This window comes from Coptis chinensis, chromosome 7, assembly GCF_015680905.1.
Source record: "Coptis chinensis isolate HL-2020 chromosome 7, ASM1568090v1, whole genome shotgun sequence".
In the NCBI taxonomy this organism is placed as follows: domain Eukaryota; kingdom Viridiplantae; phylum Streptophyta; class Magnoliopsida; order Ranunculales; family Ranunculaceae; genus Coptis; species Coptis chinensis.
In genome coordinates, this window is record NC_141462.1 from 95193266 (window position 1) to 95264886 (window position 71621).

General features: G+C 35.7%; 6 protein-coding genes, 1 long non-coding RNA gene and 3 pseudogenes across 10 annotated transcripts in view; 7 read left to right on the forward strand and 3 right to left on the reverse strand.

Annotated features, from left to right (window-relative positions):
- The first annotated feature begins 2800 nt into the window (after positions 1–2800).
- On the forward strand, positions 2801–8702 carry LOC147490205 (uncharacterized). Its single transcript, XM_086574825.1, has 6 exons — positions 2801–4404; positions 5623–5804; positions 5922–5988; positions 6074–6166; positions 6352–6459; positions 8631–8702. The coding sequence occupies exons 1-6, from the start codon at positions 3043–3045 to the stop codon at positions 8700–8702; spliced, it is 1884 nt and encodes a 627-aa protein (XP_086430951.1). The 5' UTR covers positions 2801–3042.
- LOC147490206 (putative membrane protein At3g27390) lies at positions 7681–10315 on the forward strand. Its single transcript, XM_086571449.1, has 3 exons — positions 7681–8805; positions 9471–9714; positions 9806–10315. The coding sequence occupies exons 1-3, from the start codon at positions 8802–8804 to the stop codon at positions 9942–9944; spliced, it is 387 nt and encodes a 128-aa protein (XP_086427575.1). The 5' UTR covers positions 7681–8801; the 3' UTR covers positions 9945–10315.
- A 2396-nt stretch (positions 10316–12711) lies between these two features.
- LOC147490207 (eukaryotic initiation factor 4A-15-like) lies at positions 12712–15617 on the reverse strand (annotated as a pseudogene). Its single transcript, XR_015202238.1, has 5 exons — positions 14887–15617; positions 14673–14779; positions 13490–13559; positions 13330–13398; positions 12712–13020 (listed from the first exon to the last, which is right to left on the reverse strand). The product of XR_015202238.1 is annotated as a eukaryotic initiation factor 4A-15-like (transcript).
- LOC147490208 (expansin-A4-like) lies at positions 13638–17062 on the reverse strand (annotated as a pseudogene). Its single transcript, XR_015202893.1, has 7 exons — positions 16907–17062; positions 16372–16684; positions 15637–15838; positions 15374–15472; positions 14887–15288; positions 14663–14779; positions 13638–13670 (listed from the first exon to the last, which is right to left on the reverse strand). The product of XR_015202893.1 is annotated as an expansin-A4-like (transcript).
- Positions 17063–30619: 13557 nt separating this feature from the next.
- On the forward strand, positions 30620–32805 carry LOC147490209 (uncharacterized). The gene is made up of 2 exons (XM_086574827.1): positions 30620–31451; positions 31751–32805. The coding sequence occupies exons 1-2, from the start codon at positions 30620–30622 to the stop codon at positions 32803–32805; spliced, it is 1887 nt and encodes a 628-aa protein (XP_086430953.1).
- Positions 32806–33116: 311 nt separating this feature from the next.
- Positions 33117–40652, forward strand: LOC147490210 (uncharacterized). The gene is given in 8 exon segments (XM_086572895.1): positions 33117–33431; positions 33433–34704; positions 35915–36096; positions 36215–36281; positions 36367–36453; positions 38922–39096; positions 39763–40005; positions 40097–40652. Coding segments are annotated over 5 exon segments (1650 nt in total). The 5' UTR covers positions 33117–33341; the 3' UTR covers positions 36406–36453; positions 38922–39096; positions 39763–40005; positions 40097–40652.
- A 488-nt stretch (positions 40653–41140) lies between these two features.
- Positions 41141–47928, forward strand: LOC147490211 (tRNA (guanine(37)-N(1))-methyltransferase 2-like; annotated as a pseudogene). The gene is made up of 11 exons (XR_015201228.1): positions 41141–41362; positions 41441–41546; positions 41624–41724; positions 41789–41874; positions 42408–42481; positions 43531–43992; positions 44082–44195; positions 44882–45040; positions 45335–45441; positions 46586–46660; positions 47367–47928. The product of XR_015201228.1 is annotated as a tRNA (guanine(37)-N(1))-methyltransferase 2-like (transcript).
- A 6923-nt stretch (positions 47929–54851) lies between these two features.
- LOC147490212 (uncharacterized) lies at positions 54852–55490 on the reverse strand. The gene has a single exon (XM_086574828.1). It carries the CDS (start codon positions 55488–55490, stop codon positions 54852–54854), a length of 639 nt encoding a protein of 212 aa, XP_086430954.1.
- Positions 55491–62981: 7491 nt separating this feature from the next.
- On the forward strand, positions 62982–63959 carry LOC147490213 (non-specific lipid-transfer protein-like). The gene is made up of 2 exons (XM_086571419.1): positions 62982–63614; positions 63713–63959. The coding sequence occupies exons 1-2, from the start codon at positions 63271–63273 to the stop codon at positions 63720–63722; spliced, it is 354 nt and encodes a 117-aa protein (XP_086427545.1). The 5' UTR covers positions 62982–63270; the 3' UTR covers positions 63723–63959.
- Positions 63960–71467: 7508 nt separating this feature from the next.
- The window catches only part of LOC147490214 (uncharacterized), a 648-nt gene continuing 494 nt past the window's right edge, over positions 71468–71621 (forward strand). The window contains exon 1 of the long non-coding RNA XR_015201804.1: positions 71468–71584. This is a non-coding gene — a long non-coding RNA (uncharacterized LOC147490214). The remainder of the gene's footprint in view (positions 71585–71621) is intronic.

A 71621-nucleotide genomic window follows, 5' to 3' on the forward strand; every position in this document is an offset into this window, starting at 1 on the left:
ATATTGTTTCCCTATTTGTTTCCTTGGTTTGTTGGTTGATTGAAATTGACTTTTACTAGTTAGTTGTAAGCTTAACTTGCCTAATGCAATAACAATTCGATGTCATTGTGATCGGCAATTGGCATATAAGTATTCGAGGGGAAAGCGAGTCTAGGATACATATAGCAACTATAGTAATGACATTTTGGACTACGGTCGTGGTTCACAAACTTTTCCTAGCTATAACACAGATATATGTAAAATAAATATAATCTTGTTGGAATTCAATTCAACAGCAAAGGTTTTTATTTTTCATATTTCTTGATGACCGGACCTATTATAGTAAGATGAGTTACCTCATCAACATAAAAAAAACAAATGAGTATACAGTATTAAAATAGTTCCATTCATATTATATTGAAAAAAAAAATAGTACCAATTATAATAATTTGTGTATGTAAACATACGAAAATCATTTGGGACATTTATGAGCCACAAGAAATAGTTAGATACTTATATACTTTATGTTTTTAAGTGGTCAAGTAAATATTTATACAAAAATATATAAAATTGTTAGAAAAATGGGTGTGCAATTGAAAGTTCAAAGTGTTGTGAACACATAGAATTTGGATTTGCATAAATTCATTGAAAAATGAATGAGTAATTTGTTTCCCAAATTATCCCATTTGAGATGAAATGGTTGAAAAATGAGTGTCAAAAACACTTAGTCTCACATGTAAAGAACACTAAAGAGTTATTGAGTTTATAAGACATAATTGTGGCTATTTGGGTTAGGCCCAAAGGGTACCACTAATTTTCCGTAGAGACGGAACACACTCAAACTCAACAAGAAACATGTGCTGAAGCATTTTCTTAACAATGTCCAATCCGTTTGAGCCCGTAAGGCTTAACAATTTCACTTGAAATAATAAAGAGAAAAAAACATTTATGAAATGGTGCAACCGTTCGAAATGTTATATTATACCGAAAAAGTGCAATATTTCAAAAGATGCAATAGTTTGAAACATTACATTATGCAGAAAAAGTGTGTCCTTTAAAAAAATATGACTGTTCAAACAGTTATTTTGTTGTTTTGAAAATACATCACTCTCTTATAAATATCATACATTTTTACATGAACAAACATCCCTTATCACATTTTTTCTCCTCTCTGTTCTTAGTCAAAACACAATATTGAGTTCGCTAATTCTATGAAATTGAAGTGTTGTTTTTATAAAAATAAAAAATCAATTCTATCTTAAAAGACAGTTTACAATCCAATTTTGAAACACTGGAGAAAAATATGTTTTAAGGACTTAGTAAATTTTCATTATGTTTGGATTGACATTTTCGTAATTGGTACATTTGAGAGAAAAATTTATATTGTTGCAAGTAATTGGTAAATTTGGATTGTGGTTCCTAACAAAAATTGACTAATCAAGTAAAAAAGCGATCCTGGCTATTTATTTCTGGGGCACTGGGGTGAATTAAGCACTGGGATCCTAATGAGTCCCACAGTGATCTCCTTTACAGGGACTTCGTTGGTCCAATTAGAAATGCTGACCACAAAAAAGCATGTGGATTTGTATCCGAAATATGTTGTTAATTGGGAACAAACCATAATGCCTGTCACAAGGTATTGTCTCTTGTTTCAACTTGAAGATGAGTTTGAAACTTCCCTAAGTTCTAATATGAACTGGACCCCATACCAACAACGTTTAGAGGGGTTGTTTTCTGATGTTCGTTATAATGCGGTCCTGTTAATTAACTGTTTGTGTCTGTGAAGCTGTGTGCCTGCTGTGTCTTTGTGAAGGTCATCAAGGGAATATATGGGATGTTGAGCTATTTTAGAATTGACGGATGACTGCTCACATATTAACAATCTCTCTACTTTTTTTTTTTTTTTTTTCGTTAAAAACATGTCATATAGATATCATAGCAAAAGGGGTACAGTACTGCTGTTTAGCAAAAAGTCAGGGAGAGAGTTCTGGTCTTGACGTCTAGAAGCCCACTTGGCTAGCTCATGCGCTTCAACATTTACTTGCCTACTGATCCAACTAAAACTACAGAAAGTAAAAGAGTGGCATAACCCCTGAATATTACATCTACTGATCCAACAATCTCTCTACTGGCCTACTAGATTTTGCATGTTAGGTATATATGTTGAGTAGAGTGTACTTGAGTGTTGTCTAGTGTTTCTGAAATTGGAATTTAATGCTTACTCTGTTACTCAACATCATCCATTTTAAAGACTTGTTTAGTGTACTTATTAAGCCCTACGGAGTGGTGACAAAGGCCACTCTCTCCATTAGCTTGTTTCACAACTCACCAGTCACCACGTCACGAGAGAGCCAACTGCATATTTCGGATGTTGTGTATATATCCAAGAGATGGCAACATTCCACAACCAAAAATTAAATGGACCAAAACCTATCATAATCTCCATGAATAATAAAATAACAAAAATGACCACAATACCCCTAACTTTGGCCACACGTACCCTAAAATTATCAGTAATTCTCACTAAAATATCTTGAAAATGACCATAACTCCATAACACCGGAAGTAACTTTGGCGACACATTAAAAATCAAAATATTTTGCGAAATTTTGTGAGATTTTCCGATATATGAAAGAAACTCGCAAAAATATAAAAAAGGTCCTGAAGCCCGTTAGAGCAAATATATACAAAATTAGGGGTGTTTATCCCAAATTCCACGAACCAGTTGAGAAAATATATAAATTAATTCAAAGACAGGAAACAGGGCGGGAGGATCTCACTTCTATGTTTTAGAGGTAATCTACTTTCTTATTTTTTTGTTTATTACTTCCACCTGTTTTTTACAAACCATTTTATTTCACAAAGCATAGAAAAAATAAAACCTAACTACTTGCCTAACATTTTTCAAAACCCTAGAACAGCAATTCAATCAAATTTCAAGCACTATGTTTTCAATTATGTGTTAGTTACCCATTTTGATTGATTCCAAGACATGGGTATTGCTCAATTTGAGTTTTAAGTTTTTATTTCTACTTGTTTTTAGACTTTTGCAGTTAGAACTTAATGGAAGACGATATGATAGATAAGAGATGGGTTCTTGAATTCCTTCTTCGACAAGCAATTGAAGATAATGTAATAAACCTTCTTTTACCTGCACTTGCCCCTACGATTAACGACCACCGTATGATGAAAACTTTTCTATTGAGAAGGATACGTTGGGAGATAGAAAAAGGTTTGGTTTCGGAGAAGATACTTGAGACACTTGAATTGATTGAAGAGTTGGATTATAGAGAGGGTGTTGGAATATTGGATTCTATGAAGGAGGCGTATTGTGCAGTTGCGGTGGAATGCGTGGTGATGTACTTGAGAGAGGAGCCGAAAAATATGAAAGAGTATAGTAAGGCAGTGGATAGAATTTGGAGAGGGAGGTTGAGTGATATGGAGAAAGGGGAGAAAGTTAGTTTGGTTTCGAGTTGGTCTAAAGACTTGACGAATGTGCTAGAGGTGGCGGTGCGGAATGTTAGTGTTTGCGAGTATTTTTCTAAGAAAGATACACGAAATGATGCTCTCAAATTGGTTCGAGTGTTTATGGAAGAAGTAACAAAAGAAATGGGCCCTTCTTTCTTGGAATTGCTTGGTGAAACAATGTGCGAGAAGGGTGCAGATGTTCCTGTGTTAACTAATACTTCGACAGTTAATCAAGTTTGTGTGGGGGAAGAGTGCTCTTTTCTTGGACATGGTGACAATTTGGGTGAAATTAATGGTGATGTGTCAGAAAATGACTTTAGAAAGATGGATGTGGATTCTTCTGTTGATAACCCTTGTGTAACAACTATGACTTACAACCCATTTCAAACATCTGTATGTCCGAAAGTGAATGAGAAAGGTAAAGGCACACCTCAAAAGTCGGGCCCGTCCTTCCTGGAACCGGCTTCAAATACAGTGCATGAAAAGGCTGTTGCGATACATTTTCCAGATAATACTCTAATATTTGATCAAGTTGGAGGGAGACAAGAATCTTCTGTTAATGCATTGGGTGAAAATTTGGACGAACATCATGGAACCTTTTCAGGAGATGAAATTAGCCAGATGGAGGTGGATTCTGTTGAGGGAGATCCTCATATAACAACTAAGAAATACACTCTTGTCCTAACACCTGATTTCAGGAAAATACAGGAAGCTCTTAACTCTAGTGTTTTAGACTTGCATGATATGGTGAATGACCCACTTCCAGATGCTTTATTCATGGCTGCAACTATATCAGCTGATTTGGCAAAAGAAAAGGCGACTAATGTTCATGCAGCAGAACACCGTAATGAGGTAGACATGGATAGATGTGATCAACCTGTTGACAAGGAATGTGGAGCTGTTCATGTTTCACGACCTAGCTTGATGGAGAGGAATGGGACTGCTCGTACTTATGAGGTAGCTATTATTATTGTTATCTAGTGTCATTTTGGTGTCTTTGGGTACTTATAATTAATTTCAGTAATATGGCTCGAACGTTAATTCTTGTCTCATAAATTTTTGGATATCATTGGTAATTATATTGTTTTATTAGGTAACAGTGGATCCAATTTTCATGTATATATATATATTTGTGGGGAACGTAGTTTGCTTATTAACGGATGTCAAATATGCTAAGCTTCTGCTGAAGATTTAAGGATTTTTTTTCTTCTTTTGAATTCATTTAGGTTGATTCCATAGGCTGATAGGCTTGTGGGTATTAATTAGATAAGTGGCTTGATGTTTAATTGGGATCACATAGAGATGCAAAAGGAACAGTCCTGTTAACAGTATATGTGTAAATACAGGAGTGGTTAATATTTGAGTTTTTGGCTGGAGTCTGAGGTATTTGGTTGATTCCATAGTGTGGTTCTCTCAGTGCCCATTATTAAAATTTTAACCAATTGGATTAAGAAGAGAATATGGCTCCACTGAAAAAGGGGGCCTTTGATATTTTCTTGGAGGAGTTAAATGAATTTTTATGCATATCAAAATTGCTATGTTACATGGACACGCCAAATTTCAAAAATAATCCGTGTCGGATACACATCCATGTGTCTGTGTCGGACACACACGAACACATATAGTATGTAATATACCTCAATTTTTGATATTTTGCCGTGTCCGACAGTTCGTGTCCGTGTCGGATACTGACACACGTATACGTGTCAATGTAACTTAGAAAAATTGAGTTGCCTTTTCGTTTACTGTGTTTTGTTAATTACTGTTATTACTAGTTATTTTTTATTTTTATTTTTTAATTACTGTTCTTGCTTTGGTGATATATTAGATTTTGAGCCTTTTGTGCATAGGTACTTTTTGGTAGGATATTGTCAATGTTATTTAGATGATATACTAGAAGCCCCTTGGTTAACTTTGTTTTGCGAATTACTCGCATTCAACCATGGAAAAGTGTCAGATATATTTATAGCTGCAGTTTATGCAGTTTATGTCCTCCTGTCAATTTCCATTGCTATGATTGATGAAAAGTGAACTGGCAAATATGAAGAATCTAACATGTTTTAGTTTACAATTACTGCTTGATACATATGTAAGCTTTCTTTTAGTTTGATTGCAACTTCTTATCTCTATTCCTACTTCCCTTTTTCCTTTATTCATTGTGCTTATTGGATGCAGTGGGAGGATGATACAATCCATTCCTCTTCTCAAGGATCTCCTAATCGTCCACGCTTACCCAACCCAAGGAGGAGGCTCGTGACTCCTTTAAAAAGGAAACCGAATAGGATTTTGGCTGGAAGGAGAAAACCTAAGAAGTGGAGTTTATTTGAAGAACAAGCTTTAATCGATGCTGTCAAAGAGTGGCGATTTTGAAGTGTTTATTCCTGAAATTTTTCCTCTCTAAATTTCAAAGCTTTTTGTTATGATTGGATGTGAATAAATGGTTTGATATGTTTTTTCCTTTTGTGATGGTGAAGGTATGGGAGAGGGAACTGGTCGGTGATCTTAGACAACAACCGCGAAATATTTGAAGAGAGAACTGCGGTAATTCTTGTATTGGATGTCCGTTTAGAAATTTTTTCCTGTGGACTCGCACCCTTAAAATTAATAATTAAGTATATTTTTACAGGGTGATTTGAAGGACAAGTGGCTTAAATATGACAAAATAGTTGTTTTTAACAATAAATGGTCGATTTTTGCTACGGATCTTGGAGGTATGACCGTATGAGAAATGTTTGTTTACCCAGTGTTTATTATCTTTGCATACCCATGTTCCTCTTTATAAACAAGTCAGTTTTGAGAAAGATATAACCATATCATCAATGGAATAATGGAGCTCATTGCCGTCTCTTTGTATATACCATGCTCTGGGTGTTGACCGGTACAGTTGCTATCTTTTTCATGCAGCTTAAGAATAGGCAGGTTTTCAATCTTATGTTGGGATGTTTGGAATGGTTGGAGAGGGTTATGGATGACCCCATTACCATTGCTTCTCCTCTGCTTGCAGATCAAACTGTTTGCCTCCTTCCATGTATAGTGATATCGTTCCAGGCCTGCACAAAAAAATACTAGTAATTCTGTGTAAAATGTGTGGACGTAGTAAACTATCTTGGGAAACTAGATGCTGAGAATTACTGAGATGAAGTATAAGCCACAAATTCCCATATTGTAACAACAGAAATTTCAAAATTGTTGGCATTTGTACATGGCCATAAACCAAAGAAATAGATTACATGAAAAATGTCCCAATATTTGACTCCTGTTAGAATTCCAATCAAGGTAATATATCCCACATTCCCCATATATTGGAATATATCGACAATCTTTAAGTACATAGTCAAGTGAATGTAGCTTAACGTTCTAGGCCGATTGGGGGTAAAGTGACCCAAAAGTATTTTGGTTGGTTTAAATGTCTGTCCTCATTCTCGTTCTCGCACAAACTGATTTCTCCTCACTCTTCTCTCGCGCCAATCTCTTTCTCTTTCTCTCGCGCTAGGAACTCTCGCCCTCTTCTCTTTCTCCTCACTTGATATCTCCTCTCCTCAACTCGATATCTGAGGTACATTATGTTGATGGGTTGTTTGGAGAAGAGTGTAAGGGATACAAAGGTTTTGGGGTTGCTCAAATCAGCTCTTGTTTGGATAAAGGTGTCGGGGATAAAAAATGTGTTTGGGTTGATCAAATCAGCTCTAGTACTCCTGTTAGGAATCAAGAGAAAAAGGAGAAAGAGGAACCTAGAGCGATGAAAAAGAAGAAGAAAAAAGAAAAAAGGAACTAGGAGGCAAATTCGAGCGAAGCCTTAACCGTATTGGTTGAGAACCTTATTTAGTTTTTGCCAATAGAAGCGGCAATGGTCCATTCCTATGGTCATTGTGGGATTAAAAGGGACTAGGAAGCAAATTCTTAATGAGAATGAGCGAAACCTGATCTGTATTGGTTGAAAACCTTATTTAGTTTTTCGCCAATAGAAGCGGCAATGGTCCATTCCTATGGTCATTGTGGGATTCGAGCCCTTTGCTTGGTGCCTTCTCGAGTTTGAAAATTGGATGGAAGAAAAGATTATTAAGTACTTCTGTCCCTCGAAGAAAAAGTAAAAAGGGGATTAGGAAGCAAATTCTTTATGAGAATGAGCCGAAACCTGATCCGTATTGGTTGAGAACCTTATTTAGTTTTTCGCCAATAGAAGTGGCAATGGTCCATTCCTATGGTCATTGTGAGATTCTGAGCCCTTTGCTTGGTGCTTTACTGAGTTTGAAAATTGGATGGAAGGACTCACTTACTGATGGTTGTCACAATCCTGCTTGACCAGAATTTGTGCCATCAAGTGGAAGGGAAAAGACAAGTCGGCTCTTGTTTGGAGAAGGGTGTCAGGCATTGGTTGAATTTTGTGAGAGCAAATATGAGTTTAGGTGAAAGCGTTCCTAGACCACTTGTATTATTATGTATGCAATCCAGTAACAAAACAATTGGTCCTTTTTCCAGAAACTCCCAAGAAAGGATTGCTATGTCAAATAGAAAGATTTATATGTGAAGGTAACAGTTACCCTTGCCTAGACTGGGTGATGTACAAAGTGGTTCAAGGTTTACTAGCAAAGGATGATGAAACTTGTTATTGTTATTTTAATGTGGAAATATTCTCTTCACACACAGGTGAGTGGATAGGATATCGACTCAGTACTGGCTCGCACTCCGTCATAGTACCGTTCTTTGCAAAGACAGTCATTAGTGAAAGGGGAATTGTTTGTTCGGAAGCAAGATTATATTATTCAAGTATTGTACACTTTGCAGTGTTCAGTTCAAATCCAAACGTTAAGCAACTGCAGGCACCCACGATCTAAAGTTGCATTATAGTTCCAGTTGGGTGAGCCACGAGGAAACGTATGGCTTATGCCGTTTCATGCACTTTAGAGATATGGGAGCTCATTGAAGACGTGTAAACAGGCTTTTGGTAGCCAACCATACTATCATTCAGTTCCTCACTCTTTAAACACCTAAGATCACCTTGTTTAAAACACAATTCTGTTTGGATGGAGGGATGGTATGAATGTGGCTGGGCGGCCCTTACTCTTTTATTTCATATTACATTTTTTTTTTCCTTAAGTGATGTCCTCAAGAAATGCATATCTTGAAATAGGTGTGAGTAGTCACATTTTGTATACTTACTTGCTTTTACATTTTGGTATCAGATATGGGATAATTTTACTGGGAGAGAGCTTCTTGCTGCTGGAGCCATTGGCGTCAAGGATTTGGAAGCATGACAATATTCGAAGAGCAACATAGTTAACATTGGAACTCCTGCATATACATTTTTACAGTGCTTTTTTCACTCAATCGAGTGTGAGTCAACCGGATTTCTCATGCGTAAGTATAGTATTTTGCTGACTATACATGTCATTTTTGCATCAAAGTTTAGTGTTGTCCTTATACTGAGTTGTGAATCTCTGCCTGAGTATACACTGTGTAGTACTTGAGCTTGGTTATTGAGGTCATTCATTCAACAACTTCTGGATTGTCTCGAATGAAAAATTAAAATCAGTTGGACTATCTTTTAAATTTGGTATCTTCCTGTAATGAACTGCTAATAGTCATTAGCGACAGGGGAATACACCATACAGTTAGGATTTTTGTCTGTCTTTGTTGTTGTTCGGAGTATTTTTGCTCTCCAATTGGTACAATTAATGTGTGTTCTCACCATTTCTTCCTATTCGAAGAGTCACCCCGTTACTGGTGAGCCAATCACCAAGTTATATATTGTGTTTGCTTGGTTTTGCTGATATGCCGATTGCTAGATTTTGATGAAGTGGTGTGCAAAGGGTCATTGTGTTTGTTGAAAAAAATAAGTGATCATAGTAGAATGTTACAACAAGAAGGATAGAGCGGTTTGTAGTTACCACTCTTGTACATAAATCCAAAAATTTGTAATAAGTGAGGCTCTCTTGGTCTACCTTGTTTTCAAGATCACAATTCTTCCTCATATATCTACCTGCTATTGCTTATTGGAATGTAACCCTTTTATGTTACATCAGGTGACAATGTTGAACTGACTAGTGTGAATCGGCCAGAGGGAAGGGTTTTTGACTGGCTTTTTGAGCCCATGTCGGTCATGAAAGAGCAGATTAAGAGTCTGCATTTGAAAGAGACAGAGGAACTATATCTGTACAAATTGTGTCTTTATTGTGGTAATGAAAAAAGAGTTAATGCTTGGAACAATAGTGGAGTTCCACCAGTTGATGAGATCAAAAGTGCTCAGTTGCATAGCATTAGTAGAAGGTAATGCAATATCTCTCTTATTTTAAGTCGAGTGGCGTATGTGGTTTAGGGCTGGCTGTATTCTTAATCTGTCTTGTGTTTTTCATTTCAGGTTGCAAGGCTTTTATTCAATGCTTTCTAGATTGCCAAGCTTCAGGCGCCGGTTCCATGAAGTGGTAAAAGCACTAGTGCAAGAAGAAAAAAAGAGGGTGGATGCTGGAACCGCTGACTGTATAGGAGCAGCTGTGTAGCATTCTAATCCTTATTCATTAGATTTTTAAGAAATGCAAATGGTCTTCCTTCTTCCTGTAGAAGGAAAAAACTATGAAAAAACTTTCCATTTGGTGTGTTTTGTTGGATCTTTTACGTAGGCACATGAATTTGATTATAGGCAGAAATGTTTAAGGAGCTAGAGTGTTATACTGTTTCAGAGATTAGATAGACTTAGGATTTAGCAAGCACAAGAGCAACTCATGTATCTGACCCAATAGTTTTGAAGTGAGGATGATTTTCTATCGAATAGGTTATAGATTTTATAGATGACTGTTGTAGTATCTTTAAAATCACTGTAGAAAATCTTTGAATTTGTCAATTGTTTGAATCTGACAATTGTTTTAGTTTATTTCATACAGCATGTTGTAGATGGATATTTGAAAAATAATTGTCTCCATCTATGTATTGCACCTATTTATAGGTTTATTTATTGAGAGTTTAGAGTTTAGGGTATGGTATTACAGAAGCTGATGCAGTAAAGGCGCTGTTAATAACATAATATTCTCAATCGGGTTTAAGGACTGGTCAATAACATGACTGTTAAAAGGGAGATGAGAAAAAAACCAAAAGCTTGTTAATTTTTTAGTGTGCTTATTTGAGTACACATGAGGCAGTTATGGTCTACAAAAAGATTCAATCAATATTGTTACACTTGAATAAACTAGACAATGATATAGTCTATTTTAATTAATTTATCTATCTAATTATCAAAAAACTAGCATTTCACCCGGCATGGCCGGGATTGTTTTATTGTATGCTTTAAACGTTTGGGTTTACCTGTATTTTAGGCTTAATTTTTATAAAATTATTAGAGTCAACTATACTTAACTGGCTTAGTCCATTTTGGCGACATGGGGATGTAAAAAATGGGAAGAAAAACAGTGAGATGGAATGATAGATCATTAGGGAACCTTTATAGCTTAAAAAAAAAAAAAAAGGAAAATCTGAAATTTTTGAAAAAATATAAAAAAATAAATTAGTCGAACCTCACATTTCAACAATCTAAAAAGAATAATAACTACATAATATCTGTTAAAAACCAATGCCGAATCTTACTTAATATACTACTCAAATTATGGACAATAGTACGGGATCTTGGTGGATTTGAACCACCGATCTCTTGGGATGTATTTCACATTCAAGTGCTCTTCTATGGAGCTAAAGATCAACTTTAAAATGCCAATTTGCAACATAACCAAAACTAAAGATCCACATTCAGTTTTTACTTAGGCAATCGGCCTTGGTTTACTTCTTTGGGTGCGGTGAAAACCTCCATCACCACAGCAGTTGTGAGTGAACCTTATTTGTAATATTCGTCCTTTTTCTAAAACAAACAAACAACGCGTGAATTATTTGTGAACTCTTATCTTTGGAGTCCTACCAAAGCATGAAAGCTTACGAAAAGAAAGAATGAAAATTATATCGTTCACCTAGTAGTCGAGGACATTCAATCGTTATTTGCATTTTTGGGATGTCTTGTCGATATCGCTAATAAGGTGAATCTCTTCTAAACGCTTTTACATCTTTGCCCGAGTTGGACCATAAGATTACTCACAGGAGTAGTTCGAGTTGGTACCCTTTTGAAGCGAAAATGGAAACATAAATACATATGGAAAGTATCATTGTACAATTTGTTTTTCAAAATTGAAACTTCAAAGCTCAAGTAGAAGAAAATTATAAAACTACAACCTTGGTGGAATTTGCAAATGTTCTCCCAATTTGACCATTTCGACAATGCCTTACAACCTGGCAAGCCATCTCATTTGACATAACATCATATAAACCGTCCCTTGCTAATATGACAAACTCGTCTTTCTCCGTTAAACTTTGTTATCTTGACCTTGATACAGAAATCACATACGGTTTAAAGTATTGATCGCCTACATTCATCATATTTAGATCTTAATTACGTTGAGAAGATAGCATAAACGTGAGGAAGTAAGACTAATTCCATTTCTTAAAGGATAAATCATTGGACATACCTATGGATCGAGAAGTAGCAAGCACTCCAAAGTACTCTATAGCCATTCCAATTTATGACTCTTCCCACCGTGGCTTCTACTCTATCAATTTCATCCGGTCTATCAGTTACTGAGAAAGATGTAGTATATTGTATAGTGGACTCAAATTGAAATTTTTGTTTGAACTATTATTTTCTTCAAAAATATGGAGGTGGCAATGGCGAATGTTAGTATAGGTTATGATTGTTAGTAGAATGATATATTTGATTTAAGTTCACAACCATCTTCATTATCTATTACTAATCACTTCCAAGTTTGTTTATAAAAAATAAGAATAATACTATGTATATGTTGTAATAATACTATGTATATGTTGTTGAATCACTTTTTGTGACAAACATTGGCGAGGAAGAGATTAAGGCTAGGTGAAAAAAACAGTTGTCAAAGTAGTTGACTGGTATGTCTTACATGTATTTTGTCTATCTCTATGGGATGTCAAATCTATTAAAAGTTTGGCGTGTCATGCTTTAATTATGTGTATTTTCATTAGGATGATTATGCAGCTAATGATGATATATATGAGGAGAAATTAAAGAAAGAGACGTTGGCATTTTTCATGGTGGCCACGTAAGCTTAAATCCTTATTGTGCTAATTTTTTGATAAAATCAGTATTCTTTTTTTTTTTTCCTATTCCAAATGTCATTTTTTAATTTACTAATTGAGGTGCACATACACGATTTTGCCTAAATGATCATACATACAGTTCATCTAAATGATCATATTCATGTTTCCCCTCTCAATGGCTGATTATTATATGTGCCAAATGTAAACCCTATAATTTTTTGAAAGACGTGACAAAATTATAATTAATGATAACATACACAAAGAGTCCAAGGGATAAAAGGAATGACCTGATCCTTAAAACCTTTGGAGAGAATTTCATCAGCCTCATCCAGTACAAACATCTTGATGCTATCAGGGCGGAGGGAGTAGCAGTCTTTCCTGTTCCAGACTGTGCTTGTTGGATCACATCAAGCCCCTTGCAGAAGGGTACATTCCCCCTTTGCTGAATAGCAGAGGGCTTCTCAAAACCTACAAAAACAAAAAGAAAAGTAAATCACATGGAATTCTTATTTCTAGGAGAACCAAGAGCTACTCATGATGCAGTACAATATGCAAAACACCTATTTACAACAGATAATGAAACCATGAGAGCAAAAGTGCGACTTATGCAACACATACCGCCAAATAATCATTCAAACCAAAAACCAACAAACTCGATTTTCCTTGTAAATTCAAGCGATTACCCGACTAAAAAAATATTATTCGAATATTTCTCAAACTCCCAAAGAAAATATCTCACATGCTTATGAAAAACTGAAAGGCGCAACTGATACTTACCATAAGCATAAATTCCCCTGAGAAGGTTCTCTTGCAAATTCATTGCATCAAAACCCGTCAGCAGTGAGTCTACACACATCCAATCAAAAACCCAAAAATACAATATCATATTCCACATCCAATAATAAAAGCTCAAATATATAAATCCAGTAAAACATACAAATCATTCATCTTCGAATCATACTGACTACCATCGAACTGAGATCCTTCTGGTGCTAATCCTGCCATATCTGCAAACCAACAATCGATTATTTATAAATCAGCAGAAAAGAAAAAGATTAAATTATAAAAATAAAATAAAATTAGATCTAAATCTTGTCTGCCCATATACCTCCAGCGATCTATTTGAAAAACAGGAAGACATGTTAACAGAAGTATGAAGAGCGCCTAAAATAAAGTTCTTAACCATTCCAGTACGTCCAGCGATCTATATAAAAATAGGAAGATAAATAAACAGAAGTACGAAGGCTTAATCCATCACTTAATTTCTTATAAGCTTGGCACATATGATCTATCAAAATTATGCAGGGAATTAAACCATTATTACTTCCATTTCTTATGTGTTTGATACACACATGTATATATAGACATACAATGAAGTACTCTGTAATTTGTGCAAGTTTCTCAAAGTTATAAAGATTGTACCAATCAGAAAAAATGCAACGGTATCTAGGTGGATCCATGAGAATACAAATACATGTATATTTCAGTCACAAACAGTTCATATAATACAATGTGCAGCCTATGACTTAAGCCTCGTGTATATATAGAACTAAAAAAGTATGAGCATAAGTACTTCTATGGTGATCATGTGACTGGTATAGGTATATAAAAGCCTATATGCTGGTGAAACAGTCAAGAATTGCTACCCCATTGTACTTTTATCAAAGGTACATCTATAACCTTCTGCTTTTTGTCCTCCCTCCTCCAGTGAGTCATCTTGATTTTTAAGAAGAGATACGAAACCAAGGTACTACAAAAATTACGTTGCTGATTCTGCTACTTAGAAATGCTTTTTGAGAATTATTTCAGTTTATTGGTTTCTTGAATTCCACTTTCTTTTTCATTACATTAGTTAACTCTCAGAATTCTTAAATAAATTACGCAGTTGTTTTGTGTGAGTATTACATAATATTGTCTTCCACATGTAAGAAATTGAAAAAAGTTCCAGTGGCCAATTACGTAGATTAGGATATCCCACATAAGTTTCAGCAGGTCTACAAAACTCAACCAACTGTAGTTCATTGCATTTTTGAACTACAAAATCGCAACTGCAAATGGATTAGCAAAATTTAATCCCATATCTGTTCATGTATAGTTTCAGGTCATATACCAAGCCAGACCTGTGTGAGTAGATAGCCCCAGAAAAGGATGACTGAATTAGACCAACAGTTGCAGGATTCCAGTTGTACTCTGCAGACATCGGAAGTATGGCAATGCTCATATTCACCTGCCATGGATAGTTTATATTATACACAATGCAGAGCGCGCACAATTTGTAGGTTCAACAGTCAATGGTAACTACAGACGAAGGTAAGGACTCAGGGTATAGCTTACACGATCCATATTGCAGAGGAGAAATGCTGAAAAACATAGTAGTACAATCACCCAACGTTTTGGGAATTTCTCCTGCCAAGATGAAGTTTTCTCCACATCTGGGACTTCTGAAAATTCCATTGAGTCCAAATTCGGTCCTTCTATGTCATATGGCTCTGCTTTATAGTTGGTCCGTGTTTTAGTTGCCTTAAGGTACTCAATCTGCTGCCATTGTGTACCATATATGCCAAGTTTATCCATCCTTCTTGGCTGCGCCCAAGTGGCACTAAATGTACCTGAAGAAAGAAAGCATTCGCATCTTCCTTGAATTCTTCGTTTAAGACCACCGCTGTGAAACTTTTTGCAGAATCTTGTGTAGGTTGAGAGAGGCTGCTCCAATTCAGCATTTCGCTTCATACTGCTCTGACATGAGAGAAAGATGCGATGCACAACAGGGCTAAAATAGTTTCTAGACATATAGGAATAGTTTCCTTTTGGAATATGTAACATTTTGTTCATTCTGTTCCCCCTTGCACAGATCGCACTGACACCACCCAAATGCTCTCCTTTTTGGTGAAGTAGCCTGCTCCAGTTCATAAATTTTTTCCTGTCAGAATCATTTTATTACTGTCAGATATTTGAAATTATTAAATGAAGAAACTCTTAATCTTTCCCCCCTCCCCCTCTTGATTGTGGTGGGGGAGTGGGTCATACACTCATACCCCCATAGAAATCAGTATGCAATAGTTAGATGAGCACAGTAATTCAGACATATCCTCCTGATGTGAGGTAAGAGTTACTCTGCCAATTTTGGCCCCAATTCCTTGACATAGCTTGCCACCCTGTTTTAGGACCCTTTGATGGACACAGCATGGACATCACCAGCACCAGCAACATTGGTAATCAATACCAAGTTGAAGTAAGAATGTCCATTGACAGTGAACCTTATTCCCCTTTCTTTACACAAGGCACCCTGAAAAGACGAAGGGATAATTAACTTTAGTATTCATTTAGAAGCTGAAACTGAAAGGTGCTTTTGCTATCCATAAAAGCCTTGGTCATAAACTCATAACCTTCCCTAATATTAATTGGTAAATGGACCGGTGATTGCAAGGACAGGGAGTTAGGTTGCAACTTTATATTAGCGGCGTCTGTCCTCGATTAAGTTAGAACCCAACTCTTGACGTAGGTAATATGTCAAAGCTCGTAATATATATTATATACCTTTTCCATTTTTTTCTATTTATTTTTTGGCTATATGTATTTGCGGTGTCTAGCATGAATCCAAAATTACCATCGTCCAAAAAATGTGACCTATGCATGATTCTCCACACATTTTTATTTGAAAAGTGATTCAAAAAGAATTACTGAATTTTGTTTGGTTACTCAAAATTTTGTTTGACTTGATAGATTTTACGCTAGAAAAAATCGTGTGCGACATAAACAAATATAAAATCAGAAATTATCACGAGCACCCAGACAATTAAGCCCGGAGTAGTTCCGTACCTTCTGAAGGATACGGGAACGATACCGGCTCTGTATTGCGCAATTTGCAAGAAAGCAGGCTCTGCCAAATCAAAATGTTGAAGAGGAGGATTGCACCAGCCACCATTGTCATTGGGCTGAGCAGGGTTAGGTGGGCAAAAATTTGTAGCAGTGACTGTGATGGTTCCGGGCAAGCACCATCTTGGGTCATCGTTGCATCTCATTTGATAACATGACCCACAACTTAATCCATTGTTGAACAAGGCGGTACTAAGAGCTGCAGTGTCAGTACCATACCCTTGACTGTATAAGTTACCATACCCACACGCCCTGCCTGTAATTTGAAGAACATATGTTATTAGAATTCAACACCATTCAAATAACAAAATGTCAGGTATTGGATATTAGTTGGATTTTGCAAATGATCAAACATTCCAACATAACATTATCCTTGTCTGTTAAATTACATATTTAACCTTACAACTATCTTTTCCTTCAATTTTTTAAGAACTTCTACAATATGATCACCTATCAAGAATAAGAATATGAAACATACCCATTGTGCCAGAAGCATCACCGCCACCATAAAATGTGGCATGAGCACCTTCCCAACCACCATAGTCACCATAAGCTCCATGCAAGAATATATTGAAAAGAGTGAACAAGAGAATAGGAAGGGTATTATTATACAACAAATGAATTGCCATTGCAATAGTAAAGAGAGCGTGAAAGGAGAGGGAGGACTATGTAATGCAAGTGTTGCTGCTATGATGCTTTGGAGTAGTGGTACTTGTTTGTGCACTTATGGTGTATTTATAGAAGTGTGTAAAGTGTTACAATTCAAGGCAAGTTGGGGAAGTTGGAGAGGTGGCATTGTTTGCAAAAGAAAGAGACAATATAGCGGTTCTCACGCATTAGAGGATTTAGAGCCGGCCAAAGCCAGAAAACGGTTTCAAGTAAGTAATTGCTCAACACAAGTGCACACATGCATTTGTTCCAGTTGGGATACCAACCGCTAAGCCTTATGGCCTACCCGCACATGCATTTCTTAACCGCTTTCTCGCTCCTATTTTCTAAAAAAAAATTATTTCAATTTAAAAAGCGTTTTTATTTTTGGGTAAATTATCGATACCCTCAGATTCAAAGATCTCTCTCCCACATTCAAACATCATTAGCTACCGCGATATCCCCCACATTTTCAAATCGTTAAAAAAAAAAATGGAACCATATAATAAATCGTAGAGGTTACCAAAATACCCCTCCTAAACTTTGTTTACTGATCTTGACCTTTTTTACCATCTCTCTCCCAAAGTAGAACTAGAGTGTGTCAATATATAGTCTATAAGTTCGATTTAATCTAAATTCCATTAACTCATTTTGTGCAAAGTGTGTCATCGTTTTGTTTGTAGAAGTTTAGTTATTAGAGTCTTGTTCTTAAATCAAGAATCGCCACCACTCATTAGGTTCTCTATTCAAATTTCCATCATTTCAAACCGGATTTCCTGCGGATTTCACCGGTATTTGAGAATTAGGAAGACACAACTAAGATAGCTCATAGTGTACAGGGCGCGTAGCGAGTATATTATTAGAGCAATAATTAGTGCAAGGCAATAGCCAAATTTGTGAGTGCATTATAATAGTGTAATAACATAAATTTGTGAGTGTCAAAAGTGTGTGCGTGAGAGAGAAAGATTGGTGTTTGTGTGAGGCTCATGACATTGTAAACAACTCTTTGTTTATAGTGGATTTGGGTGTGTTTGTGGATGTAGGCAATTGCCAAACCACGTAAATTTCTTGTGTTCGTTTATTCTTTGTTCTTTCATTATTGCTTTAGTAGTTGTATTGGTGTTCTTGTTTTGTCATTAATTCCAAGATCTTGAAGATAATTGTAGTTAGTCGAGATTACTGTGATCTTTAATTCCTAATACTAACAAATTGCCGCCAGAAGACCGAATCAAAACCTCCAACAAATAGTTCAATACTTCAATCACTAAACAAGAAACTATTTTAAGAAGAACGATTATTAAATGAGTTCATAGTATATCAACTCTAAATATAACTGGAGTTGGTTTTTGAATGAGTTTGAATTTGGTGTTTGATTATGATTTTAATTTGCATCCATCTTTGCATATGGTTAATGAATTTTGATAGCTATTATTGTTGATGGTAATTTTTGCTGGTGGTGGTGAAGGAAGAGGAGATTGCAAATTGTGAGGGTATTAGTAGTGACACGTGTCCTTATATGTTTGTCTCTTATACATTGTTTTATTTATAGGATAAAATATCAGGATATAGTAAAATATCAATTTCTGATTTATGGATATGTATCGTGGATATATCATTCTATTTGGGGATAGTTGACATTGTTTCATATGCAAATATCGTAGATATATCTAAAATATCGATAAATATCGTAGATATTGTCAATATTTTTTAATATATTATGATATATAATTTATATTTATTTGAAATATAATGATAAATATTAAATAAAATTGTTATATACACAAAATATCTCTAAATATTGCAATATATATTAAAATATCGATAATATCGACCTCTAAATATCGTAAATATATCTTAAAATATCGTGAAATATCGTTGATATTTGGGTTAATATATATATCTCTAAGCATATCGCAATATTTACATATTCTTTACCGAAATCTCGATATTTATCGCGATATATTGTGATATTTTGTATTATGGTCTTATTAACCATACCATCAAAGGCGGGAGAGAGGAACAACAACAACAACAACATCAACTAACATCTTATATTATCTTGGGGTTAGGGTTTGCGTCAAAAGACTTGAACAACTTCGTCGGCGCGCCGATGCGGAAAACCCAATCAAAGCCAGCCCAATTTTCTATTATCCATAAGCTCACTATATCAAATTTGGAGCCCGGCCGATAAAGATATGGGCTTTTTCAATGTTTAAATCCATTGTAATTGTTGACCTTTTGGATAGATCCGATAGATACTGAGTGTTTTAACAAAATTGTACAAACTCCTAAATCACTTAGAATCGCCACGTCATATTTTGTTGAAAAAGATTTTGAGCCGTCAAATAGGACCTTCGGGGCGGCACACCATTCTGTTTTGTTAGATAGATTTTAATCAAAGATTCCAAACTAAAAAGTTGAAAAGAAACCAACAATTAACGATGGTTTATTTGCATCTAAAACCCAACAAACCCAAATAAATAAGAGTTCAAATCGACCGGTTATTCTAATCAACAGTTCAAAATATTTGTTTGAAATCTTACATGTCAATAGTAAGTTTAGTTCGAGGGGTATTTTTGTAACCTCTAGAATTTATTAATCGATTATGTTTTGTTTTTATTTTTTGACAGTTTTACCAAAACTATTAACTAGCATAAGTTGAAAACGTGGGGTATGGGAGATATCGCAAAAGACAGCTTTAAATTTGGGGGGATTGCTATTTTTTAATTACCCCGTATATTTGTATCGTACACAGAAAAACACGGCTACAATAGTTTAATTGGTGAGTTTAGATCAACTTCTATACTTAATAATGGGAAAATCTTTGTAAATGGCAGTACATTAGTACTATGTTTATATTTCCAAGTTCCAATATTGTCTGTTCGCAAATCATATATATTATATTAACACGATAACACCCTTGAAGAAATTGAGCACAAATCTTGTACATAAGTAATTGATTGCAACTCCACACTCTCTCCATTTCTTGTGCAACATATACTATACAAGCATTACAAAACTTCAAGACAAGGTAATTTTTATAAAATGGGAAAATCTATCCATTTTTGTACTACAGGTTTGGAATTTTGATCACATCAGTTATCCAGATTGTGACCATTTGATTTTGGTACACTATGCAATTAACCAAAAAGGAAATGTTTATACAACCCGTATTAGAACATGTTGGATCCACTAATACTTTACATTACCTAAGCTCAATATTGGATTAGAAAAATGACCATGTTCATCTTTAGGGAATTATAGCAGAGTGCCAAGTGACTGCCAAAAGATAAATCAAGATTTCAATTGCTTTGAGATCCGTAGATCACTTTGAATTTTCTTTTTCACGTCTTAAAGAGTAAAAGGGAGGGTCGTTGGAAGAACAGAACATTAAAGAGATGTTTCTAATGTCATGTGACCTGTCTCACCTGTATATGACATGGCAATCATGGATGCTTACATGTTTGCTTTCTGATTGCACAGTTGAATCACATGGAGCACCATATTAATTTGTTGGCGGATGACGTGGAACCTGGTCAAAATATAAGACTTTTTGGTTGGGGGACGGTGCCTACTACTTTGATCTGTACTTCATCTGTTTTGCATCTTTTTCTTCAAGAACATATCATTCTTTTTATGTTCTTTTTGGATCTGTTAGTAAAAAAATTGCATGTTTTTTCCGATAATCTAGTAAATAAATTGCATATGATCTCTGTAACTTTCCCCGAATTATAAATTTGATATAACAGTCACACGGTTAATGTTAAGCACTAATGGTTTGTGCTATTAAAAAGTAGAAAATATTGACCACAAACAGACGGAACTCTGCCTATTTTTATTTTTGTTTTTGCTTTTTCTTGTGACTTCTTGGAGGAGAAACACGAGGAAAATCACTTACGCATATATATGACTCTAACTATTGAGCTATTAATAAATGCTGTGATTGATGTGCAGTAAGTGAGAAAAAGAAAAAGATTTATAGATCATCATAACACAATCATGAATTCACTCAAATCTTTAATAAATAAAAAAATGAGGAGTCGAGTGAATAGTGATTGGTATAGATGTAGGGATATTTTGGTAATTTCACAATTTTTTTTGTTTTTTTTCTATATTTTAGAGGTAAAATTGTATTTTCACAATTGTCAAACGTGTATGTTTAGTGGGCTCTAGGATTGGAAAAATAATTGCACATAGAGGTAAAATAGTAATTCAATTCTATTGTAAATTTAAAATTAAAAAAAATAATAATAGTGGGGCTTGAAATTGTTCTACGTGCATGAGACTAGTTATAAATAAGTGATTTTAATATGTTTAAGTTGGTCATGTGTACTTAAGAGTTAAGACGTTAATTCTAATGATCAAGGGTTTGTAACCTAATGATCAAGAGTTTGTAACCTTGCTTCACACACACATCTATATATGTATATATATTCCTTAACAATATTGAAAAGAACATTTGAGCCTCTCTGCCCTTCATGAGATTGAATGTACAATTGTACACATCTCTTTACAACAATTTCTCGTGTTAATTGGATTCGGTACCAATTTGCAAGCAATTATAATCATGAGTGTGTCACTTTCAAACTTTTTCAATTGAAATCCGACTCACGAAGCATTTCACATAATTAGTTATTGTTGTATCTTTAACACAACATTTAACCAAAATTTCTAGGAGACATTAATAAATCTAAGTAAACATCATGCAACTTTTAGTTAATTGTATGTATATGAAACAGTTGGTGCGTTTTTGGTTTTTGGCACCTGAAATCTTTGGAGAAGGAATCACACAGTAATTTTCTCCCATGATTATTTATTTATTTTTCTTCTTGTTTCTTTATATTTCTTTTGAAATTTACCTTTCTTTTTTAAACTAAAATTAGTACAAAAATAAGAGATTATACTAATGGTATATGTTGGACGTAAGGGTGGAATTCGAGTGGAGTGGCTCGGGCTCAGCTCGGATCTTGGCTTGAGCTAGCTAGTTTAACTATATGAGCCGAGCTCAAGCTCAAATTAAAGCTCATGTAACAAATGAGCTTGATGAAGCTCGGCTCGTTTAGCTCAAATAGCATATTTGTATTGTAAAATAACCGAACCACTCAGGCTCGCCTCGAGCTCAATTTAAAACTCGTGTAATTAACGAGCCGAGCTTGAGCATAGTAAAGCTCGGCTCGTTTAGCTCGAATTCCACCCTTAGTTGGACGTATATACATGGAAAGCAAGACATTGTGTGTGTTGTCGGTTATAATTTGAGTAAATAATTATTAGGATCTTTGTCAAGATGTGAGAAAATTATAATAATATTTATAAATAAGGGATCCCATTTATAAAGGGGCGCGGTATTGGCACTCTACTTTATGGGATTGACACTCTTTTGGCTAAAAGTAAAACAATAATAGTTATTCCTTATATATCCTTTTACACTCTACATGCCCGATAGTTTTACGATATCAGGTTGCCAGGATCTCATATCTCAAAAGAAAGGCGGTTGCCACGAAGGCAATGACGGAGCCGTGGGGCCTAAGTGCATCGCTGCCACCCTCAACTTTCAGCAAACAATTTTTTTTTTTTTACTGTTTAAGGTTTGACAGAAACTAAAAAGTGGTAACCAAAAAGGGACTCGATGGTATAAAAGACTTTGTCCATCGTACTTCACTTTCTCATGAGTCCGACAAATTTAAGAAATTAAGAATACCATCAGACATCAGTCCATCACAGCATCACTCAACAGTATTTGCCTAATTGCCTCGAACCAAAAACCCAAACCCATAACCCATAAAAAGACAAAATTAAAAAACAAGCACAGCACACACACCGAAACAAAAAACCCCAATACCCCAAGACAAACAACCACTGAAACAAAAACCCCGAGACCGTACTCGACTTTGACTATTTGCCTCTTTATTCTAAAGTCTTCTAGGTAAGCCTAATATTATTAAATTTCTTGTCTTATTTTTTTTTATCTTTTCATGTTGATTCCTAAACCATGTTTTTTAATTTTTTTGTATTCTTTTTGTAAATTCATTAAACCACATATTTTTATTTAATTTTATTTTGTGAATATCATAATAACATTGGTGGTTTATTTTAATTAGTGCAATTTCAATTCAGTTGATTAATGGTTTATTTTAATTATTTAAACAGACATGTTAAAGTATTTGATCAAAGGAAAGTCGTTGCCCGCTCAACCTACTCAGCCACCTAATAACACAAATAATGTTGTTAGTGTTGAAGTAGGATCCTCCTCAAAGCGAAGTCACCATGAAACTGAAGATGGTGGTGTTGAACAACCCACGTCAAAGAGGGTTCAACGTGAAGAACTTGACTTGTCTAGTCTTCAGGGAGACCCTGCACTGAGGAAAAAGATTTCAGATTATCATCCTAATGATCAAGACTCGGTGAGAAGAGCATATTTGCTTAGGGGTCCTTGCCAACCTAATCATGCTTTTCCTCCAAGAGGTAAGAGAATCCGACACTTTCAGAAAAAGTGGTATGAGGAGTTTAGTTGGTTGGAATATAGTATTTACGAGGATGCCGCGTTTTGTCTATATTGTTATCTCTTTAAACCTAATAAGGGGGCACAAGGAGGTGGGGATGTTTTTTTTTCTCACAGGGGGTTTGCTAATTGGGAAAAGAAAACCAAATTAAGAGAGCATATTGGAGGACCAAATAGTGCTCATAATATTGCTTATAGGGCAGCATAGGCTTTGTTAAATCAAGAGCAACATATCGAGACATTTCTTCACAGACAATTTGACCAAGTTCGAAGGGATTATCGAATACACCTAACTGCAATAACTGATTGCATTAGGTTTCTTTTGAGACAATGTTTAGCTTTCCGTGGCCATGATGAATCAGATGAGTCGATCAATAAAGGTAATTTTCTTGAACTTATACGGTTTCTGAAATATCATAACGAAGTCATTAAGAAAGTTCTTGATAATGCTTCTAAAATCGGAAATTGACCTCACGATATCCAAAAATATTGTGAATTAATACTGCTTTGTGGAAACTACAAATACTATTCTAAAAGATTATGGAAATTCATTATTTGCTATTTTAGTTGATAAAGCACGTGATATATCAATTAAGGAGCAAATGGCAGTTGTTTTACGTTATGTCGACAAGAAAGGTTGCGTGATTGAGAGATTTTTTGGAGTTGTGCATGTTAAGGAAACTAGTACAGTAACACTTAAAAAGGCAATCGATGAGTTGTTCTCCAAGCATGGGTTGAGCATATCTAGACTGCGTGGACAAGGGTATGATGGGGCCAGCAATATGCAAGGTGATTTGAATGGGCTAAAAGCACTTGTAATGAAGGAGAACGAGTCTGCATTTTATGTTCATTGTTTTGCTCATCAGCTTCAGTTAGCCCTTGAATTGTATCAGTTGCAAAGAACCATGAGTCAATCGCTAACCTTTTTAGTATTCTCTCTAATGTGGTAAATACTGTTAGAGCTTCATGTAATTTAGATATGTCAGCGATGCAATGAAGGCTAGAGTTGTTGCAGCGTTACAAAGCGGAGAAATTTCAAGTGGCAAAGGGTTGAATCAAGAGACTAGTCTTAAACGATCTGGTGACACTCGATGGGGCTCACACTATTATACACTTCTTGGCATGATAGCCACTTATGGTTCAAGATGGTTGATGTGCTTGATAATGTAGCAGAAAATGGTTCAAGCTCGAAACAAAGAGGTGAGGCTTACGGATTATTAGATTTCGCGATCTTTTTGAATTTATCTTCAATTTGCATTTGATGAAAGCAATACTAGGAATTAGCAATGATTTATCAAAGGCTTTGCAGCGTGAAGACCAAGATATTGTCAATGCCATGACTCTTGTTAAAATAACAAAGGTACGTTTACAAGCGATGAGAGATGATGGATGGGATAGTCTCTTGACTGAAGTTTCTTCACTATGTGCCAAGCATGATGTGGTTGTTCCAAATATGGAAGAGATGTATATGGCTCGAGGGAGGTCTCGACGAAAAGCAGAAGGAAACACCAATTTACATTACTATTGTGTTGGATTATTCTATCACTGTATTGATTTGCAACTTCAAGAGTTAAACGACCGGTTTAATGAAGTAAACACAGAATTACTTCTTTGTATGACATGTCTTGATCCTAGTGAATCGTTTGTTTCTTTCGATAAGCAAAAATTGATCTATTTTGCTTGACTTTATCCCGATGATTTTTCAGAGATAGATCAGATGGAATTAGCGGATCAGCTTGAGAATTATATTATTGATGTGCGTTCCGATACTAAGTTTGGTGCAGTAAATGGAATTAGTGGCCTAGCCAAAAAAATGGTTGAGACGAAGAAAGACATTGTGTACCCACTTGTTTATTTGTTGATTAAGTTGGCGCTGATTTTACTTGTTGCTACTGGCTACTGCCACTGTGGAGAGGGCATTTTCTGCTATGAATATCATAAAGAATCGTCTGCGCAATCGGATGGCGGATGAATGGTTGAATAATTGTTTAATAACATACATTGAAAAATAAGTTTTTGATAGCATTGATACCGAGTTGATCTTACAACGCTTTTAGAAGATGAAGAAAGATGACGAAAAAGAAGGCCGCCGAGGACAACTATGAACAAGTATTTGTTTAGATTTAATTATTTCTAATATTATTTAGACTTGATATTATTATTATTTTTTTGTATGCTTGGTTGTTGTCTGGCTGGCTCACCTTCACTTACTTTCCTGGCTCCGCCACTGGCCACGAGACCCTATATCCCACAGCAGACAGTTGTCGCGGAACATTTTTTTTGTGTTTTTTGTTTTTTTTTTCTACTTCAAATTTTGCGTATTTAACACACACGACATATGTATACCTAATTTTTTTTTTCTTTAAAGCTTCTTTATATACTCCAAGAACAACACCAAAACCATGACAAAAAAATATATATAATCGAAGCATAATTTTGCTATCTCGCGGCAAATATATTCATATGCTATAAAAAAAAATTATGATCAAATTAATAAAGAAGAGCTTTAATAATTAACACAAGAAAAGACTCAATTTTAGTTAACACAATCATCTCACGACAACTAACTTTTTTTACGGTGGCTATTAAAAAAAAATTAAAATAAAAAATGACCTACGACAACCACCTTCCGTGGGATATAGGATCTCGCGGCAACTCGATGCCGTAGATTGTGCGATCTTGCGGTAACTTCTTGCCGTGAGTGTTTTTTATGTGATTAATGGAGGGTTGCTAGTAACTTAGAATTGGTCAAAGGGGTGCCAATTCTATAAAGTGGAGTGTCAATACCGCGACCCTTTATAAAAGTCATATGATACTCTCATTATACACACATAGATCGCACACACGTGTTAAATTCGATTTTTGCTATTTTGATTTTAGAAATAGAAATTAGTTATGATGGTGCTTCGGCTATATCTAAAATAGATCTCGTGATGATAATATTATGTAATACAACCTATTTTTAGATTGTAAAATCGTATATAGGTAAAGGGGATGGTTATATGAACTCCACCTTATAGTGACTCCAAAGTTACTCCACTCCTAAAAATAAACTTACAAAATGAATTGAGGACTAATTTTTTGTGGAGATATTTCATGATGGAGACCCCCCACAAAAAAAGCCTCAATTGAATATGTCTAACATTGTCAAAAGTTGTATCAAAATAAAAAAAATAGGGTGAACTAGTATTACCCCTGATGAGCCATTTAGATTTCCCACTAGATTAGATGGAAATTAGGGTCTCCCCCCTAAATACACACAATTTTTTTTTGGTCAACCCACTTTGACTTTTTTTTTTTGTGTATTTAGGGAGAGACCCTAATTTTCCATCTAGTGGGGGGAAAATCCTAATTAGCTCATCTAGTGGGGGGGGTAATACTAGTTAACCCAAAAAAATATATACCGTTGGATAATTTCATAACTTTCTAAACGATTTTTGATGAGGTTGTACATCATCAAATGAGTTGATTTTTTGTGAGGATAATCTCTATTGTATGGAGAATATCTCCACCAAAAAACAATTTCTAATTCATTGAGTTAAGTTTCTATAAAAAATCAGCTTCTAATTCATTGAGTTAAATGACGGTGTTCATTTAGAATTTGTTTTAGTAGAGTTCATATAAGTTATAACCATCCCATAGCTATGTATATATTGGCATTGTTATAAGATTGTAAAAAGTACATCACCAAGAATTTGTGCAAAATCAATGATTTCTCGCTGAATTCATGGAAAGAACGAAAGACTAACGGAGTGCAAATTTACACTTCTACGTTATTCCCTGTCTCCCAATTATTTAAGAAAAATATATATAAAAACTATCACTACTACGACGTGTTTGCTTCTCAATACTCTTGAGATCTATAATTAATTCACATACAAATAAAAATACTTCTCGTGTATTTTTTGATCTTACAACGCTTCTTTCATTGATTGAACAATCCCATACGTGTGCATCGATCATTTTTTATTTTTATACTTTATTTTTTGTCTTGTTTTGATAAAGATTAGAGGAAAAAAATTGTAATATTTTGAGTGTTGAAAGGATGCACCGTGGTGAGTGGTGACCGTGCACATACGTATATATGTTTGTGTGTAAGTTAAAAGTTGTAGTAAAAACCAAAAACGTGGGGATATGCTGCAACCCTACCATGTTATGGCACATGTAATGATGTAAACGGCCGGGACTCGCGGCATCTTATGTTCTTTTCTTTTTTCGATAATCACGGCATCTTTTGTTCATGCATCATTTTCAAACAATTTTTCAGGTTATACTATATGCTTTGATTTCTATAGAAGTCGACAAGAGTATAAGACATTGGAAACAAATTAAAATATAATTGTGACAATGACTTAACCAGAAGACAAAATATATGATTATGCGCCAGTCTAAGGTCATACATATACATCTTCCTTTCTGCCCTCCTATAAGAATTTCCTCTCACCAAATCTTTCTTGCTCTTGTCAAGTTTGATTTTGTCTCCCACTTAAAAGAAAAAATCTGAGTACATTTTATTCTTTTTACTGATTAAAATAAACATGTCTGGCTCTTGACGATATCTTACTCATCGTTTTAACATCTTGGACCTTTTCATTTTGAGGAGAGATTACTTGTAAAGAAGGACAATCCAATATTCTTCTAAGTTCTAACAAACTTATTTTCGGCGTGAGTCAATATTAGGGATGGGCAAAATCACATATATGTAATCCCCGAGAAACCGCATATTGTTTCCCTATTTGTTTCCTTGGTTTGTTGGTTGATTGAAATTGACTTTTACTAGTTAGTTGTAAGCTTAACTTGCCTAATGCAATAACAATTCGATGTCATTGTGATCGGCAATTGGCATATAAGTATTCGAGGGGAAAGCGAGTCTAGGATACATATAGCAACTATAGTAATGACATTTTGGACTACGGTCGTGGTTCACAAACTTTTCCTAGCTATAACACAGATATATGTAAAATAAATATAATCTTGTTGGAATTCAATTCAACAGCAAAGGTTTTTATTTTTCATATTTCTTGATGACCGGACCTATTATAGTAAGATGAGTTACCTCATCAACATAAAAAAAACAAATGAGTATACAGTATTAAAATAGTTCCATTCATATTATATTGAAGAAAAAAAATAGTACCAATTATAATAATTTGTGTATGTAAACATACGAAAATCATTTGGGACATTTATGAGCCACAAGAAATAGTTAGATACTTATATACTTTATGTTCTTTAAGTGGTCAAGTAAATATTTATACAAAAATATATAAAATTGTTAGAAAAATGGGTGTGCAATTGAAAGTTCAAAGTGTTGTGAACACATAGAATTTGGATTTGCATAAATTCATTGAAAAATGAATGAGTAATTTGTTTCCCAAATTATCCCATTTGAGATGAAATGGTTGAAAAATGAGTGTCCAAAAACACTTAGTCTCACATGTAAAGAACACTAAAGAGTTATTGAGTTTATAAAGACATAATTGTGGCTATTTGGGTTAGGCCCAAAGGGTACCACTAATTTTCCGTAGAGACGGAACACACTCAAACTCAACAAGAAACATGTGCTGAAGCATTTTTCTTAACAATGTCCAATCCGTTTGAGCCCGTAAGGCTTAACAATTTCACTTGAAATAATAAAGAGAAAAAACATTTATGAAATGGTGCAACCGTTCGAAATGTTATATTATACCGAAAAAGTGCAATATTTCAAAAGATGCAATAGTTTGAAACATTACATTATGCAGAAAAAGTGTGTCCTTTAAAAAAATATGACTGTTCAAACAGTTATTTTGTTGTTTCGAAAATACATCGCTCTCTTATAAATATCATACATTTTTACATGAACAAACATCCCTTATCACATTTTTTCTCCTCTCTGTTCTTAGTCAAAACACAATATTGAGTTCGCTAATTCTATGGAATTGAAGTGTTGTTTTTATAAAAATAAAAAATCAATTCTATCTTAAAAGACAGTTTACAATCCAATTTTGAAAACTGGAGAGAAAAATATGTTTTAAGGACTTAAAGAATTTTCATTATGTTTGGATTGACATTTTCGTAATTGGTAAATTTGAGAGAAAAATTTATATTGTTGCAAGTAATTGGTAAATTTGGATTGTGGTTCCTAACAAAAATTGACTAATCAAGTAAAAAAGCGATCCTGGCTATTTATTTCTGGGGCACTGGGGTGAATTAAGCACTGGGATCCTAATGAGTCCCACAGTGATCTCCTTTACAGGGACTTCGTTGGTCCAATTAGAAATGCTGACCACAAAAAAGCATGTGGATTTGTATCCGAAATATGTTGTTAATTGGGAACAAACCATAATGCCTGTCACAAGGTATTGTCTCTTGTTTCAACTTGAAGATGAGTTTGAAACTTCCCTAAGTTCTAATATGAAATGGACCCCATACCAACAACGTTTAGAGGGGTTGTTTTCTGATGTTCGTTATAATGCGGTCCTGTTAATTAACTGTTTGTGTCTGTGAAGCTGTGTGCCTGCTGTGTCTTTGTGAAGGTCATCAAGGGAATATATGGGATGTTGAGCTATTTTAGAATTGACGGATGACTGCTCACATATTAACAATCTCTCTACTGGCCTACTAGATTTTGCATGTTAGGTATATATGTTGAGTAGAGTGTACTTGAGTGTTGTCTAGTGTTTTTGAAATTGGAATTTAATGCTTACTCTGTTACTCAACATCATCCATTTTAAAGACTTGTTTAGTGTACTTATTAAGCCCTACGGAGTGGTGACAAAGGCCACTCTCTCCATTAGCTTGTTTCACAACTCACCAGTCACCACGTCACGAGAGAGCCAACTGCATATTTCGGATGTTGTGTATATATCCAAGAGATGGCAACGTTGCACAACCAAAAATTAAATGGACCAAAACCTATCATAATCTCCATGAATAATAAAATAACAAAAATGACCACAATACCCCTAACTTTGGCCACACGTACCCTAAAATTATCAGTAATTCTCACTAAAATATCTTGAAAATGACCATAACTCCATAACACCGGAAGTAACTTTGGCGATGAAGAGAGCAGAAGAAGACAAGAAGCTGAATGGGATCAAGGTTAGGAGAAACTCACCTCCAATAAGTCATCTACTGTATGCAGATGATTTGATCACTTTTAGTAAGGCCAGTTGGGAAGAAACAAGCAACATGAAGGATGTTCTCAGTAAATACTGCACAGCTACAGGACAGGAGGTCAGTTGGGAGAAATCTAGCGTCTTCTTCAGCAGCAACGTGCATCACAAGCATCAGAAAATATTGATGAGAAGATGGAAGGTCAGAAGCTTTAAAGAGAAAGAAAAATACTTAGGAGTCCCTATACTTCTGAGTAAAAAGAAAGGAGAGGATTTCGAGTACTTAATAGAAAACTTGCAGAAAAAGGTAACAGGATGGAAGGCCAAAGTACTTTCTCAAGCCAGCAGGACAACAATGGTTAAAGCAATAGGGCAAGCAGTCCCTATATATGCTATGGGGGTGTATCAACTACCAGGAAGAATCCACAAGAAGTTAGATCAAATAAACAGAGATTTCTGGTGGAGTGGAAAAAAAGATGCCAAAGCTTGGCATACTTTGAAGTGGGAAACCTTATGCAGACCTAAGACACATGGAGGACTTGGATTTCGAAGAGCAAAGGACATGAATACTGCGATGCTCGCAAAGCATAGCTGGAGGGTGATAAATGACAGTGATTCAATTTGGTCCCAAACTTTTAGAAGCATTTATAAGTGGGATTCATTTTCACAAGAGGCACAATCAAAGAAAACACCAAGGTCTTTTTTCTGGAGAGGAGTCATGAATAGTAAACAAGCAGTAGAGAAAGGATACATGTGGAGATTGGGAAATGGAGCAAGTATAAAAACCTTTACAGAACCATGGATCATCCTTAACAGTAAACCTATCCTTTTGTCAGAATACATGAAGGAAGAATTCTCTTTTCGTGATGGATGATGGTAGTAAAAAGTAAGTGATCTACCGGCATCAAATCATATTATTTGGAATCAAGAAAGGTTGGGAGAATTGTTTCCCGAACCAATATCGAGAAAACATCAAGCTCAAAGGAGTAAGACAAGACTCGGGATAAGATCATTTGGTGGAGAGATACAAAAGGTGCTTTTACAGTAAAATCAGCTTATAAACATGTTTCTAAAGCAACTGAGAAGGGAGAATGCTCGAAGACAAATCTCAAAACCATACGGAAAATATGGGGGTTAAAGGTTGACGCAGGAACTCAGCAATTCATATGGAAATTGTATGTTGGAGGGCTTCCAACTGGGGATGTCTTGTTGAAAAGAAAATTCAATGGAGATGCAAGTTGTGCTTTCTGTGGCAGAGAACTGGAAACAGATTATCATTGCTTCTTTGGCTGTGAATGGAGTAGGGCAGCATGGATGGGATCAGAACTTGGGTTAAGATGGATACAGAATGTACAAAAAGATGTCAGAATAATACTAGATACTATGCTGAATTGGGGAATAAAGAAAAATGACACTGAAGGAGAGTTTGCCAAACTATACAGCATGGAACTGCTAATGGAGATTTGGAAAGGAAGAAATAACATCAAATTTGAGAAGAAACCCCCATCTTTTTCAGAATTATATAGACAAGCTTCTTTCCACACCAGTCAAGCTCTTGAAGCCTACAAACCCAATGAAGAACTCTTTATGGCGAATAGGATCCCTGAGCCTCTTGCACATACTATAGAATTTGGTAACAGAGAGAAGGAGTTATACAAGGATAGGCATATAATATATTTTGATGGAGCATATGACAAAGTCACTAACAGAGGAGCTGCAGCTGCGATATGTAAGTGTCAGAGAGGAAGAATACAAGGGGCAGTATATACCAAATTCAAGTGCCAAGATGCAATACAAGCAGAATGTGTAGGAGCGACTTTGTCAGCAATGCTAGCAAGGAAACTAGAAGTGTCTAGCATAGTGATACTGGGAGACAATCAAGTCCTCATGAAAGCACTAACTGAAGATTCTGGTCTGGAGTGGATTTCAGAAGAACATTTCAGCAGAACAAAAGAGGCTTTTAGAGTATGTCAGGAGGAGAAAGATACCTTCAATGTAAAGTTTTTTTGGATTCCAGGAAATAGTAATGGGGAGGCGCATAAAATTGCCAAGTGGGCAAACAGATATGCAGGGATAAGCCCCCCACCAAGCTGGATTTATGACTCAGTAACCCCTATGTATAAAGTTTAGAGATAAATGAAAAGTTTATTATCGAAAAAAAAAAAAAAAGAAAAAAAAAGACACATTAAAAATCAAAATATTTTGCGAAATTTTGTGAGATTTTCCGATATATGAAAGAAACTCGCAAAAATATAAAAAAGGTCCTGAAGCCCGTTAGAGCAAATATATACAAAATTAGGGGTGTTTATCCCAAATTCCACGAACCAGTTGAGAAAATATATAAATTAATTCAAAGACAGGAAACAGGGCGGGAGGCTCTCACTTCTATCTTTTAGAGGTAATCTACTTTCTTATTTTATTGTTTATTACTTCCACCTGTTTTTTACAAACCATTTTATTTCACAAAGCATAGAAAAAATAAAACCTAACTACTTGCCTAACATTTTTCAAAACCCTAGAACAGCAATTCAATCAAATTTCAAGCACTATGTTTTCAATTATGTGTTAGTTACCCATTTTGATTGATTCCAAGACATGGGTATTGCTCAATTTGAGTTTTAAGTTTTTATTTCTACTTGTTTTTAGACTTTTGCAGTTAGAACTTAATGGAAGACGATATGATAGATAAGAGATGGGTTCTTGAATTCCTTCTTCGACAACCAATTGAAGATAATGTAATAAACCTTCTTTTACCTGCACTTGCCCCTACGATTAAACCACCACCGTATGATGAAAACTTTTCTATTGAGAAGGATACGTTGGGAGATAGAAAAAGGTTTGGTTTCGGAGAAGATACTTGAGACACTTGAATTGATTGAAGAGTTGGATTATAGAGAGGGTGTTGGAATATTGGATTCTATGAAGGAGGCGTATTGTGCAGTTGCGGTGGAATGCGTGGTGATGTACTTGAGAGAGGAGCCGAAAAATATGAAAGAGTATAGTAAGGCAGTGGATAGAATTTGGAGAGGGAGGTTGGGTGATATGGAGAAAGGGGAGAAAGTTAGTTTGGTTTCGAGTTGGTCTAAAGACTTGACGAATGTGCTAGAGGTGGCGGTGCGGAATGTTAGTGTTTACGAGTATTTTTCTAAGAAAGATACACGAAATGATGCTCTCAAATTGGTTCGAGTGTTTATGGAAGAAGTAACAAAAGAAATGGGCCCTTCTTTCTTGGAATTGCTTGGTGAAACAATGTGCGAGAAGGGTGCAGATGTTCCTGTGTTAACTAATACTTCGACAGTTAATCAAGTTTGTGTGGGGGAAGAGTGCTCTTTTCTTGGACATGGTGACAATTTGGGTGAAATTAATGGTGATGTGTCAGAAAATGACTTTAGAAAGATGGATGTGGATTCTTCTGTTGATAACCCTTGTGTAACAACTATGACTTACAACCCATTTCAAACATCTGTATGTCCGAAAGTGAATGAGAAAGGTAAAGGCACACCTCAAAAGTCGGGCCCGTCCTTCCTGGAACCGGCTTCAAATACAGTGCATGAAAAGGCTGTTGCGATACATTTTCCCGATAATACTCTAATATTTGATCAAGTTGGAGGGAGACAAGAATCTTCTGTTAATGCATTGGGTGAAAATTTGGACGAACATCATGGAACCTTTTCAGGAGATGAAATTAGCCAGATGGAGGTGGATTCTGTTGAGGGAGATCCTCATATAACAACTAAGAAATACACTCTTGTCCTAACACCTGAGTTCAGGAAAATACAGGAAGCTCTTAACTCTAGTGTTTTAGACTTGCATGATATGGTGAATGACCCACTTCCAGATGCTTTATTCATGGCTGCAACTATATCAGCTGATTTGGCAAAAGAAAAGGCGACTAATGTTCATGCAGCAGAACACCGTAATGAGGTAGACATGGATAGATGTGATCAACCTGTTGACAAGGAATGTGGAGCTGTTCATGTTTCACGACCTAGCTTGATGGAGAGGAATGGGACTGCTCGTACTTATGAGGTAGCTATTATTATTGTTATCTAGTGTCATTTTGGTGTCTTTGGGTACTTATAATTAATTTCAGTAATATGGCTCGAACGTTAATTCTTGTCTCATAAATTTTTGGATATCATTGGTAATTATATTGTTTTATTAGGTAACAGTGGATCCAATTTTCATGTATATATATATATTTGTGGGGAACGTAGTTTGCTTATTAACGGATGTCAAATATGCTAAGCTTCTGCTGAAGATTTAAGGATTTTTTTTCTTCTTTTTGAATTCATTTAGGTTGATTCCATAGGCTGATAGGCTTGTGGGTATTAATTAGATAAGTGGCTTGATGTTTAATTGGGATCACATAGAGATGCAAAAGGAACAGTCCTGTTAACAGTATATGTGTAAATACAGGAGTGGTTAATATTTGAGTTTTTGGCTGGAGTCTGAGGTATTTGGTTGATTCCATAGTGTGGTTCTCTCAGTGCCCATTATTAAAATTTTAACCAATTGGATTAAGAAGAGAATATGGCTCCACTGAAAAAGGGGGCCTTTGATATTTTCTTGGAGGAGTTAAATGAATTTTTATGCATATCAAAATTGCTATGTTACATGGACACGCCAAATTTCAAAAATAATCCGTGTCGGATACACATCCATGTGTCTGTGTCGGACACACACTAACACATATAGTATGTAATATACCTCAATTTTGATATTTTGCCGCGGTCCGACAGTTCGTGTCCGTGTCGGATACTGACACACGTATACGTGTCAATGTAACTTAGAAAAATTGAGTTGCCTTTTCGTTTACTGTGTTTTGTTAATTACTGTTATTACTAGTTATTTTTTATTTTTATTTTTTAATTACTGTTCTTGCTTTGGTGATATATTAGATTTTGAGCCTTTTGTGCATAGGTACTTTTTGGTAGGATATTGTCAATGTTATTTAGATGATATACTAGAAGCCCCTTGGTTAACTTTGTTTTGCGAATTACTCGCATTCAACCATGGAAAAGTGTCAGATATATTTATAGCTGCAGTTTATGTCCTCCTGTCAATTTCCATTGCTATGATTGATGAAAAGTGAACTGGCAAATATGAAGAATCTAACATGTTTTAGTTTACAATTACTGCTTGATACATATGTAAGCTTTCTTTTAGTTTGATTGCAACTTCTTATCTCTATTCCTACTTCCCTTTTTCCTTTATTCATTGTGCTTATTGGATGCAGTGGGAGGATGATACAATCCATTCCTCTTCTCAAGGATCTCCTAATCGTCCACGCTTACCCAGCCCAAGGAGGAGGCTCGTGACTCCTTTAAAAAGGAAACCGAATAGGATTTTGGCTGGAAGGAGAAAACCTAAGAAGTGGAGTTTATTTGAAGAACAAGCTTTAATCGATGCTGTCAAAGAGTGAGCGATTTTGAAGTGTTTATTCCTGAAATTTTTCCTCTCTAAATTTCAAAGCTTTTTGTTATGATTGGATGTGAATAAATGGTTTGATATGTTTTTTCCTTTTGTGATGGTGAAGGTATGGGAGAGGGAACTGGTCGGTGATCTTAGACAACAACCGCGAAATATTTGAAGAGAGAACTGCGGTAATTCTTGTATTGGATGTCCGTTTAGAAATTTTTTCCTGTGGACTCGCACCCTTAAAATTAATAATTAAGTATATTTTTACAGGGTGATTTGAAGGACAAGTGGCGAAATATGACAAAATAGTTGTTTTTTAACAATAAATGGTCGATTTGCTGCTTCTGGATCTTGGAGGTATGACCGTATGAGAAATGTTTGTTTACCCAGTGTTTATTATCTTTGCATCCCCATGTTCCTCTTTATAAACAAGTCAGTTTTGAGAAAGATATAACCATATCATCAATGGAATAATGGAGCTCATTGCCGTCTCTTTGTATATACCATGCTCTGGGTGTTGACCGGTACAGTTGCTATCTTTTTCATGCAGCTTAAGAATAGGCAGGTTTTCAATCTTATGTTGAGATGTTTGGAATGGTTGGAGAGGGTTATGGATGACCCCATTACCATTGCTTCTCCTCTGCTTGCAGATCAAACTGTTTGCCTCCTTCCATGTATAGTGATATCGTTCCAGGCCTGCACAAAAATACTAGTAATTCTGTGTAAAATGTGTGGACGTAGTAAACTATCTTGGGAAACTAGATGCTGAGAATTACTGAGATGAAGTATAAGCCACAAATTCCCATATTGTAACAACAGAAATTTCAAAATTGTTGGCATTTGTACATGGCCATAAACCAAAGAAATAGATTACATGAAAAATGTCCCAATATTTGACTCCTGTTAGAATTCCAATCAAGGTAATATATCCCACATTCCCCATATATTGGAATATATCGACAATTTTAAGTACATAGTCAAGTGAATGTAGCGAACGTTCTAGGCCGACAGGGGGTAAAGTGACCCAAAAAGTATTTTGGTTGGTTTCTGTCTGTCCTCACTCTCGTTCTCGCACAAACTGATTTCTCCTCACTCTTCTCTCGCGCCAGTCTCTTTCTCTTTCTCTCGCGCTAGGAACTCGCGCCCTCTTCTCTTTCTCCTCACTTGATATCTCCTCTCACTCAACTCGATACAGGTACATTATGTTGATGGGTTGTTTGGAGAAGAGTGTAAGGGATACAAAGGTTTTGGGGTTGCTCAAATCAGCTCTTGTTTGGATAAAGGTGTCAGGGATAAAAATGTGTTTGGGTTGATCAAATCAGCTCTAGTACTCCTGTTAGGAATCAAGAGAAAAAGGAGAAAGAGGAACCTAGAACGATGAAAAAGAAGAAGAAAAAGAAAAAAAGGAACTAGGAGGCAAATTCGAGCCGAAGCCTTAACCGTATTGGTTGAGAACCTTATTTAGTTTTTTGCCAATAGAAGCGGCAATGGTCCATTCCTATGGTCATTGTGGGATTAAAAGGGACTAGGAAGCAAATTCTTAATGAGAATGAGCCGAAACCTGATCTGTATTGGTTGAAAACCTTATTTAGTTTTTCGCCAATAGAAGTGGCAATGGTCCATTCCTATGGTCATTGTGGGATTCTGAGCCCTTTGCTTGGTGCCTTACTGAGTTTGAAAATTGGATGGAAGAAAAGATTATTAAGTACTTCTGTCCCTCGAAGAAAAAGTAAAAAGGGATTAGGAAGCAAATTCTTTATGAGAATGAGCCGAAACCTGATCCGTATTGGTTGAGAACCTTATTTAGTTTTTCGCCAATAGAAGTGGCAATGGTCCATTCCTATGGTCATTGTGAGATTCTGAGCCCTTTGCTTGGTGCCTTATTGAGTTTGAAAATTGGATGGAAGGACTCACTTACTGATGGTTGTCACAATCCTGCTTGACCAGAATTTGTGCCATCAAGTGGAAGGGAAAAGACAAGTCGGCTCTTGTTTGGAGAAGGGTGTCAGGCATTGGTTGAATTTTGTGAGAGCAAATATGAGTTTAGGTGAAAGCGTTCCTAGACCACTTGTATTATTATGTATGCAATCCATTAACAAAACAATTGGTCCTTTTTCCAGAAACTCCCAAGAAAGGATTGCTATGTCAAATAGAAAGATTTATATGTGAAGGTAACAGTTACCCTTGCCTAGACTGGGTGATGTACAAAGTGGTTCAAGGTTTACTAGCAAAGGATGATGAAACTTGTTATTGTTATTTTAATGTGGAAATATTCTCTTCACACACAGGTGAGTGGATAGGATATCGACTCAGTACTGGCTCGCAAGACCGTCCATAGTACCGTTCTTTGCAAAGACAGTCATTAGTGAAAGGGGAATTGTTTGTTCGGAAGCAAGATTATATTATTCAAGTATTGTACACTTTGCAGTGTTCAGTTCAAATCCAAACGTTAAGCAACTGCAGGCACCCACGATCTAAAGTTGCATTATAGTTCCAGTTGGGTGAGCCACGAGGAAACGTATGGCTTATGCCGTTTCATGCACTTTAGAGATATGGGAGCTCATTGAAGACGTGTAAACAGGCTTTTGGTAGCCAACCATACTATCATTCAGTTCCTCACTCTTTAAACACCTAAGATCACCTTGTTTAAAACACAATTCTGTTTGGATGGAGGGATGGTATGAATGTGGCTGGGCGGCCCTTACTCTTTTATTTCATATTACATTTTTTTTTCCTTAAGTGATGTCCTCAAGAAATGCATATCTTGAAATAGGTGTGAGTAGTCACATTTTGTATACTTACTTGCTTTTACATTTTGGTATCAGATATGGGATAATTTTATTGGGAGAGAGCTTCTTGCTGCTGGAGCCATTGGCGTCAAAGATTTGGAAGCATGACAATATTCGAAGAGCAACATAGTTAACATTGGAACTCCTGCATATACATTTTTACAGTGCTTTTTTCACTCAATCGAGTGTGAGTCAACCGGATTTCTCATGCGTAAGTATAGTATTTTGCTGACTATACATGTCATTTTTGCATCAAAGTTTAGTGTTGTCCTTATACTGAGTTGTGAATCTCTGCCTGAGTATACACTGTGTAGTACTTGAGCTTGGTTATTGAGGTCATTCATTCAACAACTTCTGGATTGTCTCGAATGAAAAATTAAAATCAGTTGGACTATCTTTTAAATTTGGTATCTTCCTGTAATGAACTGCTAATAGTCATTAGCGACAGGGGAATACACCATACAGTTAGGATTTTTTTTCTGTCTTTGTTGTTGTTCGGAGTATTTTTGCTCTCCAATTGGTACAATTAATGTGTGTTCTCACCATTTCTTCCTATTGGAAGAGTCACCCCGTTACTGGTGAGCCAATCACCAAGTTATATATTGTGTTTGCTTGGTTTTGCTGATATGCCGATTGCTAGAATTTGATGAAGTGGTGTGCAAAGGGTCATTGTGTTTGTTGAAAAAAATAAGTGATCATAGTAGAATGTTACAACAAGAAGGATAGAGCGGTTTGTAGTTACCACTCTTGTACATAAATCCAAAAATTTGTAATAAGTGAGGCTCTCTTGGTCTACCTTGTTTTCAAGATCACAATTCTTCCTCATATATCTACCTGCTATTGCTTATTGGAATGTAACCCTTTTATGTTACATCAGGTGACAATGTTGTACTGACTAGTGTGAATCGCCAGAGGGAAGGGTTTTTGACTGGCTTTTTGAGCCCATGTCGGTCATGAAAGAGCAGATTAAGAGTCTGCATTTGAAAGAGACAGAGGAACTATATCTGTACAAATTGTGTCTTTATTGTGGTAATGAAAAAAGAGTTAATGCTTGGAACAATAGTGGAGTTCCACCAGTTGATGAGATCAAAAGTGCTCAGTTGCATAGCATTAGTAGAAGGTAATGCAATATCTCTCTTATTTTAAGTCGAGTGGCGTATGTGGTTTAGGGCTGGCTGTATTCTTAATCTGTCTTGTGTTTTTCATTTCAGGTTGCAAGGCTTTTGTTCAATGCTTTCTAGATTGCCAAGCTTCAGGCGCCGGTTCCATGAAGTGGTAAAAGCACTAGTGCAAGAAGAAAAAAAGAGGGTGGATGCTGGAACCGCTGACTGTATAGGAGTAGCTGTGTAGCATTCTAATCCTTATTCATTAGATTTTTAAGAAATGCAAATGGTCTTCCTTCTTCCTGTAGAAGGAAAAAACTATGAAAAAACTTTCCATTTGGTGTGTTTTGTTGGATCTTTTACGTAGGCACATGAATTTGATTATAGGCAGAAATGTTTAAGGAGTTAGAGTGTTATACTGTTTCAGAGATTAGATAGACTTAGGATTTAGCAAGCACAAGAGCAACTCATGTATCTGACCCAATAGTTTTGAAGTGAGGATGATTTTCTATCGAATAGGTTATAGATTTTATAGATGACTGTTGTAGTATCTTTAAAATCACTGTAGAAAATCTTTGAATTTGTCAATTGTTTGAATCTGACAATTGTTTTAGTTTATTTCATACAGCATGTTGCAGATGGATATTTGAAAAATAATTGTCTCCATCTATGTATTGCACCTATTTATAGGTTTATTTATTGAGAGTTTAGAGTTTAGGGTATGGTATTACAGAAGCTGATGCAGTAAAGGTGCTGTTAATAACATAATATTCTCAATCGGGTTTAAGGACTGGTCAATAACATGTTGGCTGTTAAAAGGGAGATGAGAAAAAAACCAAAAGCTTGTTAATTTTTTAGTGTGCTTATTTGAGTACACATGGAGGCAGTTATGGTCTACAAAAAGATTCAATCAATATTGTTACACTTGAATAAACTAGACAATGATATAGTCTATTTTAATTAATTTATCTATCTAATTATCAAAAAATTAATCAAGTCGTGGAAATAAATAAATAAATATAATATATATAAAAAAAGAGAGCCAAATAAATGATATACTACCCTCCCGCTCCCGCCCCTGCAATGCAATATACTAGGACAAAATGCCGCGACAAATCTCCATATATGCCGTTTGAAAAAAGTGTAAAAAGTCGTAATAAATGGCGAAAGTGTCGGTATTTATTTATAATTTCGAGATCTTGTCATCTTCTTCCCCTTTCTTGGGTCGTAAAAATGGCTTTATTATTTTCTTCCAACTCAATTATTCATTGCGATGACGACATTGGACGAGAGAAAATTCGAGTTAAAACTACATCTATGGGCACTTCGTATCCCCCGTGAACTCTGTAAACACGTCACCCGACTCCTCAATGGGTATGTATGTTTTTCCCACTTCATTCATTCATGCATGTTTTTTTTAATTTTTTTTTGAGCGTCTTTCTTTCTTGGCAGGTATATGTTAGATAAACCTCGTATTAAACATTTAAACCCATCACTGAAGATCCCACGTGTGACAAAAATCGTTATGTTGTATTATCTGTCAAGGTTCAAAACTCTGGTGAGTCCTATTAATGAAACTATAACAACAATGTATGATTCAGTTTGGGAATTATTAATGTATCTTGTTTGGTATAGATTTATCAGAGATTCCAGCCCAAACACTTTGTGCGTTGAAGGATTTGTGCAGCTTTGATGTTGTGCCTTATTCGCTGAGTCTTGGGTACTCCTATTGGGGCGTAGGTTAGTATTCAAGCCTCTTTTAAAACATTTGTATATGTATAAAGCATTTTCAACTTTTAGCATGAGATTATTCTTTTATTTGTATAACATATTTTGAAGCAGATACTTCCCCTCGGAGTGGAGGTGCCATCTTCGTTTGAGACAATAGTTAAGTATTCTTACATATATTTTTTGTGTCTTGTGTTTTGTTTTTTGTTCATTAGTAAGGATTTAGATCGCCCACTTGAACAAACGAACTAGGAGTTGAATATGTTCCACATTGTTATCTTTATTATTGTACATTTTCAAATTCAGCTTTAGCTCATATTTAGAGAAAACCTAAGTTACATTGACACGGATAGGGGTGTCCACATCCGACACATGTACAAAGTGTCTGACATGGATTGAGGTAAATCTCATACAATATGTGTCTGACACGAACACGTGAATACATATCCAACACGATTTTTTTTTTCCAAATATGGCGGGTCCATGTAACATAGGAGAAACCAAGGTTGGAGTAAAATGGAGACTTCAATTGTTAACATCTTTTCCAACCTTTAATAAGTTACCTCCATGCGCTTTGGTGTTTTACCAAGTCTGCGGCTGATCCATTCAAATCATTGGACATATGGCTTCTAAATGTGTTTGTGCTTCCCACTTTGAGAAACAAACTAATAACAACATTGTTTGTTCATCCAGGTCATATTGCTCATTTGAACATTACTGGCGAGCTACTTTCTTACAAGGATGTTATTGCAAAGGTCATTTATGACGTAAGTTTGACCTTTCAGAACTTTGAATTGCGAAAAAAAGAAAGAAAGTGATGGTGTGTGAAAGATAGGCTCCAGTAATGGTGTTTCTCTTTGAACTATAGTTTCCCATTGATTGTCACATAATAATGGTTCCTTGATCATTTGTGTGATCGAGTGTGCTTATCGTTTGTGTGACCCATGGTCTAGGTGCATTCCTATCATTGTGTTGCGAGGCGACTGATGCCCAATATGTAGTTCCCCTTTTATACAAAATCTGGCTTTCTCTGCTCTACTGTTTTCTGTATAATAGTAACAGTTATGATGGGGGTTAACTGGAACCAGTTTGTTTGTCCATGCAATGATATCACCAAAGCTAGCGCTTTCACCCCCTTTAATGGACCAAGATAAGTATTTACCCATTGATGTTCTGCTGAGGAGTCTTTGATTTAGCATCAACTAATCCTGCATTAAGGACGTTATCTGTCAATTCATATTTTTTCAACAAAATGCCGGCCCCATCTCCCCTTAAGAGGCCACCGAAGTCGGCAAGGGGATAGGTTTACTGTATCATACACCAATTTTATTTTAACATATTCTATTTAGTTTTACTTGCATTCCTGCGTAGACGCACATACATACAAACTTATATTATATATTACAAACTACAATACTCAAGGCGTTAAAGTTGAGAAACTATATGACTATACACAACAGGATACAAGAGTTGACAAACACGAGCGGCTTGACTATAAGCCAGTGTTGGCCGCAGACCTTATGTATGTTTTGGTGTTATGAATTGTATACTTCTGCAGCATATTATTGGGATGTATTGTATTACGCCATATTTCTTCATGAGTTTTGGCTAGGTGTGGTTATCGGATCATATTTTCCCTCATTTATCCTGTATGGAATGAGGGTGGGGATTTTTACTTATGCTTCTGGACTAATCAAAAGGAAACTACTAATTGGATTTTTATTTGTCATTGATTTCTATTAATTCTGAAAACCTTTTGACTTTGAGTTGCAGGATTTCATGATTTTTTACTTTCTATTATTTATTTATTTTTCATAAAAACCAGCCAAAAATTAAAACTGTTGTTAACAAAGTTGGATCAATTTCAAACGAGTTTCGAGTACCCAAATTTGAAGTTCTAGCAGGAATTGATGATATGGTTACGGAAGTCAAGCAGTATGGAGCGACATTCAAGCTTGACTATGGCTTGGTCTATTGGAACTCAAGATTGGAACACGAGCACATACGACTGATTTCTCTGTTCCAGGATGGAGATATCATCTGTGACATGTTTTCCGGTATTGGCCCTTTTGTTATTCCAGCAGCACAAAAGGGATGTATAGTTTATACAAATGACTTGAACCCAGACAGTGCTCGCTATTTGAAGATTAATGCAGAGATCAACAAGGTAGATGATCGTGTTTGTGCATATAACATGTATGCGAGAGCATTTATTTGTCACTTAATGCAAGTTCCGGATTGTCTGGAAACATTCTCTGAAAGTGAAAGGTCAACAGGTAATAACCAAGACATAAGGCATGTATTTCCACATTGCTTATTGTTTTCTTTCCTGAAAACTGTAAGTGAACCTCCCCATGACTTGCAGTTTACATGAAAGAAATACCAATTAACGGTATCGATTATCGAGAAGCCACAGAAATCCCGTGCACTACCTTTTCTGCTTCTGCAACTAAAAGACCATCTGAAATTTCTGAGGAAGGTATATTCAGATAAAATTATGAATCCTAGATAGCGCAATGATATTTAAGTTTGACTTTCTCATATTATGATTGTGTATAATTTCAGGAATTAACAAGTTAAATGTAACTTGGGCCTATTAATCGAATATTTCCTGCTGCAATTTAAGAGTAAAAGAACTAGATTTTGTGATTTCAAGATCACTTATAAAAAAAATTAAAATGAGTATGTTTAAAAGTCCTTGCTGTAATACCCCGTTACTTGCTTAACTTTGCAGCTGTGTTTAAACTTTAAACATCCTCAAAGGACATGATAAGTAACATTCAAATTTCGGGTAATCTGGGGGTTGATGTATCAAATATCATCTCTATGTAGTGGTGTAACATATCTCTGCTACTGTAACTTTAGTTAGGGACTTGGGGGATGTTTTATGGGTCATTTTATTAGGTTGTACAGCAAAGGAGGACGTCCCTCATGCTCATGTAACACCTTGTGTGATCCTTCTCCACATATTTTTGTTTATTAATAAATATTATTTAAAAAAAGAAAGAAAGAAAGAAAGAAAGAAAGAAAGAAAGAAAGAAAGAAAGAAAGAAGAACTTCTCTGCTACTGTTGCATAAGTGACTGATGGATTATTTGTACTTGTACCTTGTATCACGGATTTGTCTGAAATAGTGTGGATTTGTCTCCTGCATGTGCCTCTACAGAATATGGGAACGAGGATGGTGCTGAACTTGAAGTGACTGGTAGGATAAAAAGAAGCAGAAATAAGAGGATTAGATGCTTTAAGCCCAGTAATATTAGGACCTGGGAGCATGTTGATCATGTTGTAATGAATCTACCTGCTTCTGCCCTGCAGTTTCTTGGTAAGTTTACCTTTCGAATTTTGTTATGAATCATCATTCCGGACCACCCCCTCCCTATCTTACCCAGCAAGTATATAGTGATGTTGTAGAGTATAGAAGTTTTAGTCACATGCTGAGTTCTGCTCGTTATTGTTTGACTTGTCATACCTTAAAGTCCAAACTGAATATCCTAGTATGTTGCTTTTTTGGAAAACTCTTTTCTTTTATGTTAGTCTTTGAAGTTCTATTGAGTTGTATTTACCATGTGCTTGTGAGGCCCTGTTTCGTAAACGATGATTCTGAATTACTTTGCTTATTCACTCTCACAGATGCTTCACAGGAAGTATTGGAAGGGCTCACTACCTTGGATTCATTGCTATTGCTTCTTGCGATCAACTGAAATAGAAGATTCATTAATTTCTGTAAGTTCCCAGCTGTGGCAACTTGATTGAGATTGCTCCATGTCCATCATTTTTTTAAAATGATTTCTTAGAATATGTCTGTTTAGTTGTAATTTTCATCTATTAGGTGCTGTGATGGTTAAATGCTCAAAGTTACATAATGCAAGGCTATGTTACATGGACACACCATATTTCAAAAATAGTATGTGTCGGATACATATCCTCGTGTTCGTGTTGGACACGACACGAACACATATTGTATGTGATATACCTCAGTTTTTGATATTTTGCCGTGTCAGACATTTCGTATCCGTGTTGGATACGGACACATGTGTCCGTGTCAATGTAACTTAGATGTATGGGAATTAGATTAGCATCAATATGGCCTAAGAGACACCAAGACTGATTTGCACCCATTAGACCTCTTGTTACGCACTTTATTCCCTAAAAGGATTCACCTGACTATGAAAAGAATACACAATGACACGCTCACACACAATATACTGTACAATGCTTGAAGCCAGATCCACGCCTAAGATTTTGTCCCTGAAGATATAGTTCCTTTACGAGCTATCCAAATAGACCATGCAATAGCATTCAGCAAATAGGCCAAATCATTATTCCAACATGCTTGACCAGATGATGCACTAAGGTAGGGTCTTGGAGCTACATGCTAATGCCAACCATTGTCTCCCAGACTCAACAGCTATGGCCTATGGGTCACTAGAGAAAGAGATAAAGTATAGTCTCCCCATTTGGTTTGCACAGGGTGCAAATGGGATACATACTTATAGGTTAAAATTTTATCGTATAAACCTACTTGCAAGTGACTACTAGCCATTAGGTAATTTTAACTGCTCCCATGATGTTTTTGATATCTCAGACAAAAGAATAGATGGGCGGGCGTCTCTTTTTTTGATGTCGAGGGTAACTGCCTGAAACTTTCACATTGGGAGGGGATGAAGTGGTTTATAGGTCTTGCTACATTAAATGTGCCATCTGAAAAATAATGGTAATCCTGTTTTTTGAGATCTTCCTTTTGTTCTCAATTATTCAACTGCCAGACTTGAGTATCAATTTATAAAATGATGTATTTAGTGTGTTTTAAGATTTTAGTAAAGAATGTATATACTGTATCTAAACTGTTTCTCCACCTCTTTTTCAGGAAGCAGAATCTGCATTAAATGCTAAAATACTGCAGCCAATATTCCATAGAGTTAGGGACGTTGCTCCAAACAAGGTACAAACTCACACATGAAGCCAATAATCTGTTCATTTTCCTTTAATATCAAATTACACTCCATTACACTCTTCCTGGAGAAATGATTTGGCGAAAGCTATTCCTTTCAAATGGTTATGGCTCCATTGAAATTTTAGTTACAGAGCTCTGAACTCAGAAAATAAGTATCTTTTGTCGTAATTTTCCCTTCATATTCGTGTCTTCATCACAGTCACTAGTTTATTTTGCAAACTTGATTGCTCTTTTCTTTGTGCAATAGTATTTTTATAGGATAAACTCGATAAGTTGAGAACTTTGTGACCAGGTAAAGTCTATAAATTAAGCAGGAATTTAGATAATAATTAACTAATCAAATAGATAATATATGTTATTTATCAAACTACTTTTGTTTCAGAATATAAATGTATATAAATTAGTATATATGGTTTAGCAACAAAGGGAATCGTACATGATGCATATATATGTATCTTTCGAATGGAACATCCATAGATTGTCGGTCCTTCGTGAGCGTCTCTAATTAGAATTGTGTTGTCCTCTGCTATCGTAGTTACCTCTCCTTTGGATCTGTTGGGTTCTTTATTTTCACTTGCTTTTGGCTGTTTCATATATTCTACGAATGTCTTTTCTCTCACATATATATTGTAAGTTGTTTCAATTATTTATTGTGCAACCAACGTCATATATTACATGTTCATTTATGTTGTAGGCAATGTTTTGTTTAAGCTTTGTGTTAATGGAAGAAACCTGTGTCAACGAAAATCCTCAATCTGAGTAGGAAATGTTTACGCTATTATCTATTTACCAAGGATTGATCTTTTCGTGTGTACTGACATATGGGGAAAATGAAATGAAAACACAAAGTTATGAGTAGATTGGAATTGAACAAGCCAAAAAATGGCCGATTTATAATTTGTTAAACTGGTAAATTTGACTGACTGTTTGTATCCAATGCTCCGGTCCCCATACTACTAAACTAATACTATCAACTTTGTGTAACGCAAGACCTTTGGTTTTACTCAATTCTGCAGCAGACTGTTCAGATGGTCATTTGATTGGGCTTTAGGTTTCAATGGGAGAGCTTACGTGTAGGAAATGAATAATTGTTGCCAGTTTGTTCTTTCGTTTTCTATTTTTGTTGCTAAGCAAACGAGCTGCTAATCTAGATAGATTTGTATTGCAAATTAGCTCTTGAGATGTAGTTTTCATGTTTTTCTTTTCCTCCCTGCCATCTGTTAAGAACTGAAGTATTTCCCTTGGAATTGCCTTTTGTTTAGAAGAGTTTGCTCAAGTCAGAGAATCATATATGAATACATTCTGGTACGGCGATGCCTTCTCTTTGGTAGCTCCTGTCTTTATGCTGTATATGTGACATTTATGGTGAAAGTGGGAAACCATCGATCGCCTGTTTGTTTATTTGCGACACTGCGGTGTAAGTTTGGATGCACTTAATGGGCACTTTTACCGCAAATGAGCTTGAATGAAAGGTTGAGGTAATGGGTGGACAAGCTGCTTAAATATTCAGTATGCTGGACAATTTGGAAGAGCCATACCAATAGGACATTTAATCGTATGCCAAATCCAGTTGTTGGCTCCCATTTATTTCGGTTCCTAGAAGTATATCTACTTTTACTATCACCTCTCTCTATATTAAAGTAGAGTACATCTTATGTGGACAATCTCTTTCCTAGGTGGCGCATTTTTGAGATATTGGTATGTCATGTGGACACTCTTAATTAATCATAAGAAGTTTCTTAATACAACATGAACTCTTAATGTTAAGAAGTTTCTTAATACAACACAATTCTAATAAGTTAATCAATATCTGACAAGAAAATTTTATAGGCAAGGCTTTAAATATCGCCGAGATATCTGAAATATCGTTGATATATATATTGTTTTTTGGGTACACCAAGATGGAAATATCCAATATATCTCAATCGAATATTGAATATTTTTTTTATATATTTCACAATTTTTGATATAACGATATATATCGATTGATATATACGATATATTCGATATAAATTGTTGATTTTGACTGATATTGTTGATTTTGATTGAATATTGTTGACTTTGACCAATATATTAACAATATTTCTAATATAATTGACGATATTTCTGATATATCGACATACAAAACAAAATTTTGATTGGTCAACAAAAAAATGGATATATCCGATATATTTCAGTTTTTTAGTACATCGAGATATTCACCGAATTCGATATTTTGGTCCTTGTTTTATAGGACTTCAATAAGAAAACATTGTTAAATCAACTCCAAAAATTTATGCTAATAATTATAAGTCCGGATTTTTCAAAAAAATTTAGGGAATGTGAATTTTAGAAATGATTCCGGCCATATGGCCGGGTCTAAAACCTTGTCTATATACTAAAGTGGAGATCTCTAAAAGAGATTTTCTCTCTCCTAGATGAACTCTAATATGTGAGATAGTATTTTTTAATAACCTACAATACCAAGTGGAACTTATTTTTAAGGAGAATTTAAGTGTATTTCTATTTTCTTTATATTTTACTAAATAAAAAAAATTGCTAAGAAATAGGTGAAAATAGGTGATTTGTAGAAGTTAGTTTCTTATTACGAATCAAACACTTTTAGTGTTTATTATAAATCACCGACTTATTTGGAAGTTGGCTAGATCTAAAGATTTGCTAAAATTTAATGAAACCAGGTTGTCTTTTTTTACTTTTGCCAAATAATTAATATAAAATAGTACTTGACAACTCATTCTACTGTTCGTATGCATCTTTTATATGATTTTCCTTAAAAGTTTCCAAATCTGGTGTTAAACTTATATTTTTTTTATTAGTAATAAAAATTAGAAAAAGGGAGAAGAAGAGAAACAAAGAGTTCATCATTCCGGCCAGTGTTTCACTCTCCAGTGTTTATGAATTTTATGTTCTTTAATTTGATTGCAAAACCTCATCAATAATATTCAAATTTCTTTGACGAAACTAATAGTCTTTGGTGGAGCTCTTTGCTAACTCAACATGCTGAAAGAAGCACATGTAAGCTCTTTGACATCTATGGACTTGAGGAGTCAAAACATGTACCATTCAAGAGTACTTCCCTTTGTAGCTGCAATTTTATTTCTATTAAATACTGTTGTAAGAGTTGCTAAACAAACAAACAATCTTAGAAAGTGTTATATCTATGTCATGTACATTGAACGTTTTATTTGTCTATTTCCTTATTTCTATTGTCATATCTTTGTCACTTTTTAGTATATATTTTTATTTAAATATAAAAGGGAGAAAAGATAAACAAAGAGTCCATCATTCTGGGTAGTGTTTCATGTATGTTCTTTGATTGTAAAGCCTTATCAATAATATTAAAACATTAACGAAATTGATCGTCTTTGGTGAATTGCTAACTCAACATGCTGAAAGAAACACATCTATGGACTTAAGGAGTCGGAGTATTACCATTCAAGAGAGCTTCTCTTTGTGGCGGCAATTTTATTTCCGTTAAATACCGTTGTGGGAGTTGCTGAACAAACAAACAATCCTAGAAAGTGTTCTATTTATGTCCTGTGCAAATAATGTTTTATTTGTCTATTTTCCTACTTTATTGCCATATATTTGTCATATTTTTTTTGTAACTATACAATCTGTAAGTCTTAGAAGACTTTTATTATTGAAATTTTTTGGAGGTTAATTATCAAAAGAGGTCTTAACTCTTAACTAGCTAGGTTGATTGTATAAGCACACTAGGACAGTGTAAAACTTATTTCTTACCCGCAGAACCGAAAACAAAATTTTCAAATATTAAATATTTATGCTACTCAACAATATTATTAGAAGTACAATACAATGACAATGGGTCTCGCAAAAAATGGGTGTGGAAAAGATGTCATCGATTTATTTAATTAGTTCAAAGAAATATGAGTAACGTTCAATGCACAAATATTTATAGCATGTGGTGTCCTATTTGATGAAGGGATGTTGTATGGTAGTTGAATTAATGAGCAATTATGGAACATTATTTGAGTATAAAGAACATGTTGAGGAGTACAAAATATTTGAAAGAGGCCATGAAGTTCATTGAAAAGATGTCGTTTGACCCGAAAATAGGGAATCCTTGGTGAATCTTTGCAGAATTCATAACAACATAGAACTTGGGGATCATTGTGCCAAGTTTGGTAGTATTTTCAAATTACTCATGTACATAATTCACTTCTATAGTTCTATGTATACTTTCATGACAAATAAGCACTAGTACTAGCTATTATTATGAAAGAAGTAGATCAAATGTCTAGTGACATGTTATGGAAATACTCTAAATGTACAAATCTTATGTGCTTCTCTCATATTTCGGATTCAAAAGATAATTGACAGAATTATTAGTTTACCACGAACACAACTTACATTACATGAAATTTTAGTTTTGGAATCTAATTATGAGGAATTTTAGTGATTTTGTTTTTTTACTAAAAATGTTTTAGGCGAGTAAAATATTATAAATAGCTCATGGCGTACGCCGGATCCAAAATCTAGTTAAACATATATTCGTATTCCAATAGCTGGTTCGGTGTAAACCAACACCGCTGTGCCGTCTCAAGTTCGAGTCTCCAGGAAACAGTTGGTATTCCCAATTTTACTTGTTTGCCCAGACGGCATGGGGTGCCTACATCCGGTGTTTGTTCTGGTTCTAGCACATGGAGTTCAAAGTTCCCTCCTTGTATCACATTGCGTTACGAAAACCTTTTGGTTCACAACAATTTTTACAGTTTTTAATATTTTTTTGTAACCATTTTTTTTTATAAAAACTTCTTTTAAATCGTTTTTACACCTTTTTAATTTAATTTATTTTTTTTTTGAAAAAACTAGGGGCTCAGTCCCCAAACTTTTTATATATCAGGATCTCAAGTACATAATACCTTCTTTATCCCTCATGGTCAATACATGCATTTTTCGATCCATAGGGGGAATAAAGAGCAAAAAATCATTACATACTTCTCTCTTCGATTTCGCTAGGTAATCAGCTACTTGGTTACCCTCCCGGAAGATATGGACAAATGACAAGTGATCAAACTCCATACTCACAGCTTGGATATGTGCTACCAAGTTCCTACAGTACCACGGTGGTTTTCCTTTTTTAGTTAAGATCTGGACCCCCTGCATGGAATCCGATTGCACTTGAAGCCGTTTGATTCTCAGCTGTATTGCGCCTTCCAGCCCTTTAAGAACCGCGAGAAGCTCCTGAAAGATAACCGATAGTCTCTTAGAACTGCCATTGTACGCCATTATCACTTCCCTATCATTTGTCTCGCGCAAGACTCCTCCATAGCCTGCCACCCCCTCTTGCACCGACCCATCAGTATTCAGGACCACTGTATCCACCTCCGGCTTTTCCCATTTCACCCACTTTTCTTCCTTGTGTATAACTTTTAACCCGATTCCCAACTTTGCCAATAACACTTTAGTTCCCACTTCTTCCTGAACAGATTCCAGCGTTTTCCCATGTAGATCTTCATACTATTAAGGACCTTTTGGCCTTACCTCATCACCGCTTTAAAGCGATTTTTCTTCAACCTCGGTTTAATTTCGGTCCATATAGCCTCGCTGCTTTGCACATGTAAAGGCTCTAATCACTTCGACACCATGGTATTCGCTCGCTTAATCGCATTAAGTAATACCATTCTTCATGGGATTCTCTCACAATTGGTCGGTAGTCCCATCGCCTTCTTGAACTCTTCCTGGACTAGCTTAGAGTAGGAACAATCGAAAAACGGATGGGCGAACTTTCCTCATGGTTTCCACACAAACAACACTTTGTAGAACCGATAATCTTCTTCGCCACCCGGTCGATTACGTGTTGGAAGAGCTCGGAGAACAATTGCCAAACCTGTGAATGAGTGCTTTGGGATTTGAAGTACTTCCCCATACTATCTTGAACCATTTGACTTTACTCCTCACATTCTTTAGGACAGAGTATCGATGATGTAGAGAAATCTCCCGAAATGTTAGGTGTCCATGTAACCTAGTCTTACGTGATGTAGGCGTTAATCTCCGTGTTCATAATCCTTTCCTTTACCTCACACTCCTCAAGATCGGTGATTACCCTTGACCAAAACCCCCATCGGCTATCGCCGACACCTTGGCATCTTCGGGGCTACATTTGCTAGAAGAGCTCGGCTTGATTGTTGAGAAGAATAAGAGGGCTCGAGCACCATGGGTCATGCCGGAAAGCCGGTACCATTTCCATTCGCAATACAAGATATCGATGAACTTCCATGATATCTCTATGTTTCATTATGCCCTCCACACCCATGAACGGTCCACCGGAGTTTTCATGGTCCAAAAAATGTTTTTGCTTGATGTGATGTTGCCATGCCCATTTGACCCATAGACTCTCTCGATCTCGTGCAAGTTTAAAACCAGTCCACAATATCTTTGCTTTATTCCAAACTCTAGGGTCAACAAGGCCTATCCCTCCGTGTTCTTTATCTAGTCCGAGAGTCGCACTACTTGCATGGTGCATCTTCTTTTCCATGCTTGGCCCAAACCCATATAAAACTGTTACATAATTTTGCCACCTTGTCTATCACATTCTTAGGGAAGGACGAAAATTTGAGCCCCATGAGGTTTGAAAAGAAGATAAGACCGATTTCACCAATTGCACTCTCCCGGCTCTGTTGAGGTCCTTATTCTTCCGGTTAGATATTCTAGCGAAATCTTCTCTATTAGTGGCAAACATTCTCTTATGCCAAGTCTCGCCAGCAGATTGAGAGGGAGACCTAAGTAAGTGATAGGTGGAGCGACCATCGAGATATTGAGTAATCGCCGCCAACTCTAACCCTTCGCTTCGTTCATACCGCCTGTGAGCAAGGTTGTCTTATCATTGCTGAAATGAAGCCCTGTTGCATCGAGAAAATGTTCAAAGTATCCCGTATGGCCTTCATAGATTCAATATTGCCTTTCTGAGAAGAGTAGCACATCATCCGCAAAACAGAGGTGTGATATCTCTAACTTCCCCGCGACGCCGAATGAGCACTAATTCGTTTCATCATCCAGTAAATCTTGATGGAGGAGTGCACTCAAGATTTCCATGACAAGAACAAACAAATACGGGAAACTGGATCACCCCCGCCTCAATCCTCTTTTTTTCCTTCAAAGTAACCTTCCACTTCCCATTCACCATAACTGAATATGTAGGAGTTTCATAACACATTTTTAACCACTCTATGAACAAATTTGGAAACTTGAATCGGCACAAGATGGCTGCAAGAGCTTGCCAAGAAACAGAGTCGCCTTTTTATATCTAGCTTGATTGCACACATCGCTCGCCATGTTTTCTCGAATACCCTCTTAAGAGCTCATGAGCTAAGAGAAGATTATCTTGTATAGACCTCCCGGTATGAAGGCTAATTGGGAGCTAGAGATTAGCCAAGAAATGCAAGTCTTCATCCCGTTGGTAATAACTTTCGCCACACATTTATATATGATGTTGCAGCAAGCTATGGGTCGAAATGAGCCAACCCAAGATGCATTTTTCATCTTTGGAATGAGGTAAAGAAAGGTGGCATTTATACCTCGAAAGTATTTTCCTGTACTTGAAAATATCTTTGGATAGCTCGTAAACTCGCTCCAATAACATCCCCTTTTCTTTGAAAAAGCGGGCATTATAGCCGTCGGGGGCGGTGATTTATTGTCCTCCATATCGAACAAAGCCTCCTTGATCTCTACTGCTGAAATAGGGGAGCATAGAGAGGTGCTTGTATTCTGGTCGATCTCCTTTACTTTGAGATTGTTTAGAAACCCCGCGTCACAATAAGCTTCAGAGGGCACTCCCAAATAAAACCCGAATAAAACCGAGAAAGGCAATCGCTACTTGGTCCTTCCCTCTCTTTTTGTGCCTTGGGCATCTTCTATAACCCCTACTAAGTTTCGAGATTTTTTCTCCTTTAGAGCATTGAAAAAATAAGTGCTACACTTATCGCCGAAGCATAACCAGTCAATATCCGTTTTATGATAAATGTCTACTTCCTCCATTTTAATCAATCTACATAGCTTTGCACGCAGCTCAAACTCTTGAACACTAAGGGTACAGTCCAAAGGGTTCCGATGTAACAATTCTTGCACTGATTGGAGATGGGTTCTTGCTTCTTCGACCATCCTCTGAATATCATTGCTCAAAGATCTTGCCCAACCTAACCTTTCCTTTAAACTTTTAAACTTTCCTTGTCAACATGTATGGTGGGCTACCATGCTCTGGTATGTCCCAACTCTCCTTTAGCGAAGCTTGGAAGTCTTTATGAAGCAACCAAACATTACAAAACCTGAACGGGGGATGACTTCTTTCAGAACTCAGGAACGACATAACCAGGGGGCAGTGGTCGGATAGTCCTTGGCTTAAAATTTCCACATTTGTAGCCAAGTTTTGAGCTAACCAGGCAGCATTGACTAAGCATCTATCCAGCTTTGACCATTTTCTTATGTTTGCTCCTCCGCTATTCCAAGTATAGAAACAACCTGACGCTTTGTGATCAAATAAACCTGCTACATTCAAGCAACTGGCAAACGGCTGCGTTTCTCTCGGATGTACAGCTCTGTCACCTATTCTTTCATGGGAGAATAGCACATTGTTGAAGTCCCCCATTACACACCAAGGCCCCTGGATACTTGCACTTAAAGCCTTAAGCTCCTCCCACAAAATCTGCCTATCTTGGTACTTATTGCTCGTGATATACACGATAGTTAACAAAACTGAAACCAAACGCAATTTTGGAAGCCTTACAAAGCACACAAAACTATCCCCCTTCCACCTCCTTTTTGAATCGCCAAAATACTTGGATCCCAACAGATCCATATGCGACCATACTCATCACTTGTGTAGTTGTGTTCCAATTCCCATCGAGGACACACTAAACTCTTAGTGTTCACCATTTTCTCCATTCGAACTTTTGTTTCCAAGAGTCCCACACAACTTATTTTATTCTCTATAATAAACTTACTCAACTGCTTTGCTTTCATGTAGTCGTTTATTCCCCTAACATTCCAACTACTAACTCTAATCATTGGGATGGATTATCGGCCTTTCTTCTTACTACTCCCTTTGTTCTTCCCCCCTTCCTCTCTTTTCGACCGAGGTCCGCTACATTCAAGCGCTTCCTTTTGCTTTTGAGCTCTTGTTTGCACTACAGTCCTCTCCACTTCTATTGATTCTATTCTTGGCGCAACCACTTTATCCCCAAACAACTCTGGCTCAGCATCGGATATATCATCATCTTCCGGATCGCGGTTCCTCGAAGATGTTTCTCTCGCGACGAATAATTACAGCCGGGGAGTAGCCCTCTCATTTGTTGTATAGGAGTTAGCAAAGCTCCTCCGGCCCCGGGTCCCTCGGTAGGTTCACCGAAGCTACTCACTACACATCCTAAGGGCCCTAAGTTGATATTACCGGAAAGTGCTAGACTATCATTCGACTCGATGGGCTCGCTAGCCATTTTCATCCACAATGCATATGCTCATATCTCCATTATCATTATTCCCATTCCCCAAACTTTGTTCGGGAAATTCTACTAGCAACCGCTATAGCCCTGTTCCTTCTGTTCGGTTTTGGTACATTACTCTCTTGGCTTAGATATCCTCCTCTATTTTTGCATCGGTTGTTGTTGCAAAGATCGCCATTTCATTTGAAGCGCCCTTTGTCGCCATACTCTTGTCGTTCTACCATTACATTGCTTTCTCGCCCCCATGCCCAAACTTGTTGCAATTTGTACAAGACTTCGGTTTCCATGGATATTCCAAATGAATAACAACCTCCGGTTCCCCTTTCATCATGTTATAGCTTCTTTATATTCATAGTTCACGGGGAACTCAATACAAAATCTCGCGAAGGATAATCTTTTTCCGTTTTTGCTAAGGCCGATCCATAAACATAGGCATGCCTCCCACTAAGCTCGCAAGGTACGAGAGTCCATCTAACGTCCACATTTCTTTTGGTACATCCAACAGCTTGACCCATAGAGGGATCGATGTTGCCTTGTTTTTGTAGTTATCCACCTCGACTGTCCATGGCTTTACTACAAACACTCGGCCCGCAATAAAGATCGGACCTTCATCCAACACCATTTGGCGATCTTCCGAGCTCGTAAAACTCATGTAAAAGAGTTCCTTGTCTGTAGTGATATCAAACGAACCTTTCAGTTTCCATTTTTTCTCCAAAAAATCCTTTACAGTCAAAAAGGACAATCTTTTGTCCAGGAAATACCCCACCAGGTAATCATCCCATTCCTTTATACCTTGCTCCAGTAAATCTGAAGGGAACTGAGCCACACCATCCACAAAGATGGGAGAGAACGATTTAAAGGCCACTGTAGACTCTGACGACCCAGTCCTACCAAACAATGAGCTCCAAGAGGAGCCACGAGTATCTGCAGCCCTGTTTGGGCTGCTTGAAGAGGCCATATACTAGTTTGAGCAAATGATACGTTTTGAAGCAAAAGAACCCGGATACCTCCTTTGTTCCTCTGTGAACTCAATCTATAAGTAGAAGAGGATTTTACCAAAAGAGGATGAAGCACCTTTAAACAGCCACTAATAAACTCCCTCAGAAGACTAAGGAGGATTTTACTATTAGTGGAAGGAACGAGGGAAAGAAAACTAGCTAAGAACCTACGAAGGAAAAAGTTTTTTCTAGTTTAGGTAAAAACGGAGGCACCTGATCAAGACAGCTAACCTATGTTATGTTACTACCAATCGCCCTATACATGGTCCCCATTGTTTTTCTAACCTTCCAATTTTGACAGTTTAATTACTTCACCTATCAACGTCTTATACTCTTAGTGCTGTTGTTTTAGCATTAGCGACTTACCCTTCCAATATTTAAAACTAGCAAACACCACGCACAGTTCAGTTATAATTTTAACATACCCAAACTACAGAAGTAGAACCTTTCATTTCTGGTATAGTTCGATTCTGGGTAATGAGTAACCGTGGACATCTCAACTGACATCATCCATAAAATCGGTAATCCTATTTCCCTTAGAGCATTCCCAATGGATATGGTGGGTTTGTGACTTTATTCACCTATTTTTTTTTCAAAACCTTTGCCCAATGCAAAGGTGAATATGGTAGTGACTATTTTCTCAAGTCAAAAGGAAAATGAAACCTTCAAGTGAGATAATGGTTGAGTTGTGAATTTCGGACATAATGTTAGATTCCGTCTCGTGTGTATTTTTTTTTAAAAATGTGTTTTTTCACATTCCGTCTCGCGTGATTTTTCAGAGCGTTTTTTCGATTTTTACGTCCAGACAAAATTTTATATCCCGTATGAGATTAATATTCAGCTTTGCAATGGACATCCCACTTTTAGTGAAAAAGAAATAAAATAGTGCCTACGACCCTACGTAAAGGTGAATGAGTAATACTATATACACCAGCAAATTCTACCAAAAGACGTGGCAAGCTTTATTTGTTTACAAAGTGAAACTGTGACTTAACTTTCCCAAATCGCAATCAGCCCCCTTCTATTTTCCCTCATCTCCATCCTAACTTTCCCAAATCGCAATCAGCCCCCTTCTATTTTCCCTCATCTCCATCCGTATTAGTTGCAAAGTCTTTCCCTCACTGTTCATCAAATTCTCTGGCGATAATCGATTTTTTCCGAACTTGTAAAATTGAATTGAGAAGACACGCTCCAAACATGATTGATAAAGAATGAAGCTGGACTTTTTGGTTATTTGTTGAAATCTGATAGGGTGGGTTATTGGATTTTGTAAGATTTTGAGTTATTAAACTTGAATCTTTGCTTTCCATTGTAAATTATGAGTTGGGCTTTCTTAGTTAGTATTTTTATCTTCTACCTCTTTATTTATATTCTTAGTTGGGTTCTTCGCAGAATTGCATTTGTGATCGATCAAGTAAGACTGGTTCTATTAAAGTTTATCTTGAATCAACAAGTCGGCCACCAATACAACAAATAGCACAAACCAGTGGTGACCTGGGCTATCAAAATTACATCAATGACAATCATCTTACAAAATGACAAAAAAAACTATATTCAAATAAAATTCATGTAACCATAATGACAATCATCTTCCAATGAAGGACCCGACCATGATTATGGGGAGTTAGAAAAGGAATGATACCTAAACTTAATTTTTCAAAGTTTTGGCTTGCCACGTTCTTTGGTAGAACTTGTTGGTGCATTTTGGTGAAAGGAAAGTACACAGTACTGCTAATCAGGTATCAGTCACTATATCTCAAGCACACAAAAATGATATAGTTCGTACCAGGGAGGGACGTCCAAAAACACCAAATACTCTTACCCGTATTAAACCATGGACACTTCACCGCGGACAGATAAGATGGTCAGTGAGATTGTTCTGCAGTGTGTGGTATGGAATATGGATAGGCATGTGGCTCACAATTCAACTTCTTCTTTACGTTCACGCAATCACACACATACCAGCGCAAATTCAATGAATCAATGGCCTATTTCTTTGTTACTAGTGCCGACTTTGTGTACTATCTGAATTGAATTACCTTACCCTCTTCCCTCTTACATAAAGAGAGAAATGAGATGTGACCCATGTCTGACTGTCAGTACCCTCAGGTTGAAACTTGAGCCACTCGGATCAACCCACTATATTCCAAAATCTTTCTATGTAAATACTTTCCCTTTCTAGTTTATACCAACTGTAAATTAAGAAAAATGCCACCAAGAGCCTTAAGTAATTTTTTACAGCATTCTCAGTATACGGGGAAATAACAACTTATCACTCTTATGAATCAAAAATAATGGCATAATACAAGACTGACAATAAGAATAGTTTTTCATAAAATTACAATGAAGTAGCACTTTCTAATGAGATAGTTACTAATTCGTGATATTTGGACAAAACATTTTATTCTGTCTTTCGTGTTTTTTCGATTTTTTTTTCGAACGGATGTTTCATTCAGTCCTGTGATTTTTTTTTTTTTTTTTCTTTCAGACGGAATAAAAATGGAATATTTTCTGTCCAGCGTGTTTTATTTCGATATTTTTTCATTTTTTACATTCAGACAGAATAAAACATTTCGTCTGAATTTTAAAGTCATTTTTGCATTGGGCAACTCTTAGTAGTTTTTCACCAAAAAGGTAACTATGAGGGGAAATGGTCATATGTAGCTAGGGGTGCAAGTGGATATCCAAATATTCGAATCCGATTCGAATTCGTATTCGAAAAATCGGATATTTATCCGAAAATTTCGGATTTGAATATTTTTTTTTATGTCCGAACTAGTTTCGGATACGGATTCTGATACTGATATATCCGTATATGATAATATCCAATCCGATTTAAAAAATTAATAGTTATTATATATAATTAATTTATTCATTTTTTATTATATAAAATATTATATAAAATCATAAATTAATAATATAAAACTATAATAACAAAATAATAATAATAAATGACAAATATAATATTTATACTAATTTTTATAGTGGTAAAATGAATTATTCAAAACAAATAAAATTTTAATTAATTTTGGATTTATTATCGGATATTATCTGATATCCGTTTCGGATATCCGAAATCGGATTCGGATAATTTTTTTTAATATCCATCGGATTCGGATACAGCCTTATCCGCATCCGAACCTATCCGTTTGCACCCCTATATGTAGCGCATATATGGAGGTAACAAGTTGTTGCTTGAATTGAGGAATATCCCAATGCAAATCACTTTGTTGAGGGGAAATAATAACTTGTCATTCTTTATGAGCCAAAAACAATGGCTCAATGCAAGGGTGATAATGATGACAGTTTTTCACTAAATAACAATGAGGGTAACACTTGCTATGGAGATAGCTGCTGAGTTGTGAATTTCGGACAAAACATTTTATTTCGTCTCGTGTGTTTTTTTTTTTTTTGGACGGGATGTTTCATTCCGCCCCGCGAGTTTGTTTTTTTTTTTTTAGACGGGTTGTTTCATTCCGTCTAATGTGATTTTTTTTTAGACAGAATAAACATTCCGTCCGAATTTTAAAATTACTATTGCATTAGGCAACCCCTAGTAATTTCTCACCAAGAAAGCAACTATTAGGGTAAATTGTCAGTGGCGGAGCCAGGTGGGGGGCCAGAGTACACTCTAGCGTACCTTCAACTTTCTAGAAAACAAAATATAGTTGGCTTTTCTTACACAAACAGGACGCCCAACAACACGTTACACACTTTCACATACTTTTTTTAATACAAAGAAGTACTACTTATCATGGTAAAACTGAAATTCTCTAATTCCTTAAGGGCTTGACCATATCCTTATTTCATGAATTGTCAATTTTGCCTATAGAGATAAAATAGAGTAAAGACATATGGACTATATATGCCAATTAAAAGGTCCCTAAGAGTAATTTCACAGTTTATTAGTTAGTTTCTCTTGAAGATGACGTATTTGGAACATGGACTTATGGGTACACATACTACAATTGACAAGAAACGTAATTACATGGTATTGTTATTGTAAGCTTGTCATATTTTATGTTTGTATGCTCCTCTATCATAAACCATGGGCCGCGGTATTGACACCCCCATAAATGGGACTAGCACCCATTTTTGACCAATTCAAAGGTACTAGCACTCCTCCATTAAATATACAAAAAACACTAACGGCAATCAGCTGCCGCAGGATCGCACAATCCACGGCATCCGATTGCCGTGAGATCCCATATCTAATGGAAGGTAGTTGTTGTGGGTTCTTTTTTTTTTTTAATAGTCACCGTAAAAAAAGTTAGTTGTCGCGAGATGATTTTGTTTACTAAAACGGAGTCTTTGCTTGTGTTAATTATCATAACTCTTCTTCATTAATTTGATCATAAAATTTTCTTATAGCATATGAAAATATTTGCCGTGAGATAGCAAAATTATGGCTCGATTGTAGATTTTTTTTGTCATGGTTTTGGTGTTGTTTTTGGAGTGTATAAAGAAACTTTTAAAGAAGAAAATGAGGTATCCATATGTCGTGTGCGTTAAATATGCTAAATTTGAAGTGAAAAAAAAAAAAAAAAAAACAATAAAAATATGCTGCGACAACTGCCTGCCGTGGGATATGGGATCTCGCGGCAACTCGATGTCGTGGATTGTGCGATATTATGGCAACTGCCTACCGTAGAACTATAGGCATGTGGGGGTGTAAAATGACATATAAGAAATAACTATTATTATTTACTTTTTGTCAAATGGGTGCTAGTCCCATTTATGGGGGTGCCAATACCGTTCCCCTAAACTATTTGCCCTTTACAAGTTACCTTCTATATAGTGAAAAAAGGGAGAAAATTTGAGAAAAAAAACAAAAAAATAAGTTGAGAGATTAGACAATTAGATGTATTTATAAATGAAAATTAATGGTCTTGTTTACTCCTAGGCAGTACAGTAGGTGTGAGTTATGATCTAACACTTTCAAATTTGAAATTTCGTTATCTAAACTATAATATGAGTTTGATTTTTAAAAATTGAAAACACAAACTAAAAATTGTTTGTTTTTATAACATTAGTAAAAAGAAAAAAATAAAAAATAAATGGTTTATTATTGACAAATATTAAACTAAGAGAAAAACAAAAAGAATATATGTACACTCTAATTGAGTTTGGCGTTGAAAACTTATAGTTTTAATCAGCTCACTCTGGAATAAATTACTGGTTCCGCCACTGGAAATAGTATTATGTGGCAACTATATAGAGATAACAAGTTATTATTTACATTAGAAATGCTCTTAGAATAAGTGGAAAACTGTATCCAAAAAATAATTCTCATGTTATTCCTTGATTCTACTTTTATAAATAGCATGCCAATGTTCCAAACTTTTTGGCCTTACAATAATTCTGAACTCTATTGGCATTAAGTATTGACTAACTACTGTAACTTTGTGTGTTAATGTTTGAATGAAGTAAACACCAAACGTTTACCATCTCGACGTTAGATAGCCCACGTTATAATTAAGATGCAAGAACCCTATGGGAGCCGTGATGGGCCACCGCACTGCCCTTCCATTCCATCTGAGTGTTGATCACAAATAATCAACAATTTCATAATCTTCGACGAATTTCAAAAGCATTTGGCAGAAAACAATTAGCAATTTCAACTACTGAAAATTCATTAATATCTCGATTTCCATTTCTTAATTCGCATAATTTGCATGTCTTTCCATTTTTGTTTTTAATTTTTTTAAAATAATCTGCATCTTTCAAACTTACCGTTGGTACAGTTTTTGTTCATATAAAATAATTGATTTCAAACGACACTTGGCGTCTTAAGGTGCATCCATAGTCAGCGTGAAATCTAGAAGACCCCGTGAACGCATGAATGCCTTCGATGTTTTCTTAGGGTCGTTTTCTTATCCTTCCAGATTACCTCTGTTACTTGTTACCGTAGAAATGCAATGAGGAGAAACTCAGAAACGTGAAAGCATCATTCCAAATTGCCAATTCAAAGCATTAAAAATCCCACCAACTAACCATCACCCTCTCTGTACAAAAGGACAAAGTATTCACTACACTCTACTCCCTATATAAACACCTACCACCCCAACCCTTTCTATCAAGAAACACTCACTAATAACTACTACTTCAATTTCCATACCCAAGAATATAGCGAGTTCAAATGGCGAACTCAGTAGTTCTCAAGGTTGCTTTGGTGATTGTTGCATGCATGGTTGTTGCTGCACCATCTGCAGAAGCAGCCATTTCATGTGGTGTAGTGGTGAGAAGCTTGACCCCTTGCCTTACTTATCTTCAAAGGGGTGGTCCTGTCCCATCTGCCTGTTGCAATGGAGTGAGGTCACTCAACAATGCTGCTAGATCCACTCCTGACCGTCAAACTGCTTGTGGTTGCTTGAAGACTGCAGCAAGCAGTGCAGCTGTCGTTCAAAAATATGCTAGTGTACTCCCTAGGATCTGTAGTGTTAACCTTGGTTACAATGTCGACCCTAGAATTGACTGCAGCAAGTAAATATTCCTTTTTTTTCTTTCTTTCATTCAGTTTATGTGCTTTTATTTGAGTAATTTTTTTTTCTAATTGATTTTGGTTTAATTGTGTGGTGCAGGGTGAGGTAAGGTGGATGCATGCTTGAAGAAAGAAAGAGCTGGGCTTCCTATATGTTGGAATTGGGAAGCTCAAGTACTTCGCTGTTTAGTAGTAATAATTATGTGTGATGTGAATAAGGGATGGATTTTGTGTTGGTTTCGTTTTGTGTGTGACCACCAAATCCATAATGTTGTTGTCGGTTTAATCTTTGATGTACTGAACGACTCGATTAAATCGTATTTAGTTGCTTTTGCCGCTTTTTACTATACCATTTTTTTCTTTTTTCATTATTTTTTGTTGTTGTTGAGTTGCACACGCGTAATATGTATATATATATATATCTTTTAAAGTAAGAAGTCAAGAACAACGCTGGCTAGGGCTGTTAATGGTTTTGATAACCCGATAACTGATCCGAACCAAACCGATAAAAATGATTTGGGTTTGAATAATTTTAGAAATTGGGCTCTAGACATTTTTTTTAGTGTGTTTTTGTCTAAAGAAAGACCAATATTATTTTTTAATTCTACTCCAATTTTAGCAACACGTCACTTTTTGGGTGTATTAATTGTTTTTATTTTTTTTTTTTTTGTAACTGTCAATTTTTTCTACAAATAAATAATACTAAAATCTAATATGCCCAGGTTGTAGGTGTGTCAATCGAGGCCACTCATCAGACAATGGTGCGTATGTATTGCTTCAAGATGTATTGTCTTATAAAAAAAACCATTTGTCCTTTCACAATTTCACAATTTGAATTACATCAAACAAAAAGTTTAAACATGCTATTCAAAATTATCAGAGATGCATTTTAAATTGTTAAAGCTGTATTGAAATTAGTTGTAATCAACATACATTTTTTCCGTTTTTAAAGTTGATGTTTTCCATATTGTTTTGGTCTCTCCAGAAATTCATCTCACTTTTAATTGGAATTTTGTAGATTTCGAATGAATTTTAGTTATTTTGATTAACCCACTACTCTTTTGGTAACTTAGTTTGTAGCTTTTTTTGTTGGTAGTTGGCTTCTTTAATTGGGACTAATAAAAGAGGTCAAAATTGTAAAAGTCAGTCTGAAATTTGAGACAGATATCAAAAACAAAAAAAAGTTTGCTATTTCCTCTAAACTTAAGAAATTTACGTATGTGTACCTATACCCAATTTGCTGTTTGATAATTTAGTTTGCTATTTACCGACCTGAAATCGAATCGAACCGATAAAATATTGGTTTGGTTTGGGTTTGCTCTTCACCGAACCGATATGAACCCGAACTGATAAGATAGTATTTTAGTAATATTTATGATTAATTTTGTATATGTTTATCAATTGTGGTTAAAATTAATTAATTTAATTTAAAATTGAATTGATTTTATAATTTTTGGTTCGGTCCGTTTGGGGTTTGGTTTGCAATATATCTTATTGGTTCGGTTCGATTTCAAATTAAACATAATATTATCGGTTCGGTTTAGTTTTGGGTTCTTAATTTTCTTATCAATTTGGGTTTGAATTTTCCAAAACCCGACTCAAATCGATCAATTGACAGCCCTAAGCATGAGTGCCTGACTCACTTTGTGAGTTGCAAACATGTCATCTCATCTAAGTCCTACTTGTGTTGGGGGATCGGAGGAGTACTTTTCTAGGGGCCAATTTGGGCCAAATAAATCAACTTAATAGCATGGACATTATGAATTTATGATTAGAGATCTCTAGGTCATTTGCTTTGCTGAAAACCTAAAAGTAGCAAGAAAGAAAACATATTTTAACTTGGATTATTGGCTAGCCAATTGGCTTGTGTTTTTAGGGTACGGTTTCATATACTGCACAACCTTCCTGACCTTGTGATTTTTCTGAGCTTTGTACACCAGGCTGAACCATAGTACAAAATATCACGATTTACGGTATGAAAATATCAATGATATATACATTAAATTGCAAAAACTGCAAATATCCACGACATATCCTAAAATATCATTATATTATCATGATATGTTGGTATTTAAAAATAAATCGTGATATATTCTTTTTTTTTTTTTTTTTCCGCTAAGGCATACTTAATATATATCGTAATGATATAGTTGACCTCTGAAACACTGTTGCAGAGAACTCATGTCAGCCTTACTTGCCGCCCATTTTGTAAGGTCATGAGCCTCTTCATTAAGACTACAGTGTAGTCAATTAAAACAGGAAAACACAGGAAAACACAAACTTAGAGGTTCTAATATATAGTAGCTTTAACAATATTATGTAAAGACCAGTTTATACTGGTTTCTGGCCTTTTAAGGTGTTTATGATATTGAGACTATCTCCCTCAAAAACAAAATTTCCACTTCCCAAGTGTTTTGCCAATTGAACTGCAACTTCTACCGCCAGTAGCTCACTTTTTCTTGACCGAAAGCGACAAACCAACCTTCTAAGCGCAACTAGCCTAGCGTCCATCCTCATTCCATGCCATAACAGCTCCAGCTCCTTCCCTAGTTCTTTTGTTGAAAGTAGCATCAAACCTAATATTTACACAGTCCAAAGGTTGAGTTAGTTGTTGTCTCTCAGCTAGAGATCGATGTTGGCAGACATTTTTTGAAGTAGAGGCATGCAAGTTTGCATTATCATTGCTATTCACATTAAGACTTGAACTAGATGTTTGTCTATTACTACTTTTATGTTTACTTCGATCTACAGTAGTATTAACAAAGTTAAAAATAGAGTTAGGAACCTCCCTGTCAAAAGCCTTGAGCCTTCTCTCCCATTGTATATTTGTTGTTGTCAGAATGCTCTCCCTTGCTGCTGCTCCTTTGTCAAATTTCTGTAGGTTCCTATTATCCCATATAATCTAGAGAAGAGTGCATGCATACACTCCTAGGCTGGCTATGATAGGGTCAGTGTTGTTGTACCAATTCATAATCTCATCCAACCACCTTCTAGTATTCCACTTGTCATGTACTTCAGTCCTCAACCCCAGTGGTGAGGCCAACCAAATGGATCTTGCCGATTCACATTCAAAGAAAACATGTTACTGTGTTTCCAACTTTTGGTAGCAGAAAGCACAGCTAGTTTCCTTGTTTCTTATCCTCTTTTGGATTATTTCCCTAGTTGGTAGTATATTCATATACATCTTCCACAGGAAGATATGTTCTCTGACTGTCACCTCTGCTCTCCAAATTCTTTTAATGGTTTTAAGTTGAAAAGTGGAGTCACAACCTCTCCACTCTTCAGCTTTGAGCATATGGAAAGCTGACTTGACCTAGAACTTTCCTTTAGGCTTAGGCCACCATGTTAGATCATCCTTTTCACCTTCCTAAGGCCTTATATGGATACCTTTAATAATCCCAGCAACCACAGGGTCAAACACTTCCTCAATCAAGGCAGTGTTCCATCCATTACCATCTTCCCTCATGAGATGTTTGACCTTCCAGTATGCTTGGTTAGCCACTCAGTTCAGCAAGTCTTTAATTAACACAGGTTTATCATGCATCATAATCTATTTTCTATTTGACTCGAAAACTCCCATTTTCTATTTGATTTCACAACACACACACCACTTCACCATCTTCCACCCTGAACAATAATATATGCTCAACTTGCCTTTTATTGACAAGTTGTTACTTGTTAAGGTGTGCTCTCGTGGTAGAAGGAATTGAAGAAGACAAGTTGTAGTTGGTTTTGACTGATGAAATTTAATTTAAAAGGTAAGATTGGTAATGAAGAAGGGAGATAATTAAATTATTGTTTTGTTTTATTTTCCGATTATAATTTCGAATCAATTAATTAACCTAAATCCTCTCTCAATCAAATAAAATCTTTATACATACTTTTTTAAGAAAAGAATAATTTCTTCTCTTTTTGTGATTTTTTTTCCTTTTATGAATTAATCATCCACTTCTAGAACAAATCTTTATATTTCCTACTAAATCATTCTAATCTTGTACCAATCAAGTTTAAAAATTTATATATAATATATATATTTTTTTTTTTTTTTTTTTTTTTTTTTTTTTTTTTTTTTTTTTTTTTTTAATTTTGAGCTAGGGTTAGGCAGACCCTTACTTGTATTATACATATAACAATATATATAATATATTGATATATGCAAATTAGTCCACTTTTTTTTTTATCCATTATTTTTTTTTTCGTTTGATATTACATTTAAAAATCCATATATATGTCGACATTTTATTAAATATCTATGATATTTACATTGATATCGATTTTTGGCAATATGTGGATATTAACAAATGGACTATATCGAGATTTCAAATGTTGATATGTCCCCATATCCTGATATTTTGTACTACTGGTTGAACTAGTTGAAGCATTCTAGTTATAAGTTATAACTTTTGGTCCAATACAATACGATGGACAATAATAGTAGTTTGGAACAGTGTGTGTGTGTTTTTAAAATTGATATATAATGAAATTACACAATGAAAGATGACAAATGTATGGAGCAAATCCAATTTTTCTAAGTACATCTTCCAAAGTGTATTGTATCTCTTGTAAACTCGATCAAGTTTAATTTTTAATATGATGGTTGATTAATGAAAAAAAAATCTTCTTAAATACATTTGAACATGTGGACATCACATTATTGTCAATGACATAACATATAGAGAGGGCAATCATCTCGCTCCTTTGAAAATAGAGTGGAAATTGAGATATGAAAGTTTCAAGTGCTAGCTAGCTAGGGTAAAAATGTTTATATGAAAAATCACAAAGAGAACCTCTTTTCCACTTGAAATAATCTCCTAAAACAAAAACTGAAGATTGGCAGAATGCTATTGTTTATGTATTTGTAGTATGGAAATAGTGACACATTTCTTTTTTCTCTACCCCTGGATATAGAAACTATGGTTCAATCTGCTCCTTTTTAGGAGTTAGAACTGAGAATCAAACCTTTGATAGCTCAAAATGAATTGAGTTCATCAAACAAAAACCTAGGACAGAATGCTAATGCTTTAACTTATGCATGTGCTTTATTATATGGTATTTGATGGACCAGATATGATTGTGTAATGAGAAAGAAGGTACCAAAAGAGGAATAGATCCTTAACAGGGCCTATGTAACATGGATGGAATCACTAGACATAAGCAGGAGTATGGTTACTGACCTGAACCCGGCTTACTCCACATGAGGATAGGGTTTTAGACACAGAATGATGCTCACCACCACTTGGATGGGTGAAAACCAACGTCAGCTTTACTTATTATCATAATAAGAGAGTATCTTATATTCCTATTATTATTAGGGATTGCGATGGAAGGTTAGTTGTAGCTGCAACTAAGATAGAGAGAACATACTCAAAGACTCATACTTGACTATTAGCAGTTGAAATAGCACTGATGACAACAAAAGAGAATGAATGGTCGAGCATCATTCTGGGGAGCAACATTGGAGAGGTGATCCAAATGCTGGAGAAGAACACTATGAATACAGACTGACATGATAGAGTCATAACTGATAGTATTTTCATTTGGGGAGGGATCAATATACCATGGTTTTCATACCATGACCTATACTATTCCCCACAACTTCACCCACTAGACGAACTAGAATCTAATTTTTTGTGGATATGTCCAACAACCATGAAGATCACCTCCACAAAATTTCATCTAATTTGATGGTGCTTAACAATATCAAAAGATGATTGCAAAATCGAAGAATTTGGGCCGTTAAAAAAAAATTCAAAATTTGCAACATTTTTTAATTAGGTTAGATGTTTCCAAATAAGCCGAATTTTGGTGGAGTAGCTATCCATAGTTAGTAGATCATATCCACAAAATATTAGCTCTTAACTCATCAAACCATGACATAAAAAACCATGGTAAATGTATCCCTCCCCTATATATATACTAGCCATTTGGCCCGACCCTATGGCCGGACTTGTTACATAGATAGCTAATGACTCAAAAGCTTAAAGTTTACTTGAATAAATAGTATATGTATATTGATAACTAATGATTCATTGCATATTTTGTTTGAAGGGTTTATATTTTTCTATTTTTTTTGAAGGGTTTTGGCGAAGAGTTTTATTAATAGGCTTACAAACTCCCTTTCAATAGGGAGTAGTCTATATACAATAGAGTACGTATTAAGTACTGATAGTTTTAGACTTCAGTAAGAACTTAAATGTTGTATCCAACAATCAAGTACGGTTATGTTTAATTTATACATGCGCCTTGCTAAGCACCAACTCTTGGACTCCTCACTGAACCTCACCACCACCCCCTCTGGAGGAGGGAGACACTTCCAACTTCTTCAGTTGGTAACCCAATCATTTGTCAGATTAGTGTGTCCAAAATGCATCCTTGAGAGAAATTAAATACTATTGTCTACAATCCAAAATACTTTCGACTAATTTTAAAACTCAATAAAAGCATAGAAGTTCATATTGTTAAGAATTAAGAAGAAGATTAAGGTCTTTGATTATTGATAGATCCCAAGCAGCTCATATATAATAATACAACCTAAACCTGTGTTAAGGTACTGGTTATAAAAAAAAAAAAACATTCCATGGTACTATTGACGCTCTATGATCAACTACAGTACATGCCATATAAGCTCTTGTAAGGATAATGCCTACAAACTATACTTATAAAACCGTATTAACGGGTTTAAACTTTAGACACATACATCAATATACACTCTATACTTATAAAACGTATGAACATATTTAAACTTTAGACACATACATCAATATAAGCGAGACTATTAAAGAATCCAACCAAGTAAAAGATACAATGTCCATTTTGGGATTCACTTCTCCACTATCTACTCCCTGGTCACAAATTCTGGAAAAGTGTGACTTTCAAAACGATCAACCCACAGAATCCATTCCAAGAGCAATCATTTACAAACCTTTACTTGTTTCTTTCTATTAAGGTTTAATTTATTATGCTCTCTGAGGGGGTTATACTGATAGGTGGAAATCAGACGTACATAGATATGTACTTGAATAATTGTATCACTTTAAGCTGGTAATTCTATCAAACCAACGCTAAATCAAGTGTAAAACACTCGAATCGAGTATTTCTATGGGTATAAACTCTAGTTATAAAGGCACCTTACAACGACATTATTAGAGTAAGATGGAATGACATTGGAGATTATATATATATATATATATATATAACTAAATGAAAAACATGCATTTGAAATAACGAAAATCACATAAATTACAAATATTTAAGAATGGGCATAGAAGATTAGTTTTAATTGAGAAATGGATTTTTTTTAAAGATAAGCTAGTTATGTTCAGGTAAGCAGAAAAAGGGAACAACCCCAACACCCACAATTACTGAAACATCGCATAAAAAACACCTATAAAGCGATTATGAATCAGCAAGATTCAAAGTGTCAAACATTAAAAACTGACAACTCCAAGATATTTAGAAGTTAAAACCATTATTTTTTTTCTTAAACCATAGAAATGAAAACTATTATATCTCTTAGTAAAATTCATAAACATCATGGTTATCGTACTTATCTACATTACTCAGAATCAAACTTGTGAAGAGAACATCCAATCAATCGTCAATGTCGGGTTTCGGTACCAACTCAGGAAATTTGAATAGTGACGGAGAGAAGGGAGGAGAGTCCAACTGAATGGGAAAGGGGAACCAATCATCTTCTGCACACACTTGCAATTCAGGTATAGGTTCCAATTCCAAGGATCTATGGGAACTACCTAAAGCAGCCTGAAACCATCCCAATATAACTTAGTTATTATGTCCATATCCTATCAGAACAGGAAGATGACAAAAAACACACCTCGACTGCTTCTTTCGTGTTGGATGATGATTCATAAATATCAGGATCACCTTTTACATGGTCCAATTGGGATTGTCAGGTTATGTTAGAATCTGAGTGCCGCTTCAAGAATATCAGAAAGCCTCCTTACTTCAACAGGTAGGAGATCCTTGTGTTTTGTTAATTTCTATGGCCC

Excerpts from the sequence above, each read along its gene's own strand:
- LOC147490212 (XM_086574828.1), bottom strand. The coding sequence starts at position 55,490 with ATGGATCTGTTGGGATCCAAGTATTTTGGCGATTCAAAAAGGAGGTGG.
- LOC147490209 (XM_086574827.1), top strand. The coding sequence starts at position 30,620 with ATGAAGAGAGCAGAAGAAGACAAGAAGCTGAATGGGATCAAGGTTAGG. Across the intron at positions 31,452-31,750 it reads GAGATTGGGAAATGGAGCAA|CAACTGAGAAGGGAGAATGC; the intron begins GTATAAAAACCT and ends ATGTTTCTAAAG.
- LOC147490205 (XM_086574825.1), top strand. The coding sequence starts at position 3,043 with ATGGAAGACGATATGATAGATAAGAGATGGGTTCTTGAATTCCTTCTT. Across the intron at positions 5,805-5,921 it reads TTAATCGATGCTGTCAAAGA|GTATGGGAGAGGGAACTGGT; the intron begins GTGGCGATTTTG and ends GTGATGGTGAAG. Across the intron at positions 6,167-6,351 it reads CGGATCTTGGAGGTATGACC|CTTAAGAATAGGCAGGTTTT; the intron begins GTATGAGAAATG and ends TTTTTCATGCAG.
- LOC147490213 (XM_086571419.1), top strand. The coding sequence starts at position 63,271 with ATGGCGAACTCAGTAGTTCTCAAGGTTGCTTTGGTGATTGTTGCATGC.
- LOC147490206 (XM_086571449.1), top strand. Across the intron at positions 9,715-9,805 it reads TTGCATAGCATTAGTAGAAG|GTTGCAAGGCTTTTATTCAA; the intron begins GTAATGCAATAT and ends TTTTCATTTCAG.